General features: G+C 37.4%; 5 protein-coding genes across 9 annotated transcripts; 1 reads left to right on the forward strand and 4 right to left on the reverse strand.

The window, feature by feature from the left end:
- Positions 1–3,120: 3,120 nt before the first annotated feature.
- On the reverse strand, positions 3,121–5,073 carry LOC104241918 (uncharacterized). The gene is made up of 3 exons (XM_070170374.1): positions 4,822–5,073; positions 3,747–4,709; positions 3,121–3,360 (listed from the first exon to the last, which is right to left on the reverse strand). Exons 1-3 carry the CDS (start codon positions 5,071–5,073, stop codon positions 3,121–3,123), a joined length of 1,455 nt encoding a protein of 484 aa, XP_070026475.1.
- Positions 5,074–9,218: 4,145 nt separating this feature from the next.
- LOC104241914 (dihydrolipoyllysine-residue acetyltransferase component 2 of pyruvate dehydrogenase complex, mitochondrial-like) lies at positions 9,219–15,645 on the reverse strand. The gene is made up of 19 exons (XM_009796878.2): positions 15,335–15,645; positions 14,114–14,207; positions 13,761–13,846; positions 13,556–13,653; positions 13,425–13,465; positions 13,008–13,063; positions 12,834–12,908; positions 12,630–12,722; positions 11,878–12,111; positions 11,707–11,779; positions 11,457–11,545; positions 11,186–11,271; positions 11,034–11,109; positions 10,409–10,476; positions 10,264–10,330; positions 10,071–10,166; positions 9,887–9,989; positions 9,719–9,814; positions 9,219–9,627 (listed from the first exon to the last, which is right to left on the reverse strand). The coding sequence occupies exons 1-19, from the start codon at positions 15,371–15,373 to the stop codon at positions 9,557–9,559; spliced, it is 1,641 nt and encodes a 546-aa protein (XP_009795180.1). The 5' UTR covers positions 15,374–15,645; the 3' UTR covers positions 9,219–9,556.
- A 4,125-nt stretch (positions 15,646–19,770) lies between these two features.
- LOC104241913 (uncharacterized) lies at positions 19,771–27,356 on the reverse strand. 5 transcript variants are annotated; one of them, XM_009796875.2, is made up of 10 exons: positions 27,052–27,355; positions 25,824–26,346; positions 25,314–25,461; positions 24,934–25,044; positions 23,998–24,103; positions 23,618–23,836; positions 22,942–23,011; positions 20,981–21,156; positions 20,510–20,576; positions 19,771–20,099 (listed from the first exon to the last, which is right to left on the reverse strand). In XM_009796875.2, the coding sequence occupies exons 1-10, from the start codon at positions 27,196–27,198 to the stop codon at positions 19,951–19,953; spliced, it is 1,716 nt and encodes a 571-aa protein (XP_009795177.1). In that variant the 5' UTR covers positions 27,199–27,355; the 3' UTR covers positions 19,771–19,950. The 5 variants fall into 5 exon arrangements, with proteins under 5 accessions (XP_009795177.1, XP_009795176.1, XP_070027396.1 ...); XM_009796874.2 differs by having other exon boundaries at positions 24,934–25,047; XM_070171295.1 differs by having other exon boundaries at positions 24,934–25,047; positions 25,824–26,419; positions 27,052–27,354.
- Positions 27,357–31,462: 4,106 nt separating this feature from the next.
- Positions 31,463–38,997, forward strand: LOC104241912 (telomere repeat-binding factor 4-like). The gene is made up of 6 exons (XM_009796873.2): positions 31,463–31,829; positions 33,962–34,161; positions 35,471–35,555; positions 36,981–37,064; positions 38,037–38,313; positions 38,458–38,997. Exons 1-6 carry the CDS (start codon positions 31,680–31,682, stop codon positions 38,487–38,489), a joined length of 828 nt encoding a protein of 275 aa, XP_009795175.1. The 5' UTR covers positions 31,463–31,679; the 3' UTR covers positions 38,490–38,997.
- Positions 38,998–40,015: 1,018 nt separating this feature from the next.
- Positions 40,016–42,727, reverse strand: LOC104241911 (glycylpeptide N-tetradecanoyltransferase 1-like). The gene is made up of 2 exons (XM_009796872.2): positions 42,617–42,727; positions 40,016–41,596 (listed from the first exon to the last, which is right to left on the reverse strand). The coding sequence occupies exon 2, from the start codon at positions 41,569–41,571 to the stop codon at positions 40,273–40,275; it is 1,299 nt and encodes a 432-aa protein (XP_009795174.1). The 5' UTR covers positions 41,572–41,596; positions 42,617–42,727; the 3' UTR covers positions 40,016–40,272.
- Between the last annotated feature and the right edge of the window lie 29,362 nt (positions 42,728–72,089).

Here is a 72,089-nt window from a genome sequence, read left to right on the forward strand (position 1 = left end):
TTGTTGCCAAGTGTGTGAATTTCATGTGCTAGTGCTGCTTTTTGGTTCTCTTGTTTTGCAGCTCTTTATACTGCCATATGATGTCTGGGTAATTGCGCAAGGGCTTTGAGTTCCATGCCACTGATACACAAAGGATGGAACTATGAAATGATTCTGAGTTCACCCCTCTGATGGCAGTTTTATTCAATGATTGTTTTCAAGTGTCTGAGTTTTGTGTGCTAGCGCTGCTAAGAGTGGTAGACTTAGATATATGCTGACTAGGATTAAGAAGGAAAAATGACTTTGATACTCTGTTTTCTGGAGGAGTTGATTGGCACTTTTGAGAAAATAAAACACAATCTTTTATTTCTCTACACTAACTTCCATATTTCCTTATTGTCTATATGTTTTGGCTCTTTGTACTGCCATATGATGTTTGGGTCATTGCGCAAGGGCTTTGAGTTCCATGCTGTTGATACACGAAGGATGGAACTTTGAAATGATTCTGAGTTCATCCCTTCTGATGGCAGTTCTTTTTCCAATTATTGTTGTTAATTGTCTGAATTTCATGTGCTAGTGCTGCTAAGATGGTGGTAGACTTAGATATCTACTAAATAGGATAAAATGGAAGAATTGAGTTTTATACTCCGTTTTCTGGAGGAGCTGACTGGCATTTTGGAAAAAAATAGCATCTTTCTTGCACTACACTAACTTGTGTATTTCCCTATTGTCGAATGTTATTGGTTCTCTTGTTTCCAGCTCTTTGTACTGCCATATGATGTTTGGGTAATTGCGCAAGGGCTTTGAGTTCCTTGCCCTTGATAAAGGATGGGACTTTGAAATGATTCTTTTCACCCCTTCTGATGGCAATTATTTCCAATGACTGTTGTTAAGTGTCTCTGAATTCATGTGCTAGTGCTGCTAGGATGGAGTTAGTTTTTTTGCAATGACTGTTATCAAGTGTCTGAATTCATGTGCTCTTCCAGCTAGTTTTTAGTTCCCTTTCTCAGTTTTTCTTCTTTTTGGTATTTGAGTAGTTTATCACAAAACTGGTCCAAAGTAAAGGGTCTTGCAGTTTAGTTGTAACTCTAAGTTGCTCAAACACACCCTCAGCCATGCTTTCCTTCCCCTCTCTTGCCACGTCCTCTACGATCCCCTCCCCCCCCCTCCTGGATCTTTCGATCTCTGTTCTCTCTCATTTCCTCTTCCTTTCATAGTCATAGAGGGTCTGGTTATTACCTTATCTGGCTATGGTGTGCTCCCGTTTCTTTCTTCCAACAAACCATTCCTCCCCAATATCTTACTGGCCCATCCTGTGAACCCACTCTTTGCACTCACTCATCTAATCTCTCTCTCTCTCTCTCTCTCTCTCTCTCTCTCTCTCTCTCTCGCTCCCTCCAAGTCCAAAGGGAGACAAGAGGCAGTATTGACCCTCAAGTTGGAGTCCTGATTCCATGGGCATTACCCCCTTAGTTTTTCTTATGAAAATGCCATGAGAGGCCATGTATGTTCACTCGCGAGTAGCACAGTTGAGAACACTAAAAATCTCGAAGAGACAAACGCAATGAGATTAGGGGAAAAACCCCTCAAAAGCTTGAGAAAACAAAGCAATGTTATCATAGAGGTTTAAAGCCTTGATCCATTAATAATATCAAAGTCTTGTCCTATTGTTATATTGCAATAAAGGGGGAAGGTAAAAGTTTTTTCTATGTTGTGTGTTATGTTAAGTTTTCTTCGACTTCGAAAAAAAAGTGCAACTTCTCTAACATCATTTTTAAATAATTATCAATTTTAGGTTTTGTTTATGGAGCCGTCGTATATGTATGCTTTGTTTTACCAAGTACAGAGTTGATTGAAATTGGAATAAAAAGCAGCAATTACACTGGGATTCCTAGTTTTGGTTGTTAACTCTCTGTGTTTGTCTCTTGGCGAGATGTATTTTTCTCTTCCCCTTGGTGTTAGTCGCTTTGTCTTGCTATTGTGGTGAGATATTAGGTTGCTAGTTGCTACGTGGCCGATCAAACAGAGTTGTGTATAAATCCGCAGTGGGGTGCATCTCTTTGTTTTTCACTCTTTTCTTTGGTAGAATTATGTGCAATTGCTTTTGAGTTTGAACACCGTGTCTATGTCTTGGTATAGCGGAAGATTTCGTTGAAATTGAGGTTCAACTCGGAGACGTAAAATGAATTAGGAAGGACTGATTTGAAATTGTGTTATTAAATTCTTCTTATGAATAATACATAGGCAGAATAGGTAAAGATCCCCCTAATTTGACACTTTTTAATGAGTGTATATCTTAACTATACGTGATTTTAATTATCCCCTATGCTTACTTTTTTGGATTTTATTACCCCCCTAACATGCCACATGGCAGTGGAAGTTTGTTCAAATGGCTGAGTGCGCGTGGGGGAGTATATTTTTTGCCACATCAGTTGAATATTTACCATCCCTAACGGTAATAATTTCCCCCAACGGTAACAACCCCTATTTATTGGCTTCTTTCCAAGTCTTCAGGAAGATAGAAGGTGAATGTTTTTTGTAGATATGGCAAGCCAGCTCCTTTAAAAGTTGCGTGGACTACTGCATATCCTGGGCGACGATTCTTTGGATGTAGTCTTTATCCGAAGAAAATTCTTGTCGATTTTTTCAGTGGTATGAACCTCCATTTCCGGAGCAAGCAAACATTGTTATTTCTGGATTGTTGAAGAAGACTAACAAACTATCGAAGAGGGAAAGAATGCTAAAGTTTCTATTATTTTTCAGTTTACTTTTGAATTTGATTTTGTTCATGTACAAATAATGGTTATCTGGTAGTATGTAATAGAAGTTAAGCAACATGATATGCTGTTCGACACTGCTATCCACAAAAACAACCAAACACAATCACAACATTTTGTCAACATAGCTGGTAATTTGACAAAGAAAGTCGGAATTTAACATCTAACAATAGAGTTAAACTATGTTGTCCATATACAGCTAGACATACACATGACAAACAGGTTCACAAAATAAAGTTTAGTACCACCATGAGTATCCACAAAAAACAAACACCCCATGAATTCAACTAAAATAGCCACCCCATGAATTCAACAAAAAAAGAAGTCTAGTATATCAAATACTACATCCAAACAGTAAAGAAATTCAAGTGGTCTTCTTGGAGGGAGATTTTCCCATAACCTTAGATCTTGTTTGTATTCCACCGGGTTGGGACCTTGTCTTGATTCTAGCCATTGCAGCTTGGACTTGAAGTTGTCTTTGAGTCACAACTTCCTTCCCTTTCCATTTCAAATCTTTAGAAGGCTTATATCCAATATCACCAGTAACATGGGTAGAATCAATTAAAGGGCCAGTATAAACCTTTTTGGTTGTAGGCAAACCATGCTGATAACATTCAAACCAAAAGATACATTTTAAAGTTAGACAATAACATCATATAGTAAGTTAGACAATTGTGCCTAAAATGTAAGGACAAAAAAAATACACTTACATTAATACTTGTAAAATCAGATTGTGCAACAAATACACCATGTCCTTGAAGCATAGGCCTCTTGTATTGGCTTCTTCCCCCCCTCCCCCCCAGATTTTCCTCCAGTACTTGTAGATGCCTTACTTGTAGATGCATTGTCAGATTCCTTTCTGCCTACCTTTTGTGAAGTTTTTGTTGTTGATTGTTGTGAGAAATTAGTAGTCTATTATATGAGAAAAATGAGGAATTAGCTCTTAGATAACTAAGAATATAGTAATAAAGGAAGAAGGTAGGAAAGTACCTCTTGATTACTTGTTAGTCTTGTTGGACAACTCCTCATATTATGAGTACTTGCTTTGCAAATGGAGCATGTCATAGTTATTCCCTTCTTTGATAATTTTTCAACCCTTTTTATTTCTCCAACTTCCTTTCTTCTATTTTTTCTTGGCCTTCCAGGCATATTTTGAACTGGAGGAGATAATACCTTGGGGTTACTACTTTCTGGCCACATTATCATGTTGGGAACTGGTTGTATGAAGTGTGAATATGCCTTCATATAGGTCTCTTTCCTGTACCAGTGTACAATATGCTCTGAAGGATCAAGTCTCTTGAAGTAAATTGTTGTTACAGCATGTGGACATGGAATGCCTTTAAGTTCCCAAGACTTGCAACTGCAATAACCTGTTCTTAAATCTACAATGAACTTGCATGGACCATCTTTGAGTTCAAATCCAGTATCTCCATTAAACATGAATTCAACCCTCATTGACCTCTTAACATTAGTATTGAACACTATCATGGCCATTGGAGATACACCATCCTGCCAAGTTTCAGCAAATTCTCTCATTTTTGCTACCCTAATCATAACTTTGACCCTTATTTCCTCTAGCATTGATATGATTGTCTTGTGTCTAGGGCCCAATATCCAAGCATTGAAGCTTTCGCACATGTTATTGTCACCACTGTCACACTTGGAGAATGTTTGAAAGAATGCTTCGCACCATCTTTCTTTGTTGTATTTAACTAGGTTTTCACAAATGTTATGACCCAATTTATCAAGATCATCTAGTTTTCTTTTCATTTCAGACTCAAATGTTGATCTAACAACACTCCAGAATCTTTTTCTCCTTTCAATCCCTCTCCATTTTATAGCCCAGTTTGCCAGAATGTGTCTAGCACACATTCTGTGCTCACATTCAGGTAAAATCTCTTCAACAGCTGAACATAGACCCGGCATAAAAACAGAGAAACAGTAATACTTAAACTAGAAAAACAACAGTGTTTTAAACTGGAAAAACAGTAGTAGTTAAACAGCAAAAAAACAGAAAAATAGTAGTATTTAAACAACAAAAAAATAGAAAAACAATATTACATACCTTTTGCATGTCACTTATCATGGTGAGTTCCCTGTCATCTCCCAAGTTCAAATCAGTTTGCAATAGCCTGAGGAACCAATTCCATGTTTGCTTTTTTTTTCCAGTGCCTACAACAACCCAAGCTATTGGGAACATTTCGTTATTCACATCCTTTGCTACTGCTGCCAACAGTTGCCCTTTACAAACACCCTTTAAAAAACATCCATCTAACCCTATACATCTCCTACAATCCTCCATAAACCCATGTTTCATCGCTGCAAAACAAATGTAGAAATTGGCAAACTACTTCTTCCCATCATCTGTGTCTGTCAATTTTACTGCACATGTGCTACCAGGATTTGTTTTGAGTAGCATATCCCTATAGTTCAGAATCCTACCAAACTCAGCAACATGATCCCCTATAATCTCTTTCAACACAATCTTTTTGGCCTTCAAACAAACAACCTTACCAACATAAAAACCAAGCTTTTTTCTCACCATATCCTGAATTTCCCAACCTTTAATTCTAGGTTGTGAGGTAATTCTATCTTTGAACTGCTTTGCCACATATTTTGAATTACACAGATAGTTGTAAGTGGTTTTATGACATTTGTGTCTTGGATTGTAAGTCTTGATTGTGAAGTTCGTACTCCTACCTTCCCTGCTAGCATACAACAACCAAGGACAATCAGTTTTGCATTTAACTCTGACTCTATGGGGCTCATTGGGATCCTTAACTAGCTGAATACCTTTCTTTATAGCATACTTGGTAACTACTTCTCTAAATTCCTTCACATTCTCAAATACCATCCCTAATTGCCAAGTAACAATTTTGGCAGAAGGATTATAAGACACTCTATTTGTTTTTTTCCTTCCCCTTAAATGTCCCATATCATCTACATCATCATCAGATACAGGATCACCCTCCTCTTCCAGATCTGATTCAGATTCAAAACTATATGGATCTGAACTATCATAGTAAGGCTCATCATCACCTCCTAATTTGTCACTCATATTTTTTTGGGGTTGATCTATGTTTTCATAACCTTCATCAACTCCAACTTCACCTAAAGATCCATCAGGTTTTTCCTTCCTAAGTTTTCTCCTATTCTTTTGTCTATATTTCTTTAGATCTTCTTTAACAACCCTTAACTCTTCATGGACATCACTTCCACAATCAAATGACCTCCGGATTCATCACCAGATGCTATTTATTCTTCTTCTCCAGCTGGTTCTACTTGTTGAGAATCAGCAGCAGCAGCAGATTCTTCTTCCCCTGAAAAGGAAGTCCAATCTATGGGTGAATCCTCTTCTTGAGTGGTATTCAAAGGAGTAGGTAACCATATTTCTTCTTCTTCTCCAGCTGGTTCTACTTGTTGAGAATCAGCAGCAATGTCTACTACATCATCAGCAACAACAACAGATTCTTCTTCCTCTGAAGAGGAAGTCCAATCTATGGGTGAATCCTCTTCTTGAGTGGTATTCAAAGGAGTAGGTAACCCTAGATCTGAATTTGCAGCAATAGTATTTAAAGGAGGACCACAAGGAACAAAAGATTCCCTATTGTCTTGTTGTGTGCTAGAAGATGCATTAAAAGGCTCACCCACGTGGCTTATTTGGCTACCCTCTATAGCATCCACCTCCTCAAATTGTGCGTCAGAAGAGACAAAAATGTCTATTGTGTCTCCATTGTTTAATAATATAGCAAGGTATATTAATCCCTATCTTTTGTTAATTCAACCAAAATGCCACCCTTAGCACTCATAATATAAGTTTTTCCTAACTTTGTAATCCCAAAATCCTTAGCATAATCAACTAACTCTGGTATTGACAAGTGGTCACAGTCGACATTAGTCACATGTTCAACCCTACCCCCAACATATAGAGGTCCTACCTCACTCACCAATATCCCACCAATTTTCCATCTTAGATTCAGTATCCATGGGACCCTACATAGCAATAAGAAAAAGGAAAAAACAACTCTCAAGATAGAAGTTTGTAAAATTATATACAGAAAATTACAAATAAACAGTAATCGGTAAAGACCCCCACAAATTAACAAACAACATAAAAGCCCTAATTTTACCCTAATCGGCATGCATGCAAAAGTCACAATCAACATAAAACCCCTGATTTTACCCTAACAGAAAGAGGCACGCATACCTTCAAACTCAGAGTGAAAACGGTAGAAATATTGGCGAGAATCAAAGATACCCAGTAGCTTTTAGCTCCTCCACAGTAGCTTTTAGCAGTACCTCAACGGAGAATCCTATCGACTCACAAAATCAAGCTCAAGAACGCACAATTGTCTCTGTCATTGATGATGGGAGTGAAGTGGTGAACCCTAGTTTTTCTATGTTATCGATCAAATGAACGTTGGTAAAAGGGATGGGTTAAATTTGAGGGATTAATTTTCAAGGCGGGTCGGGTATTTTAATTGGATACCCGAATTATTCCAACGTGTACAGCCATATCAGCAAGCATTTATATGTATACGACGCGTGTATACACGATAGAGAGGTTTACTAACTTATGGGGGTAATAAAATCCGAAAAAATAAGCATAGGGAGGTAATTAAAATCACGTGTAGTTAAGGTGTACACTTATTAAAAAATGCCAAATTTAGGGGGTCTTTACCTATTGTGCCATTACATATAATCTTGATGTACTTCCTTTAGCTTCTAAAAATCATTAACAAAAAGAAGATGGAAAAATATTGACACGTGAGCGTTTAATTAAATTTATTTTGCTTCTTTAACATAATAGTCTGGTCAGGGATTGCCCTTTTATATTAACTTGTACAGACTTGCTTTGACAAAGGAAACAAGGGAACTAATAAGGGAAAGTGGATGAGATATTTATATTTTTTGTTCAATCAGAAAGGAAAGGGTAAGGAATCCTTATCTTACGAATTCAGTGGTTCCAATATAAATGACTTCTAACCGACTAGAAAATGCAGTCAAACCTCTATAACAAATTACGCTTTTCTCCAAATCGATTTTTTATGTCATGTTATAATAATATATATCCTTTATAACAATATTTTATTATAGCAGTCAAAAAATACAGAATACACGAGGCTGTGATAGAGAAGTTTGACTATCCAATATAGGTGGTCTTAAATAATAATTTTGAGGGGGGTTTGCAGTCCTACCCTATATTTGTGCTACCTTTTAATCTATACCCTATTTTAAAAAATTATTGATTTGGTAGCCAGCTGACAAAAAATCCGTAATAATATGACAATTATACCCCTGACAAAAGATATAAAACTTACATCACGCATTAATCTCGTGATCTGCAACCTCATTCGTGAAAAAAGATCTCCTCTCCTCTCAACAACTTTATAAATAATTAGAAACTTATCCAGATTCATCATTAGAATCACATTTGCATGAAATTGTTTCACGTTGAAGCTAAAACTTCATGCTAATGTAGCATGAAGTTATTTCACATTGAAGTTAAAACTTCATGCTAATGCATGCTGAAGTTATATATCCTGCAGTCTACAATTTTGTCATGAGTTTTATCCGAAACTTGAGCCTAAACATGCTGAAGTTATTTAGTTCATTTGCTAAAACTTCAAATTAAACATGCTTAAGTTTTTTAGTTCATTTGCTAAAATTTTAGACTAAACATGCTTAAGTTTTTGTCTTGCAGTATGTAATTTCTACTGAGTTTTTGTTAATGCATGCTGAAGTTATTTAGTTCATTTGCTAAAACTTCATACCAAAATATGCTGAAATTTTGTAACGCAGTCTACAGTTTTGTCCTGAGTTTTATCCGAAACTTCAATCTAAACAAGCTGAAGTTTTTTAGTTCATTTGCTAAAACTTCATCCTAAACATGCTTAAGTTTTTGTCCTGCAATTTGTCAAAAGTCTTTTATTAAAGAAGGGCAAAATTGTCTTTTTAAAACGCTTCTAACAAAAATTAGGTACGGATGCAAACAGAAAAATAAAACGGGTATAAGTTAAAAGGGGACGACCAAATAGAGCGTCCCATGCAATTTTTACTAATTTTTTACACCATCTCTTGCGAGCTGACATTATATGGGGGGTTGGATCTTGGCCCAAGAATCAATATGATCTTGCTACATGATGTCTCATTGTCCAGCTGATCTAAAGCATCTGCAGCATTGATCCTAGTTGCTAATTCGTCCTTAGTTGAAGAAGCTGAAGTACATCTTAGAATCAAGTGGAGCGGATCGCAAGAGAGGTGTTTGTTTTCTTTACCTCAGTCTTCCACCAATATCTTCTTACCATCATATACCCCAAAATTTTCTGTAAACTACCTCTACGGCAATTACCCACAAGGTTCAATTCTATCTGAGGAGAGACATATCGAAAGTAACAGACAGAACTGGCATGGCATATGTTAGTAAAGAAGATAATCATGGCTTCAAGCAACAGCCTCGTGTTGAAGCATCTCTGCCTTAACAGTTCAGTGAATCTTATTAAAACAATGAATTTCCAGCTAGTATTCCACTTATTCAGACAGATGATCAACTCAATGACCTCGAGCAAAAACTTGTTTATACACTCTGCGTGAGGGAAAGACTAAATCAATGGTACATGGCCTTGCAGCCTCATTATTCTTAGGTCGTTTAGCCATTTTCCCTAGTAAAGATGCTTATATCAAGCAATAAAATCAGGCCATGGCACATAAAATCCCATTTATCATACATCTAGATTTCATCCGGCTAATTGAGGAAAACGTGAAGAGTTCAAAAGACAAGACGAAAAGGAAGTATCAGTCTACAGTAACATAGACTCTGGACTCTCTATGTAGCCTTTGAATGCTTTGAGCCATTCTGCACCAACCGCGCCTGGACAAAGGTATCAATTGAAATCATTAAAGGTTTAACCATGATTCCAAAAGAGGAAGATCAACTGTTAATAGGCAGTCAAGCCACTTACCATCAATCACCCGGTGATCACAGCTCAAGGTTACAGACATCATACTGGCAAACTCATACTGGTCTTGGCCCGTACCAGGTATCACCCTTCTCTCAGCTGTTTAAGCAATGACGATGAGCACAGATATCACAAGCTAAAATATATCAAACCACTGAGACGCAAACTTACCAGACCCAACAGCTAGAATGGCTGACTGAGGAGGATTTATAATGGCACAAAACTGCTTAATGCCGAAAGGCCCTCCCAAATTGCTGACGGTGAATGTCCCTCCCTACAAAAAAAAAAAAGTGATTGAATAAATATACTTTAATCTAACTATGCAAAGAAGATATTTAACAACTGTAATGCACACCTCATAATCCTGTGGTTTTAAGCTGTTCTCTTTTGCTTTCTGGGCTAAGCTCTTTACTTCCTCGGCAATAGTGGATAAACCTTTCTTATCAGCATCCTGACAACATGAATTTTTCCAAGATAAAATATAACTGATAGTAAGAATCAAGAAACATCCAATTTTTGTAGTGCAGTAGAGTGGGATGAGAACAAACCCTGACGACAGGAACGTAAAGCCCATTATCGGTCTGCACTGCTACATTGATATTTATGTTGTGATACCTGTGTTTGCAAGAAATAATGCACTATTAATATCCACTGCAAATTTCAACTATAGAAGTCTTCTCATATTTAACTTACTGGCGAATGTAGTCATTGGTCCATGAACTGTTGCACTGAGGAACTTTTCGAAGAGCCAAAGCAGCAGCCTGCAATGAAGTTACCCAGGTCATCTCTCTTTGAGACACATCATCACTGATAATTGATTCACTATGTTTTATACACCCCATACTATTTGGACAGTGGTTTCTCCAACTTAATAATATTGGTATATTTAGAAACTATATTAAAAGTATTACTGAAAGTTACAAATTTTTTCCTATAAAAAGAAAACTACAATTTTCATAGTTAAAAAATGTATTATCGTCCAGAAAATGTAGCCAAAGAAGATGTTTGACTTCCCAAATAGTTCTAGCCTCATATATAATGTGACAGGGGAGTAACGGTTTTTTTTTGGGACAAGCTGCAGCGATTAAGCAAACCAGTAAGGAGTTTTCAAGATTTCTTATGAGAGAATATATGAGATTCTAGCTCCACTTTTACACAGAGGTCCATGAATAGTCACTTTTTCTCTCTTTTCTGGACCCTCCACGAATTACAGAAAGAAGGCCAGAATTGTCTCCCTGACGAGATAAAAAGACCATTGGTTTCTTTTTCCTTTCTCCTTGTTGGGTGGCACGGTGGATCTTAATGGAGTGTTTCATACCTTTATTACAAGATCATTAACAGATAACTTCTTTCCACCTGAAGCCTCTTGCAATGAATTGAGCTGGCTCCTCAATCTGCAGACCGAGCAGCGTGCAACATAAATAACAGAAAGTTTAATTCTGCTGTTGTGAAATGAAAAATAATACTCACTCCATAAGTTTGTCGACACATGTATCAACAGTCAAATAGTAATGGGGAATGGTTTGCTTTGACAGCAGCAACCGAGAAGCTGTCACCTGCACAGATTACACCAGAACTGATATAACTAGGACAAAACCTTGAGCATGTAAAAGAAGTGGGTAAACAAAAAGTATATCTAACACTCAATACAAGGGATGAATGGTAGATAACACGAACAAGCAACTAAAGTTGGCTAATTCTGGGAATATGATGGTGCATCCCGCAAAGGGGTAAATAATACCTTTCTTATCTGCGAAACTGGAATATCCATGTAATCAAGAGCTGCATCAGCCTTGGGAGCTGCTGCAGGGGTTTCCTTTCCACGAGAAGCTACATCAAAGAAAAGAGATTATTGATTCTTCTAAATTACATAACTTCTAAAGGGAGATCTCTCCTCCCATAAGGGAAAAGGGAGACACGTTCAGTGACATAAAACCAACAGTAACATCATCTAGCATATAAGTATACATGCAGAATCGGGAAAAGGTTACCAAGATAATCTTCAATATCAGCTTTAACAATTCGTCCCTCCGGACCTGTTCCTTTGATGTTCGAGAGAGGTATCTGCTCATGTTCACACAAATGCAGAATTAATGTCATGGCTAAAACATGTTGACCTGAATCATACTTTCAAAAGTAGCCTAACTGGAGCAAATAAGTACATTGTGATCTTCCGCTAGTTTCCTAGCCAGTGGACTAGCAAAAATGCGATCTGCCGGAGGTGCACTAGGTTTAGAAACTTTTGGCTCTGATGGGGTGACAGGTTTCTCGGCAACCTTTTCTTTGGGAGGTGGAGGAGGAGATGCTTTTGGTGAAGGCGTAGCATCTGATGTTGAAGGTTGGTAATCTTTAAATTTTGCAATGTCATCTTCCTCTTCCACGGTAATAGCAATCACCTACAGAATTTCCAGCATTCATCAATGAGTTTTATGATTAGTTCACACAATGATTTGGCTATTGTTGCCATGTAAAGATTCAAAGAGGAAGAAAAATTCTGCTGGGCCAAGTATATGAGTTTAGGAGCCTACTGTGACTGAACAGATGCATTACATCACAAAATAGGGGAATCATCGGGTTCTCTATGTAGCTACTAGCTAAAAATATGAAAAGTCAGCAAAGCGAAGGCTTAGAAACAAAGTACCAACAAAGATACAAGTCAAAAAGGAACTAGGAGGTCCAAGCATTAACCTTTATGGTGGAATGTGCAGTGTGATGTGTCAATTACATAGATGCTGATCTATACAAGTAGCATAACATTCCACACAGTGAAAATCCTAGACAAACAAGTGAAGAATTCAACAATAGAGATAATAGTGAGTCCCTTATACCACATGGCTTAGACTCTAAGTTGGGTAACACCAACATAAAACACACTCAATTGGTACCCTCAATCAATTAGATTAAGAATCAATACCTCTCCAACTTTGATACTGCTAGCCCCGTCTCCTCGAAGAATCTTAGCTAGATATCCCTCTTCCATGCACTCCATCTCCACAGTTGCTTTATCCTATGAGGATTAAATGAGTACCATAAATACCAGAATGCAGAAGTCACGACACATAAGGAAAAAAAGTCCCTCAACAATATCATGATAATAGCACCTAAAAAGTGTTCCTACTGTTTCCACTTCACATAGCACTTCACCAGGAGAAACTTTATCACCCTCTTTCTTCAACCATCGAGCAATATTTCCCTGCATAGAAGTATCAGAAACTGCTGAGGCGCTTAGACAACCAGAAGCGCAAAAAGACTAATGATGGTCTGAGAATCTTTAATGAGAGGAGCTATATACCTCTGTCATTGTAGGTGAAAGAGATGGCATCCCAATCTCTTGGTGTGGAGGAAGATCTGAAAACAGAAAAGATACAATATTAATTTGATTGCAAATTGGGGGTTTTCCACTTTCGTACCATGTTTCGATTTTGAAGCTACTAAGGATAAGAAGGATCCCTCTAGCAAGAGGTTGAAAAAACAAACACAAATAGAACTAAATTAAAAGATAGGCCAAATGGCAATGCAAATGACTCAATTAGAGAGGATTGACATGACATTGTCCTCTCGTGAATCTTAACCAATAAATAGGAACCAAACTTGCAGTGATTAAATAAATGCCCATAAAATCAAACATTGTTTATAAGCATCCTGGAGGATGCCCTGAGAATAAATTTTCTAATTGAATAGCCACAGGCCAAAGTGACAGTAAAAGTACCTGAAGCAGTGGAAAAACACCTCCTTGAAGGCACTTGTGATCTGTCACAAATAAGACAAATCAGAATTTGCTTGAAGACAATGATCAAAAATTATTTTCAAAAATATGTAGAAGTAAGCCAGAGAACAAACCCTGAAGACCCTCTCATGAAAGCAATGCTAGCCGTGGAGGCACATGGATCAATTGCAGTTCTCAAAGCATTTCCATTATGTGTTGCTACAAATGACACCTACAGTTAGAAACACGATCTTGATGTTAACATTGCTGCTCAAGATTCAACAGGAAAAAGCAAAGTATTAAAGGAGGGTAAAAAAGAAATAGAGGTCTGGTCACAACCGTGGGTGCCACTGCTCTACAACGGTTGTTGGAGACTGCTGGACCTGAGTTGCATCCACTGAAGGACTTGGGAATGCTGTGTCTCCCTACATGAACAAAACCAAATTGGCACCTTAATATATCTGTAAAAGCCACAAATATTTGAATCAAACATCACACGGAAAAATGAAGACATCACCAGGAAGAGATCATCAAGACGGTTAGTCGCAATAACAAGAAAAGAATGACGATAAGATATTCTTCATGGACATGTTCAGCCATTGTCATATTCAATGTTAAGCAATTGGACACAATGAAAAACATATGATAATACGGATAATTATAAATATCAATAGTTAAAGATACTAATTTACCATCTCCCTTCTCCATAGAAGACCTCGTGCCATTACTGAACCAGCGGACAAGAATAGCAGAGTCATGCCGTAATAAGTTCGAAGAACTTCTGATCTGCAAATAATTTGAAAGCAATGGAAACAGAAATAATATGAGATGAACAGGTTCTGGAATAATTGAAAACACAGTTGGAAGTTCCAAGGCGGGACCAGATAAATTACATAGATTAGGCAATGGCATCCGAAAAGACTAACTACATAAGATGCATCACCACTATATAATTTAAAGTATTTCCTTTCTTTCTTTCTCCCTTTTTAGCATCGTGATGGAGGTGTGGCCTAGTGGTTAATATAGTGGGAGGAGACCATGAGGCCTCAGGTTCAGATCTCAGCGTAGGCAAAAAGTACTAGGTGATTTCTTCCCATCTGCCTAAGCCTTGGTGGACAGAGTTACCCGATACCTATACTGATAGGAGGTAGCAGGTAGCTGATGGAATAGTTTGTGTGAGCGCAAACCGTCCCGAACACCACAGTCATATATAGAAAACCGCGAGGAAGAAGGAATACTTTTTGCCTAGAAAGGGAAGGCAAAAAATAACTAGATACAGTTTCTAGGATCGAAATGGTGAGACTAATTGCATGAGATTCATGGTCATATCATAACAACAACAACATACCAAGTATTATCCCACGCGCTCATATCACCATAAGACAAATATTTACCAGTAAACAGATGCCTAAAGTCTACAACTGCTATTGGCAAAATATAAAGAACTTTCATGTCCCACTTCATGTGCAATGAGTTATTTCATTTAGGTGGGAGCATTGAACCAGCTTCCGACTATCAAATCGCCAGTGAGAAAATGTGCCTCATTCAACCTAATAGCAATATAAATCACAAGCTCCAAATTCATAAAATTTAAGCCCTACAGTCATAAACTAGTTTATAGCTCAACTGCAAGCATAGCTCCTAACCCCAATTCCAAAATCTCATACAAAATAAAACACGGGCAATCACAAGTCTGCCGCACTGAAGAAAAAGGTCAATAAGAAATACATATACTTTTTAATATTGACTTAGAAATGCGGCACAACCACAGGCTCATATGGATCACATACTAATTAGACAATCAAATTCTTCCTTCAACAAATTAACCTCTTCGCACAGATTTTAGGGATTCAAGAATACAAGTCAATATTGAAAAATTGAATAGATAAAAAGAAAGGAAATCAGAATCAAACCTTTTTGGAGTGACGAAGGACGTGAGTAGCGTAAGTCATGATAATGGTTCCAAACCTCCAAATCGAAAATCTTCCCCTTTTTTTCTTCTTTTAATTGTTAATAAAGCAGTGTGAAAGGGTAGGCTGAAGGTGGAGGGTGGAATTGGACACACAACAGATTCAACCAAAATGGAGGAGGCTCCTACGGCTCTTAATAATAATAACTACTATAGGGTATAGACTAATATTCTTCGGTTTAGATCGCGTTATTCTTCCCCCGCCCACCTCACCTCGCTTTTCTTTTTTCTTTATCTTCTCGTCTTTTTTATTTTAAAAAAATTAGTCCTCGCTTGTGTATGTGCTTTGGTGGCTGTCGTAGAACAAGCTTCCCCAGTCACTACCCATTTTTTTGGTGAATAAAAAATTTAACAAACTTAGGTTATGTACAATTGTACGTAAAAGGAAAAAACGAGACTATCTATTTTCTTTGGCTCATAATTATGTATAGAGTTTGAACCTGATATATTCAATTTTTCAAGTTTACCGTACTAAAATGATTTTACTTTTGAAATTATAAGTTTAGGTTCAATATTTGTAACAAATATTTATAGATTGCATTCTGCATAAAAAATACTAAGTTCAGATGAATCAATCGCCTTAAAATTATATTTGCCACCCAAGGCTTAGAGTTCAAGACTTTTGATTATCGAAAATGAAAAAATTCTTAAACATAAAAAGTGTCCAGCTCTGTCATAAAAATAAATTAATTGAATCAGAGATTTTCTGATATTAATTGTCCGAATATGTGCATAGGTGGCTCGGAGAGAAAAAAAAAAGGCAAAATACATAGTTTACCCATTGACCTTGTACCCAAATTCCTCTTACACATTTGTTCACTACGGGAATAATATTACACACTTAATTTTTCAAAAGTGTGTCAATAATACACTACTTTTGACCAGTCCAAGTAATAGTCTATGCTGGGTATCACACGCGCGTCTCTAAATTAAAAGGACTTAATCACCCAACCCTTTTAAAGATCCGACCCACTCAAATAAAAAATCCAACAATTAGTGCACCACTTTCCCCACCACTGCACCACCTTCTCCACTATTGCAAACCCTTCTTCTTTGTAAAAAAAAAAAATATTCTGCCATAGTTACCACAAAAATACTAGTCGTAACACCCAAATAGATACACATAAATAACATATCCAAAAAAACTTTACTGGTCGGAATTTCGCTTGAAACTCCATCTCCGACCAACCCTTCATTTTGGTATTATCTCTTCTTTTTTACAAAACTCAATAATGGTGAGCCAGAAGAAAATAACGAAAAGGAAAAATTTCAGTCCTTTATTTGGCACAATGAAAGAACCAAAAAGACCACTTTATCAACAAAATTCCAAAACAAGAAACTGAAAACTTAGTTTCTTCTGCAATTCTGTCCTTCTCAGTGACATAACTACCACCAAGAAATTTTCGGAGAAATTTCGAATCTTGAGCAACCAAAAGAAAATGGAATAGGAAAAGGTTGAATCGGGGAAGAAGACGAAATAGCGGGAGGGGTGATGAAACTTGGGGGTGGGGAACTAGGAAGACGCGGGGTGGGGGTTGGGGCGGGGAAGAAGACAAGAGCGGGAGGGGTTATTTTTTATTTTTTTAAATTTGTTAATTGGCGTAAAAAAGAAAAAAAAAACTTAAAAATTAGACACATGGATTCTTCTTAAACCTTATGACATGAAATTCTTAGCATTACGCGCCTTGTGTTATGTGAAGAACACGCAGGTGCCACGTAGTTAAAGTGGTGTGTTATTGGCACACCTTTAAAATGTTTGAGTGTGTAATATTATCCCCGTAGTGAACAGGTGTGTAAGAGGAATTTGGGTACAAGGTTGATGGGTAAACTATGTATTTTGCCCCAAAAAAGGAATTTTTACATTGTTATACACTATATAAAACTATATTACCCTCCCTACTCAAGTTTTACTATAATTACATTATATACCCAATTACCATTTTGTACATTTTAAGGGAATTAATGATAATAATTAGTGTCCTAAAATTACTCTAACATATCTTCCACTCCCCCACGTTTCTCTCTCCACGTCCCACCCCCCTCCCCCACGTATCTTGCACCCGCCCACAATTCCACCATTGACAATCATTAAAAAGCTTTGAAGCTTTGAATTCGAATTTAGGTTTTCAAAAATATTATTTGTTTGAATTAGATGTTGTTGCAAAGAATTGGGAATTCTCTCTACGTCTCTCTCTATCTCTCAATCCCTAATTTCAGTAATGTAAAGCAAAGGAAAAGAGAGCAGCAATTCCACTTTTGACAGCCATTAAAAAGCTTTGAAGCTTTGAATTCGAATTTGGGTTTTCAAAAATCATTATTTGTTTGGATTGGGTGTTGTTGCAAACAATTGGGAATATGGTTTGGAGTTTATATCTCAATTTTGAGGGGTTTTGGTGAAGATTAGACTTAGTTTTTGCTGAATTTCAGATTGAAACTCGTCGAAGAAGAAGAAGACATGATACACATTATATTTACGAAATTGTAGTAAAATTGTAGAAAAATTGTATTATGCTGTTTATATATTTTTCTTTTATTTATTTAACTATTGTATGAAAGTTGAACAACATTGTATAAAAATTATATTTAAGTTTTATGATGTTGTAGTTGTATATAACTGAGTAGAAATAATGTATGAAAATTGTAGATAAGTTGTATAATATATAATTAGTTGTATGAAATTTGTTTTTACTATGTAAAATCAGATACAAAATATACAAAAGACATATTGTATAAAATTTGTATTTAAGTTGTATGTTATTGTAGTTGTATTTAACTGAGTAAAAATAATATGTAAAAGTTGTAGATAAGTTGTATAATATATAATGAGATGAGTTTATTTTATGTTTGGTTAAGACAAAATTGTGGTATAACTGATCTCGGAATAATTAATCCCGGAATTGTAGTGTATTTTAGAATAATTAATTTCGAAATAAATAAATATGGGATAACTATAACCAAACAACCCCTAAGAGTGCAGTTTTGGATTATTGCTCATCGCATTCCGTGAAAGGGTCTCTAGTCAAGTAGTGTGATGTGAATGTGACGACAGTAAGTAAGAGGAGATTTGGTTAACTCTAATTATAAAGAAGCAAAGGAGAGTGGGGCGGGTGATGAGCCATGTCAGTTGCAGAGTGTGCAGCCAGCAGGTAGATATTCCGTTTCTAATTGTGATATTCTGTTTCTATGTATTGCTTCGTATCACTATCATCATATCTTGGGGTTTTTTAACGTTTCCAACTTCTTTTTCCTCTTAATCTTTCACTATTCACAGAAAAAAGATGTTTCATTGTTAAACTGTCGAGGGGAATTAAATAAGAATGGGGCGGAAGAAGGTGGAAATAAAGCCAATCAAAGACAAGCTTAAATGAGGACACTAATAATGGATTGAGAGCCTTTTAAGGTGGAATATTTTATAAACAAAACTTGCGTAGGTAGGGTAATTTATTAAACATGAACATCAATAGTGTATAAAAATGAAAAAATCCAAAAAAGAAGGGTATAGCCGTATAGGTGGGCTAAGGTCAGTGGTCAGCGATACAGTAGCTCTCAATTTCTGAAAATGCAGCTCTCTTTCCATTTCCGACATTTTTCTTGTTTTTTTTTTTTTTTGCTTTCTTTATTATGAGAGTTTTGGATATATTCCCCACTTGTTCCAGATGACGAAAAGAAATTGGCTTTTGCTTTATAACTGTTGTCACTACTATATGTAAAATACTTCTATTGTTTTGTTCTAGTAACGATTTTTTAGAAGTAAAAAGATTGTATTGTACAACACTAATAATCTGTAAAGTTTATTTCAGATGTTTGATTAGACACAACATTAATTGATGACATATGGCGTAGTGGAGGGACATAGTGCATGAAAGCATGCACTGGCATGGTGATACAAATTATCAAGTCCTAAGCAGTAACAAAAATAAAAATATCCAGTTGTAATGGAAAGTTACTTGCATTTATAGTACAAAGTTAGCATCGTGATACGGCTTGACCAATTTGAAGTTACCAAACACCATAAAAAGTGATTATTAAAATAGTATTTTAAATCATATTAAGATGAAAATCAATAATATTATTTCTTTTTTGCTTTCTTTATTCTGAGAGTTTTGGATATATTCCCCATTTGTTCCTGATGACTTACAACAACAACAAAAAACCCAGCATAATATCATACTATGGATCTGGGAGAGTATTGTGTACGCAGCCTTACCCCTACCCTAGAAAGGCAGAGGGGCTGTTTTCGATAGACCCTCGGATTAAGGAACGGTGATTCTTGATTACTTGAAACTGCTTATTTACCTTGCTTCCTCCAAATAACGAAATGATATTCGCTTTTGCTTTAGGCACTCTTGACACTACTACAACGTAAAAGAAGCAGCAAAATAACTGAATAGCGCCGATATCTATTTGGTTGTGCGCATACCAATTTTAGAGTTAGACAAGTTAGTATTCCTTCATAACTAGTATTTCTGAGTACATATCTCGCGTTGATTTTACACAGGGGAATGAGATGTTAGGAAACGTCTGATCTCGATATTTGCAAAGAGCCATAACCATGCAAAGCTATTGATTCTGACCTGGCACGCGAGCTACTTCTGCAATGATGCGCGCAGCAGCAGACTCCCTTGCTTCACGCGGACTCTCATGTATGTTGCTTTCACTGGTAAATTCGAAATCGGCACCTTTCACAATGACTTTGGCTTGAAATCCACCTTTAAAGGAGCAAACACTGACAAGGATTAGCTCAACTTTGCAGAGTACTTGAGCAAGACATTTGAAAATTGGAGAGTAGTCACTCAATTGGACAGGTAATTCTAAAACAAAAATCAAGATTCAAGGCTTCAATTAGTAGACAAATTGGGAGATGGCTCTTCTGCTGTAGCCACAAGATCTAATTTCTGGGGTTGAGTTAGGCCCAAGGTCCATTTCTTCACTAGATCAAACCGATTCGAAAAAAAATGTGGAAGTAAAATGGTCAAGAATTCATAATAAATCTTTCACATGCTATCACATTTGTGGAAAAGAAATCTCATCAAATGTCCCATCAATAGCAATAGCATGCATCATAAAAGAAGACCACTATATCCGTTTGAGGTAGATGGGAAAGTTTCATATATTTTACCCTCAAATGGAAAGACTCGATATGTTGGCAATGCCCAGTTACTCCTGCAGCACAGTTGATCCAATTGCTGCGGACATAGAATTGAAGAATAAATGCGTGGACGTTACATATATGCAGCAAGTAAAAATCAGAATAAAGAGAAGACACTAATACTTTTAGGAAAAAAAATTCACAATAGGATTTCAGAAAGAAATAACCAGTTGAAAGTTCTTAACTTTGCCATATGCTTATCCAATACTAAAGATATTATATAAATAAACAAATGCATTCAAGTCAAAATAACTGCTGATTTTCTTAGTTCAAATAAAGTGAACATGTCCCTTATATTTCCCAATAATGACTTCCTATGTATATTGAAGGAAATATCAGAAATACCAAACATGAAGAAAATTTTCAACCAACAACGGAGAACAGAAAATAAGAAAAGCGAAGAAATAAAAGGAAATGTCAAATTCGGATGCCTCATCTTGCCTGACATTGGTTTTGCAAAGTAAGAATGGCCTCGGACAATCTTTTTCCCTTGCTATGAATAGATTGGTCTTCTACCAGTTGATTGGTATTGTACTCAACTCCTTCACCTTTCACACATGCGTCATTAGAGCCATCTACGAGAGCTTCAATCTTCAATGGTAAATCATTTTCACCCCCTGCATATAAATTAAGAAAGAAGTTATGCTGACAGTTCTCAGATCATTGGTTTAAACTGATGCTATTCAAGTGAAAAGTCTCCCAGAGGTTGACATAAACTATCGAAAATGGGTATCAAAACATCAAACATTAGCAACAGATAATGCCACCTGTCATAAGAGAAGTTACCAGAATGTTTTCTGTCCATTGTTTTTCTCAGTTCCAATTAAACCGACACAGAAATGTCAGCTCTGTTGCTAATTTCTTAATAAAAGAATTTCCTTTCATTATTTATCATCTTTTCAGTATCATTCTTTAAGAAACAACAGGGCCTTGATTTATCTCATAAAATCTGAAACTTACCAATAATGCAGCTTTTAGATCTATGTTATGCCCGCATCTCTAAAAAGAACAGAGCGGGTGTATGATTGAAGATACCTAATTAAGAAATAATCAAATTTTCTTTCCTCCTTTGATCTTTACCTTTCATAAATGTGGAGACTCCACCAACTCTTTACCCAGAAATATATTTGATGGACTAAGCTGAGCTTTGACGTTTGCAGGCTCATCCATTGACAAACTTTTTCACATCCTACAAGTTTCAACATTTTCCGTACCATTTGCATTATTGTTCATCTCGCTTTTTATGCTTGTTTCTTGTCCATATAACGTCTCTTCCTTCTCTTACAAAGCCGATGAATTTTTAGTAAGGCATGCACTATCAAGTGAGAATCCTCTCTAAAGATACACAAACTTTTTTCTCTTTTTTTTTGGTTTTTTGATAAGCTATATAAGAGATTCTTCAGAAGTATAAAACTACACGTGTACACCTGTTCATCCAACTCATCAAGGAGCTTACAAGGTGGATTTCAGATTTATTAAAATATTAGGCAACAACTCTCCATGAAGGATGATATTGCCCACTGTTTCAGCTCATTAAAGGCAGCTAGTGGAACTTTTGCTGGTTTAAAGATGACGAACAGACCAAGAATGGGTGACATTAGCTTAATTACAGTAATTTCCTATAAAATGGTGAAGCTTCCTTTTTCTTGGTTAAGTCTGACTATATCATTTCATCAGATGCGACTCTTTTTAGAGAGAAAAAGCAATTTGCTTAACAAGGAGAGAAATACATTGGTGAAGATGAAATGCCCTTTATACAAGAACAAAACTAAACAATGTAACCAGGCAATGAAATTGTTTGACAAGATTCCATTTTAGTGGTGCTCCCAAATTGTGCTGCAGGTCTACCAGAGCCATAACCCCAAAGATACTGCACTGTTGAACCACAGAGAAGTAAAGGAAATTACTTTCTCTGACACCAAATTGACTGGCATAAACCATTGTCACACTCCAGTTTCACATATGATGTTATCAGTCAGGTAATTGTTTTAGCATCAAAGTTATACAATTTTTTTTTATTTTACTCTACTGCAATCTATCTGACTCATGGAAGTAAAACAAGAAAAAAAAATTCTTACCAATTTCTAAGGAACATGATCCTTGAAGAACAACAAAGAGGAAAAGAAACACGAGAAGGGAAGTTTTTATGCCTTAGTTTTGCAAGTTGTTAATAGCAAGATAGATAGCAATCCAAGAATATATATGAGAGCACAAAAAAAATGATGATACTTGGAACCTCCAGTCGGCAGTTTGTATTCACTCTAATAGTCGCACATTATCTATGCAATGCCTTAAAGGTAACCAAAAAAGACTCCCTGCCCAATAAGAATCTAACTTTCAGGAAAGAATTTAATATTCATTGAATAAGATGAATGACGCTAGAAAAGAAGAAAAGATCAGACCATTTAATACTGTCCGAATAGTTTTATCACACAATGCAATCTCATCTTCCAAAGTGCGTAGCTGAGAACTCTGAAAGTAAAAAAAGGAAGATATCAGGATGGTAATCAATGTCTTAAAAGTTTGACGGCAAATAGTGGAAATAAATAGCATAATCCACAGTTTTCTACCACCATATATCGAGATAACTGAATATGTTGACTTCCTTGAAGCCTTCACTCAGATGGTCTTCCATGTCCGATGCCCAACATGAATGGGAACCCCCCCCCCCCCAGGGCACCCCAAAAAAAAATAGAAAAGTGGGAATGAAACAAGACCACCTGATCAACGGAAAGACGATGGAAACTTCTTATAAAAGGAAACAAATAATTTTAAATTCTTAATTTTTTAGTCAGAAGTTCGTCAAAGGAAATTGGGAAAAATTCATCAACAGGGAATGGCGTATTGGTCACTTGTCAAAGAAACTAGTGCAAATTCTCCTCTTACGAATTCCAAAAAATGTAATACCCAAAGATTCATCGGCAAATTCTGATCTGTTGTTAATAATATTGCCCAAAAGTGAAACTAGCAACCATACTTTGTTAACCATAGAATGAAGGATTGTCAACTAGAAATGACATGCACCTAGGACGACATAGGCAGAATAGCAAAAGGGGTTACTACAGTCAAGGCAGGTACCAGTTTCTCTCTTTTCCAGAAAAGAACAGTCAAGGCAGATCGTGATATTGCAGATTCCTTTGAAGCCAAAGTGGTTACTACATCCTCAGAATGTTGAGAATCCAACTGAGACGAGCTTACTGCAGAGAGTCCCTGCATGCCTCTTCTTTTCGCTTCAATAATCTTTTCATCATCACAATCAGTATTGCACGACTTAATCATGAGTCGAACCACGTTCTCCTGTCAACATGCTTGAAAACTGAATACTCACAACCATTTTCATCCATGCTCCAATAATCTTGCTAATCATATATATATTTTGTCAAATCCATAATATCGACTCTGAAAGCATGAGGTAATAACAAACTTATACTGTAATTAGTATAGGAGTTAATTTTCACCTCGTTTACTTCTTTCTCACTGGAGCTACCTCTAATATGTACATCATATGCATGACCAGCTACCAGTTCTACAGTTAGATCTTGCAGGCCATTTGGTAACAGCTCCCTGTGATCACAATTCATTGTAGTAAAAAGAAAAAAAGGAACTATGCTTAGTATCCTCCTCTCAATAGTTAGAAAGAGCAGAAACTAGATATCTAGGAAATAAACAAATATTTATGTTATCTAGAAACAGAAACTGAAGGTGGGCTTCAGGATAAGTGCAAATTTGGAAGTACGGGTTTTGGTTTAACCTCTTAGGAGAAATAGATAAAATAAAGTAAAACAAAACAAACACGTAGTCACTCCAAAGAATACATGAATCACAGTACAAGATACGAAACCAGTTAATCGCAACACGGCAAAAGTACCGGTGCTATCATATGCCTCAGATACAGGTAAGGCTTTTCAACCGATAAGCATAGTTTTTATACAATCTTAATCAGTATCAAGCAGCAGTACCAAACGTCTTAAGTATGCTCTCACGACCAGTTACCTTGGACTTATTCAACTACAATATTTTTGTTAGATAGGCTAGCATAGCACTGTAAATATTAGTGTCCCACATTGGACAAGCGAGAAAGCACTCATTTAATACATGTATATAAACAGATAGAAGCGTAAGGCATAAAGGCCATGTATTCCCAAAAGCTCTTTCTCTCGTGTTTATTTCTCACAGTCTCCTATTGGTAAGAGACCTCAAAGCGGGGGCTTACATAGCTGCAAGGAACAGTTAGAACTCTGAATTACTCACTGGAAGGGAAACAGCTAAGCTTCTGCTAGAGCATATAAAATTGAAATGTAAAGAGCATTTTCGCTACAGAAACTAGAGTGCAACATTTGACTAAACATTTCAAAAGAATAACCAAAAGTAAGTGGACCAGATGAAACTTCTACCTAGAATACCAATTCGACAAAATATCTCTGTAGGGCAGCAAGTGAAAATACTCAACAGCTGGAGAAACCACCCATCCACTTAGGATTTTCTTGATTAGAGGACCCTGCAAGCTACTTCAGAAGCAGATTCATAAAAAAAATAGTCATTCCTCGTCATGGGAGCAATATTTATAGTACTGAAATAAAACTTAAAGCAATATTCATTTATGCAATACGAAATTGATGAACATTAAGATTTTCCAGATTATGCATCAAATATTGGTAACAAATCTCACATTTGACAAGAGATGCATATGATTTAAGGGTCCACAGTTGACTATTGTGTTTTGTCAGTTAATTTCCTGAGGCATGAACTTGAATATGTAGAGAAGTGGACCAACCTTTCAATGACGTCTCCAATAGGAACCATAAAATCTTCATGGACAGACTTAGTGAATTGTACAAGATATAATCGAGCTGTTGCTTTTTCTTTATCTAAGGAATATACAAGGTGGCTCTCCAGGACAACCAGATCATTTCTATTGATGCCTGTTTCACATGCAAATTACATGAAATATTTAGTCATTCCACAAATATTACAGTGTATATACATTTTGAAATGAATGTATATACATAACTGAGGTTCCTTCAAGGATAGGATATTAATGCATTTTTCGATACCTCCAACAGCCAAACAAAGAAATAAATATAAGAAAAAGATTCCTACAACTCAGAGTTAGAGACCGGGAGAGGTTTTTTGTTTTTTTTGGGGGGGGGGGGGGGAAGAAGATAGCTCGACAAGTCTGCATGAAAAGCACTAATAGTTGCTCTACCTCATTAGTTTTCCTATGCTCTTACTGCAAGTCTTAACTTAAAATTCTAGAATTTGTGATTCATCGTTAAGCATATACCTGTTGCTTCTGCGGCAGCAGAAAGCGCAAGCTCTTCGAGCCTTGCTCCATCAGCATACTGAGAACTGGTTGAAGGTATATTAGTAGACCTTTTCTTTTTGTTTATACACTTTGAATTAAAAAGAGAACCTGAGGAGACGTCAAGATGTTTTTCAATAATGGACCAAACAGCATAGGTCATAGAACTACGCATGAGCAAGCAATTCTCCCTCCTTGAGTCAACTAAGAATACAACAACTTTGGAAGTAGGCCATGTCCCTGATAGTGGATCAGCTTGTGCAGCATCTAGCGCCGAAGATATATCACATGCCCTCATAATGGCCCTCTCAGTGAGTGAGATTTGGCTTTCCAAATCGTCCACGTCTGTGTAATCTGGTCGACGCATTAATTCCATATATGTGATCAAACTTGGTTTCAAAACTACAGCCAATTGGCAAAACGATGTAAAATTAAGAAACTCTATTTTATGATCTTGATGTTGCTTCCTATAGTAGTAATTGTAGAGCAACACAACAGCTTCCACCTGTCAACATCAGCAACCACAGCAACCAGTAGAAGAATGAATTAAGTACCACAAAACAAACATACCATAGCACCTGCATTAAGGTTTTCAACTGATCAAAATAGCATATCCTTCATTATTCAACTTCCATATCAAGCTTGAGTATGCTATCGTACTGATTAATCTAAATTCAAGCATGATGCAGCTCACCTCTACTAATATCATTTATATAGACTTCCTCCATTCCTATTTCATAAGATCTTTTCCCCAAAGTCAATTTCACGAAATAAAGAAGTTGAGCATACGGAGGAAAAGAAAAAAAAAGACTATGAATTAGTTTATGGTGTAACTTTTACATTTAAAATTACCTGTATTAAACTAAAACTTGCAAACTTTTGCACTTATTGCTATAATTAAATTAAAAGTATTAAAAACATATGGCCAGGTCAATACTTCTGTGATTTTGCTTTATCGAGCCCAACCTCTCTACCTTCACAAGTAGGGGTAAGTACCACATATATACTACCCTACCTAGACCCTACTTGTGGGAAATACGCTGGGTAGTATTGTTGTAAAAAGATATGGCCAGAGTTAATTTTGTTTGACTCCAGGTAAGCCTAAAATGACAACTTCATGGAACAAATTGATTACAAATTATTGTATAAAAACCAAAAGAGAGAACATATCAAATGAATGAACAGAGAGTGGCAGGCTATAATGTACTACCTGTTTTGCCATGGAACGTTGTTGATCAAGTGTTGGAACTTCCTTTGATTTGAAAGAATTGCGCCCTAATAATGGTTCCACCATGCATTCCAGCAATGCCTGAACCACTTCCTCCGTTGGACCCACCTCCTCCATTTTTTCATTCATTTGATTCTAGAATTATAGATGAATTTTTGGGCATGCAAATCAAAAATTATAGATGAATTTTGGGCATGCAGAGGGGTTTAACAGTGGTCGAAGAAACGTGGGTTTTGGCGTTTAGCGGATTTGGGGTTCTTTCACTGATACAGTGATATAATAATAGCGTGGGAAGCCAAAAGTTCTTAATAGCATATTTGACCAGACTTTACAAATTTATTCATTTTGAAAAGTGTTCTTATTCACAAGTATTCTATCCACTTGAAAAGTAACTTTTATTTGTCCATAATAATTTTCACTTTTACTTGTATTATTTTTAGTATATTCAGAGAAAGACAATTTTTTTTTTCTGTTAGACCCATAGTACTAATTAGTCATTTCAAATCATTTTCTCAAATCCATTAAAATATGCATCAATTAATATGTATATTATGATAAATAGTAGACAAATAAAAGTAAACGGAGGGAATATTTAATTAATCAATTTTAAAAAATACTTTAATTATAATTAATAATTTGTGCTTGGTTAAAATATAAAAAAGTAACTATCAAATGATGTGTTGCAGTGGATGAGACTGATCTTTCCTTAACCAGAGGTCACGAGTTCGAGCCTTGGGTATGGAAAAATCCTTGGTAGGGAGTCCTTCCCCTCAAATGGGGCCCTAAGCGGCACGAATACGGATATAATCGAGCTCCAATATGAGTATCAGATACTGGGTGAGAAACCAAGTATATTGGGGAAGAAGCTATTCTTTTAGCTTCTTAGTTCTTAGAAACAGTTTATGAGCCTGTTTGGCCACGCTTGTGGGAGGTCGAAAGTATTTTTTTTGTTAAAAAAGTACTTTTCAGAAAATGTGAGATGTTTGCCAAGACGAAGAAAGTACTTTTGAGTAGCAGCAGAAGCAGTTTTATCTGCTTTTGGGGAGAAACTATAAATTCTAACTTCTTCCAAGAAACAAAAGCAGAAACAGAAAATTAATTTGTTCAAGACAAAAATAACCTTATAATAAATTGATATTTCTAAATTATTACTCATTAATTTAATATATATTTTTTCCTTTTTCTTTTTATTTCTATCATGCATATTTTTATTCTCTTTCTCCTATTTCTGAGAGTAGATTTTTAATTTATATTAAATAATGTAATTTGATATATTTAAATTATCATGTAAGCAATAAGTAATACTAGAAACTCAATGCTATTACTTTGGAATAACTATATTTTATATTGATTAGAGTTTTTAATTTATACATTTACTTTGTTTTTTATATTTTAATTAATTCTTTTATAAGAAATATTTAATTTTTTAAAAAAAAAATAATACTAATTGCAAAATGAACATTTATTGTTCTTTTTCATAATTTGATACTTAAAAATACTTTTTGAAAAAATTGGTCAAACATAATGAGCTTGCAAAAAGCATTATTCAAATAAATTGGTCAAACACAAAATGCTAATTTGTTGAATAAAAATAATTTTTAAAAGAAGCAGTTTTTGGTAGCTTGACCAAAGTGACTGTATGTTACTATACAAAACAACTTTTTTCTTTTTTAAAAGTCTGGTTAAACTTGTGCTCACATATTAATTTAAACGTTAAACAATTCATTTTATGCTCTGTCTAACTATATTATTATTTGTAAAAGTTCAAACTTGCAAGCTCTTTCACACAATTCAATATATTTGACTCCCATATATTTGCTTTGGAAAGTGTTCAATCTAGAACGGTGTGGAGTGGAAATAAACTTTTTTGAGTAAATGGTGTTGATATGCTATGATTTTTATTTTATTTTTTAGCTACAGCGTGTATTTATAGCGTACTAATGAATATAAAGTATATGTCCTGTATATACTCTTCAAAACTTAACCATGGCTAAGTGTTATGCATTTTTACTTTAATTTGTTGATTCGTAAGGTTAATTTTATTTTGTTAAGTATAAACACTGCATACATGTAAGTGTCTACCCTATGATATCTACTTCATGTCTAATGGCAGTTAAAAACTCGAAAAATCGAACCAAACCAAATCGATCAAAAAATTCGATACTTTTTTGATTTGCTTTGGTTTGGTTTTGATTTTGAATTTAAAAACCGATCAAATTTGGTTTGGTTTTGATTTTAATAAAAATAAAAACATCGAACCAAACCGACTATAGAAATACATATTTAAAATTTATTATTACAACAATGTACATTCTAAAATTTTATGGTACATGTTAATTGTTTGCACTTTTAGGGGTAGTTTGGTAGGAGGTATTAGAAAAAACGGCAAAGGGCTAAATATACCCCTCTACTTTCAAATATTGTTTACATGTACCCTTCGTTATACTATTGGGCTATCCATATCCCTACCGTCATACTTTGGAACAAAAATACCCCTATTTTGGATGGAGTGCCACGTGGCAGCACCAGATTAAAATGACCTTTTATTTTTACCCAACCCATTTTACAAAAAACCCACAACCCGAACCATATTTTCATTTTTCAGTTTTTTTAAAGAATTTTCTTTTTATAAAACTTAAAAAGAAATTGCAAAATATTTTCGTTTTTTAAACTGATTAGATACTGAAAAGCTTTTGCAAAACAAATTGTAAAAACTGAAAAAATCGTTTTTTTAACAAAATATTCTTTTTGTAAAAACTGAAAAAATTATAAAAACTGGAATTTTTTTTCTTCAGTTTTTAACAAAATATTTTTGTTTTTAAAAAACTGAAAAAAATATTTCCAACAAAATATTTTCGTTTTTGAAAAATGTTTTAATTTTTTTTTCCAGCTTTTTTAAGATTTTCTTTTTGTAAAAACTACAAAAACAAATTTGTATAAACTGAATTTTTTTGTAAAAATAGGAAAAAAAATCGTTTTTAACAAAATATTTTTATTTTTTAAAAACTGAAAAAATTATTTTCAACAAAATATTTTCGTTTTTGAAAAATATTTGTTTTATTTTTTTCAGTTTTTTAAAAGAATTTTATTTTGTAAAAACTAGAAAAACAAATTTGTAAAAATAGAAAAAAATATTTTTTGTTTTTTAACAAAGTATTTTGGTTTTTTAAAAACTGAAATTTTTAAAAAAATGAAAAAAATGAAAAGGGGTCGGATTGTGGGTTTTTTTAAAAACGGGTCGGGTAAAAAAAGGGTCGTTTCAAACTGGTGTTGCCACGTGTCACTCTATCCAAAATAGGGGTATTTTTGTTTCAAAGTATGACAGTAGGGGTATAGATAACCAATAGTATGATGGTAGGGGTATGGATAACCCAATAGTATAACGAGGGGTACATGTAAACAATATTTGAAAGTAAAGGGGTATATTTAGCCCTTTGCCGTAGAAAAAATAATGAAAGCATTAGCTCTATGCATTACTAATACCTTGTTTGGTATATATTTTTTAACCTGTGTATAACTAATACTTTTAGTTATACATCATACTTGGTATTATCATATGTATAAGTAATGCATAGAAAACGATGACATTAGTAATACCAAGGACATTAATGCTTGCATTAGTATTGTTAAAGACAAGATTGTCCTTAAAAGTCCTTTAAAGTTAGATAATATGGAGAGCATTTTTGTAAACAACTATTTTTCTTTAAAATTATGCAATGCATTTATAATTTTAATACATCACACCAAACAATAGATAAGAAACAATATATGCATAACTAATGCTTGCATTACTAACCTATGCATTACTAATCTATGTATTACTAATACACCTTATTTCATATTATTCTTATACACCCGAACAAACGACCCCTTAGTCTAGCTTTTTGCTATTATAATAATCTAGTTCTTTTCCTTTACATTCAACTTTGATTGGTAGTTTTCTTTTGCTAAGTACAATAATCTATTTTATGATAAAAATAATATATTTTTGATTGGGTCCTTAAATTATTCATCACAATTTGATTCAATTATCATCAATATATCTTGAGAAATACTAGATTTCTCAAAGACCAAATAGTTTGACAGTGTTACGTTGAAAATATAGCCGACGTAATATGTGTTTGGCAGTGCATGTCTCATATTTAAGAAAAACCGATAAGTAAACGAAGAAAAACCGAAATCTGACAAAAACCGACATAAAACGAATTAATAAAACCGACCTAATTGATTTGTTTTTTTTATATATAATATTTTTACCTAGTTAAAGTAATTGAATTTGGACTAATAATTAACGCTGTCAAAATATAAAATTACAATAAAATAAGGTGAAAAGAGGAGGCTCCCATAACTGATCGAATTTGTCCTCTGGCGGGAGCTTCATAATAGTAGGAAATTACTCATTTATTTCTTTGGGAATATCAGATTAACAAAATCTGCTTGCACATTGTTGACGTTCTGCTTTTATTCCCCTCAGCGGGGTTCCGCCATGGTCGAAAGAGTTTCTGGATTCTTCTTCGAGAACACGTAAACCAATTCCTCCGATACATATATAGAAAGAGAAAACGCTCGTAGGTTATAGAAGATTGAGCGTCGGAGAGAAAGAGAGGGAGATGGGGAACCACAAAGTGAAGTGGACGTCGGAGGAAGAAGGAGCCCTAAAAGCCGGTGTGGCAAAGCACGGAACCGGAAGGTGGAAGAACATCCTCAGGGATCCTGAATTCGCGCGCTTTTTGACTAATCGCTCCAACATCGATCTCAAGGTTTCTCGTTTTTTTTTTCTTTTTGATGTATATTCATTTGTTTGTGTGTGTTGTATTCTTTTACTCTTGTTTTGGGTTGATCTTACGCAGAATTTATACTTGAAAGTTGAAATTCAGGACTAGGGTTAATGTGTTTCCCTTGATGTTAATGTGTGTTGTTTTATCGTAGTGATTTTTGTCCCGTGTTGTTTTGGAATATCGAGCATCAGTATAATATTGTTCATATGTCATGAGGCTGCTTCTAACTGTTGTGGTTTCTGGTCTATTGCATCATAAATGTTGGGCATTGCAACTCCTTTATTTGTTTCAACGAGTTAAATATTGCTATATTCATTTTGTAGCAATGAAAAGATATGGTTGCAACATGTGCGAGGACTTGAAGTAGAGTCATCAGCCAACTTCCTCTTTGATGGTGCTAATTGCTATACTGCTATACACCACTCTTTGTAGTATATTAAGAGAATGTAGATTATGATGGCTCTTCTAGGGGTTATTCAGGTGGAAAATGCTAGTGTAAAACTAGATTATGGTTTGTTTTCTTTATCTGCTTTACCACCCTGATTATGTGCTCATCTAACCATTCTGATAGGTGACAGAGTTGCATGTTGTTGTTCATGCTGCTTTACTCTTCAGTATAGCTAATTATATCCCTTTGCTTTACGTCTCCTGGTTTATCCCATTGATGTTTGTTTGATAATACATCCGTAATATTTTTCGTTGAAAACATCACCATCATATGTTGTCTTTGTCACACTTAATTAAAAAATTGTCTTTCTCACCTTTCCACTCTTCAAAATCTTAAAAAATACTACATACTCATAGTAAACTTGCTGAAGTTGGTAAACAATTATGTGGAATGCTGAGTGGCAATCTCAATTTGAGGTAAAAAGTAAACACTTTCAGGTAATTTCCATATAGGGCTGGACCACTATCACGAGTTAACTTCTGGATAAATGACCTCTCACATTCCCAAAGATTAAGTTCTTCCTTTCTACATAACATTCATTCTGGATATGTATGTATGTATATACTTTTTGTTCTCAATTTTCATAAAATTCCTTGTGCTTTGGTTTTTCCCTGGCTGTTCCTTCGATGTGTATTTTCCCCTTCACATTATAGGTCTTTTAGGTCCTTCTCAAATCATCTGGCAATTGGGACCTGAGGTGGAACAGTCTCCCTTTCCCCATCTGCTTTATATCTCTATTGCGGCCATGGGAACATAGCGTCTTTGTTGACTTAACCACTAAGGATACCAAATACAGCCGGATGAAGTATCATTTCCTGTGTTGTCCCTGAAATGAGATGGCTTAAGATTGCAATGAAAGACTAGGTTTGCTGCGAAAATGTCATTTCACCTTCCTTTCCCTTTGGTGTTTAATATATTCGGCTTTCATTGTTAGTGACCTTGATTTGCCTTTTCATAGGAGAAGAACAGAGTATGGAGTATATCTGTGGAGTGGGATCTATGTTATATTCTTCCTTTATTGCAAAAAAGACTTTCATTTGTTTCTTTTGTTTGTTTCAAAATCATGTTAATTTCCCTCATGATGAAATATTTTTCAATCTTAAAAGTCATATGGCCGGACTTTAACCTAATTAACTCAACCTGAAGAAGTTACCTTTAATTCTAGTTTGGCCCACCCTTCCTTAAACCAACATATAATTATAATACCCATATGGAGTCAAGGTAACAACTTGTGGATAGACGAAATTTATCAAAGACGGAACTTTATTTATGCTGGTTCTTATGCCCAAACTTAACCTCTTTAACATACTTATCAAAATTTTGTTTGGACAATGTCCATTTAGGTAAAAAAACTATATTAGAAGTGTTTAATGCTACAAAAGAGAGTGTTGTTTTCTTCCAATCACTAAGACAAGTGCAACATCTTAATCTAACTGGACTTTCCAGTTGTGAAGGAACTTGATCAGAAAAAGGTGGGACTCTAGTTATAAGATATGCAGTGAAACCTTTGCTCCTGGAGCTAAGATCTCAGTCTCTTTGTGGAATTTCTGCTTCTGCAATTTCTGTTGTATTGCAAATGTGGCAGTCTCTCATCCAGAAGAGGATTTTAGCTAGTTTTCAGACTCAACATGATAGTCGTTACACTTTCTTTGGTCTCTATGAATAGGATAAATGGCGAAATATGGGTTTTAGCACTGCTGCGCAAGGCTCTAAAGATAAATCCAGATTTTCTCGTGCAAGACCAAAGACAATAAGTGCACTTGCACTTTCTACTGTTCAAACTCCTTTGGCTATTACTTCAGCACCCGAGAATGACGCCATCGATGGTTCTCTCGAAAGCCCACAAGGAAGCAAGAATGCTCCGAAGTAGGTGACTCCTTTTAGCTTCTTGTCTTACTTGTACGCTTAGCAGCTATATTGAACTTTTCAAGACTTAGTATTTGTGTATGCATTTATACTTCTTAAAAAGTTCTGTCAGGAAATAACTTTTGTTAAAACTTGCTTGTTAGTATCATTTCCTTCTTCTCGCTAGCTGAAGGGGGAGCAAGAAATTAGTTATAATTTCGTGCGAAAGAAATTTCTCCTGCACTCCCCACTAGCCTCACCTCTTCCTGCCCCACCTCCTGCAGAAGAAGGAGAGAAGGAGAGGGAGTAATCTAAGGAAATAGGAAAACTACAAAAGTGTCTGAAAGGAAAGAGGAAAACTACGTAAGTGTATTTGTGATGGCAGATACAAAAGAATGTAGCCGAATATAGGCCAAAAAAACAGAAATAGTATTTCTTGCATGACAGTACCGGTTGGTCTTTCACTATCTAGAAGTTAAAGCTGTTTCAATAGGATCTTTTGCATAGCAGTTGGCTTTCTGCATTCAACAACAACAACATCAACAACAAAAAACCCAGTGTGATACCACAAGTGAGGTCGGGGAGGTGGTGTGTACGCAGCCTTACCCCTACCTTGTGAAGGTAGAGAGACGGCTTCCAATAGACCCTCGAAAGTTTGCTTTCTGCATTCGTTTCTTATATTTGAAAATCGTGGATGCCTGGATCTTTTCTTTTGGGTTATATCTTTGGTTTGTTGAAGTTTATCATTATCCTTCCTGAGCTGAGGGTCTACCGGAAACAACCTTTCTTCCTTTTTAAAGGCAGGGGTAAGGTGTGCCTACACTCTATCCTCCCCAGACCCTACTTATGGGACTACACTGGGCTTGTTGCGGTGTTGATGAAGTTTATCGTTTGATTATGACACACTTGTCCATTTTGATGTGGTCATAACATAGCTTATAATTTTTCTTTTTTCTTCCTTTAAATTCTATACAACATAAGGTCAAAACCACAATGGTGGAAATACGGAAAAGCAAATATTTATTACTAAAGTAAATATGAGATTATTGCATGTGCCATATTGAGGTCGAGAAAGTATATGTTGCTCGTGTTGGGCTTGGGAAGAATGGCTATAGTCAATTTTTAAGGATTGTGGGTACTGGACACCTTGAGTTTTCTCAATGAGATCCTGCAGGGTCTACATTTGCAATGCTTAGGATATGTATCTTTCTCAGCCTGCTTTTACCTCCACTACTGACCCATCCTTAGACCTGTTGTAGAAATTCATACTTTATTATGCAAGTTTGGTGGCTTTCATCATCATATGTTCATGTCTCTGTCATTCTTCCAGGTATAATGATATGATTTTTGAAGCATTATCATCCTTGAAGTGTTCAAATGGATGTGATCTTGGTGTCATTGTGGGATTTATTGAGGTGAGCTCAATCAGCTTATAGTTGTTGCATTAAACTTCTATGGGAAAGTCATGCTTATTTGGCTTCATGATCTTCATGTTTGGTTTTGCTTCTTCTGCTTTTCCAGTTGACATCTTAATGAATTTTACTTGAATTTCAGATTTAAACAAGTCACTTGAACTATACATGGCGTGTTGGGCTGCTTGAATTGCTTTAGCTTCATAAGCATCAACTTTTATCTCTTTGTTAGCTTCTTGGTGCAATCTAGTCTCTGTACTGATGTAGATGCCATGTTAGATACAATTGGGACTTGCACAATATGTAACTATGTTTTGAACTTTTGATGCACTAGTTTGATGTGGAGGCAATTTCCTTCAGCAAACAATATGTATGTTTAATGTACCGATGAATCCTAGGTTCTAGATTTGCCCTAGTTTTTTCCACGATAACAAGGCAATGCAAGGTAAGATGTTTATCTAATACTACTTGTTAATAGACATATTTTTATTTGACACTCATGGTTATCTTCCAAAGGTTTATGACAATTCATGTGAAGCTTCGACCATTTTCAGTTTCCTGTGGGATTTGTGCTTGGCCAGCCCTTCAGGTTCTCATCCTCTATTTAGAAAACATTGAAATATGCAATTCAAGATAACCTTTTTCCTTTTTTCAGCCTCCTTTCCCTTTGCTGAGAACGTTGTAAATTCTAAACTTCATTATAGATCTCATAGGGCAAATATAAGAGCAGAGAAAATGACTTCATTCACTCCTGGAGTGTGGTTTATTTTCCAAAAATTGAAAATTAGCAGTTGAATTTAAGGATATTTTAAAATGTATTGAAGTGTGTTTTGCAGTAACATGATTTTGGGCATACAAATACTTTAACCTGTCTTTAATCTGTGAGCTTATGCTACCATACTAGCGGTTGAGGTATGGAGTAACAACCTGGGGTTCCCAGGTTTGAATTACAGCTACGGAATTTGGTGTGGCTGCGAGGCCACTTCCATGCTTGGCTAGTAAGAGTACCATGGCAACTTTGCTTGTGGGGCTGGACAGACGGCTGGAGACCACTGATAACTAAAGAAAAAGAGGCTTCGGTGTAATACAGACACACATTTGTTGTATAAATTTAACGCTGAATCCAAATAGAGTAAGTGATGCCCTTTTTGCTTAGATTTTTGATCTGTTGATAGATCCAACTGCTGCATGTGATCCTTTGTGTTTGGCTTTTAAAAAAATGAACTAAAAAAAGTGTTGTATGATCTTCTGGTAACGTTTTTGTTATATAATTCCTTTTTGACTACTCATTGCATTTATACTTGACAAAGGAAGTTGACTCTATCCCTCGCTATTCTTTGATCTTCAACTTTTTAGTGATACTTCCGTTTGACTAATTGAATTTATACTTATTAAAGGATGTTGACTCTATTCTGCTCTTTATTGCAGCAACGACATGAAGTACCACAAAATTTTAGAAGGTTATTAAGTTCCAAGCTGCGAAGACTTGTTTTAAAAGGAAAACTCGAAAGGGTAAATAATTTTGCATCCCTTAGTAAGCTTCTTGGTGTATTTTCTTGACTGCAACACTAATCTACTTCATTATTTACTACGTATCTCATGTTGATGAATGATTCTACTTGTTTTACCATTCAATTTGAGGATTTTGGACAGCTGTGGTTCAATTGATGCATCCTATGCTGTAACGAATTAAGATATTAGGCCAAGTTTCTATTACTATAGTTTGACGCCGCCTTAGTCCTATTATTCCAGTTTGACACCACTTCCCCTTTATATAGTGTAAGTTAAGCATTGTAAAGAGTAGTTGATGAATGAACCTAATTTTCTTGTCTTTTGTTCTTCCTTTTTCCCCACTTTTTTCTTCTTTCTCAGCTCTTCTCGGTTTACTCTTCAAATGCACTGTTGCTTTGAGCTCACTCCAGCTCATTTGCACATATGCTCCGAGAGTCTGACTGCTTCTTGAAATTGCTTTATTATTGTCTTATCTGGGAGAAACTTCACCAATTCATCAGTTTATATTTTATTCACCTAAGTGTCATTGCACTTAGCTTTAACTCAGCAGTCATTGGTTAATTAAGCCTGATATTGCAGCCTTCAGAAAAAAATGAAGGTCCATGTTCTTTCAAAGTTCCAACTTGCAAAGTAATTGCAGATCAGCCTTCGATCGGAATTGTGTTCTTTGAATTACACGGAGCGATGGCATCTTATGTTCAGTTCTTTGCGACAGAAAACATCAAGGGAAACATAACTATTTTCACACAACCTTGTCTTGGCTCGTTATCTGCAACTGTGCCATTAAGCATCACTTTCAGATTCAAGCCACAAGAATTTTTGGCAAACCTGCAACCCCACCCCCCTCTACCCCAAAAGGGGGAGGAGGGGGGTGGATGTAGTATTCACACACGGGAAATTCAGGAAAACCTTGCTTTCCCACATTCTTGAAGTGAAGTTTTAGCATTTTTCTCTCTATTTGATGAAATGCAGGTCCAGAATTGCTATAAAATTAAGGATGCAACATTAGAAACCGAAATAACTACTCCAAAACAAAAAGATGTCTTGCCAAGGCCAGTCCCAAATTCAGCTGTAAAAGTGTCCTGTGAAACAATGGAAGAAGCTGTTAGGATTGCTGCTTACAAGATTGCTGATGCAGAAGAGAAGTCTTTTTTGGCGGCTGAAGCAGTTGATAATGCAGAAAGGTTGTCAAAAATGGCTGAGGATGCTGAGTCAATGTTACAACTCTTCAAAGAGATCTATGAACAATGTAAGTGTCTGGTTGTTACCTTGTGCGCTAAATATGTATGGATGACTAAGGTTTTTGACAGTTCAATATCTAAATGCAGCCGTCAGCAAACCTTTGGGTTGGAGTTACTAATTGAAGATTTGCTTCATTTCTTCTTGTTTCCAGGTTCACGAGGTCAAATTGTTCTCTTGGCTTGATCAGTCAGAGCAACGGATTGTATATACAGCTCATTGAGATGAGACGATTTTCATTTTCTGATAGCAGTGGGTTCACAGGATGCCAGAACCAACTTATTTTTTTTTATTTGTAGTAGTATACTTGAGAAAAATTGTGGCCACACCTGAAGCTTCAGACGTCACGGTCATTAATATCTGGTGTATCCTACCCATCTAAGTTCTGTAGTACAGGCTATAGGTTACCCTTACATTTAAGTTTTGCTAGTTTCTGTTCATAGCTTTGCTAATGATTTTTCCTGTCTTTTTAAGCGGAGAGAAGACAATATGGATGGAGGAGTTAATTTTGAGGGGTATAGGTAATCAGCCAGCTTCTTGGGGGTATCTGTTTGTTTTCCAACTACTCAGCATGCTAGTCTTTCAACTAGTTTCTATTGTGGTTACCTTTGTGCATCTGGCTAATTGGCTATGTTGACTATATATTTGATCTGATGCACAACATGTATTAAATTAGCTCTTGAGTTACCTCTTAGATGTGCGAACTCCAGCAGCGTGCCAACATGCTCTCTATTGACGTTAGTTTTAGTTCTATTTTCTGTCGAACTTGGATAGGTAGAAAATAGGAATGAAAAACTCTTCAGGTTTGTCCTCGAACCCCGCGCATAGCGGGAGCTTAGTGCACCTGACTGCTTTTTTTATATAATTCTCTAGAGGCTCAATTGTTAAAGTCCTCTACTTCTCCAGTCATTTGCGTAAATCAGCTGTGTATTTCGTGCCATGGAATGCCAGTTTCAGTTCTGCAAGTAACTACAAAAAGGAAAAAAGGAGGTTCGCTATTTCTTGGGGGTGTGGAAGGAAAAAAGAAAAGAGAAAGCCCTTTAAAGATCATCTGGAAACACATTCTAATCTTTATTATACGTCTGGTCAAAAATGAAATGTTAGTAAAATGTAGCGGCAGCTTCCTATTCGATGAGTATATTACATTCGACGATTATGTTGTCTTTCTGGCTTTCACACAAAGGTAATACGTGAAACAAGGCCTTGGTGGATGAGTTATCCAATATTTCTACGGTTCTACTGGTAGAAAATAAAAAGTATTATGTGAAATTAATGAAGGTGCACACAAGTTGATCTGGACATTATAATTATTATTAAAAAAATACCAAGAGACTTGTCATATCTAGAGAGAAAACTCAGCCCAAAGGGAATTAGTTGTAAAAGTGCCCTCCCAATGGTAGAGGATTCAACTTTCAACTATGCGCTTCAAACGATATACTGCACGATATTTAAGTAAGCCAACAACTCAAGAATCTCAGCTAGACAAGTCTTATTCTTTTATTTTTCCCTTAAACGCATATTTTCTCACTGAAACTGCCTGATGCAACAATCCATAACCAATTTGACCTTTTGGTATAATCTAACAAGTATAAAGTCACAGAAAATAAGCCCAATTACAATCCTAAATATTTCTGAATGTGATAAAACTGCTTTATTAATGGCAACCACAATCAAGCAAATAACGGACTTAGGAAGGATGTCGAGATGACAGCTTACCAAGAAAAAGGAGTTGGAACTATATCTTATCCATAGTCACAAGGAAACAGGGAAGACCAGAAACTGCAAAGTTCCATTGAGAGGGCGACAAATATTGAACAAAAGAGACTATTCAAAAGTTCAACATCCAAGCGTAAATACAGCGTTGGAGTCCAGCTAAATATAACAGAACTGAGGTAACTTTCCAGTAGAATTTAGTGTAAATTTCCAAAATGCTTTCCCCACAGTGACAAACAGTTTTTGCGACCTCCAATTACAAGAGTACAAGCCCAAGCTCTGACGCTCTCAAAACATGCTTTAGTCGATAGTTGTAGAGATAATAGTGGAGTTTCCCATCACCAGGGCCAAACTTCAGTTGCTTCAAAAAACTTTCGTTCTGCATAACATCTAGGGCGTTGAAAACATCAAAATCCTTCTGCTTTGCCACAATAAGGGCATCATTCATCAACTGAATCAACGGAGTCTTTGTAGAGACATTGTAATACGAGTAAGCAGCCTTTAGAGTGGAATGATTCTGGTTACCAAGAATTGACGAAGGAAGAGTGTAAAAACTGCAGAAGTCGGTGATTTCATGAGTCTCGGGGCTTTCGACCAGATAACTGTCAATCACACCCTCCTTTGGCAGAAGCCAGTGTTCCACATCATTTTCATCAAAGTCAGGTGCAACCACAAACTGCTTCAAGTAATTCCTAAGCAATCGAGTAACTGCAGGAACATCATGGGGCTCCATCTTTCTGAACCCGGGTGTGACAGTCTGATCAGGCAACTTGTACAGCTTTATTGTACGGCTCATTGTCATCCTTGCACCAAGCCTGGAAAACCCGACGTCAATTAGCTTCTTTGGATTCAAAGATCTATGCCAATATTGACAGGTTGATATAGGTGTTGGAAGTACCACCCCAGCTGTATAAGCAGCTTGCCAAATATTCTCCATATGAACCCTCCTTGTGACCTCCTTTATCATGACAGGAGCAAGTCTTTTTGATCTAAGCTTCTTATGAACACACAGAAAATTGATTTCTGCCATGGTCACAACAGTATCTCGAGCACGTATTCTTGCAGGTACCCCTGTAATAAAAGCAACCAACTTTTTTGAGGTTTTCACTCTGACTCCAATGTGCCAGCTCCTGTAGAAACCTGGAGGGCGAAGTGCCCATCGAAGAAATTCTTTCGAGTAATTGAACCTAAACATGTTCTCATCATCCTCAACGTAGTTGTTCGTTAGGAGAACATAGACCTCATTGCACATTTCCTCCGAGTCCATATCACAGGTGGTCCACTCATATGGACTTGGAAGGTTGTATGGCTCCTGCTTAACTTCTGATAAGGGAGTTGGAGGTTCAATAGGTCCTTCAGGCAAGCTTGCATCCCCAAGATCCTTAAACTGACCCACAGGTTGAGTCTCCCAAAACTTATGTCTCTTTGCGAGGGAGAGAGATTCTTGGACCTGTCGAGCCAAGGAATCAATGGATACCTCATTGCCATTCGCTGGAGCTAAAGTATTATCAGAACTGGAGTTATGGTCCTCAGTTGCCTTAATGTCGTCAGCCATTTCACCAGCTTCAGTATATTATTCTCTGCCATAACATGATAAATTAAATATCCAGAGCAAAGGACTACATAAATAAGCAACAAACATACAGTATAGTGGTAGAGAGATCTGGAACATATACTAAGCATCAGGGGGATAAAATGGGTTACGGCAGGTACTATGACGGAAGTAGCTAAAAGCTTTTATTTAGTGAAGACAAAGAAGGAATTCAAGATAGTTTGGACCAACGTACCCTGCTGTTATAATCTGGTCTATTATGGAAAGAAAGGAATTGGATGTTTGTTCGAAGGCAGTATCACCTCATTGAGAGCCAAACGTTTAAATCATTTAGGTTTTTGGTGTAAAGTAGATTTAATAATAACAGAGGCTCTTCTTGAATTTTATCAGCTCCCTTAGTTTTTGAATATATGAATAGAATTGTAACACAGAGATTGTTTTTTCTGTACATAGTGCAACTACTTCACACCAAATGAGCAAAATTTATTTGCCTTAATACAAAATTTACTTGATTCTAAATAAGCAAAATTTAGTACAGCTCAAGTAGGTAGCACACTAGCACCCCTCAAGCATCTTATATTTGATGTAAAATGTTTAAAGCACATTATCATTTATAAAGAAAGAACTCCAATTAGATATACATATTATCTATCGTAATGTTCGCATATACATGGTATCCATCAGAATATCAAACTGATATGTGTGTGTTATAACAACACATGCAATATATTAGACCAAAATTGTTGTCTCCAAGGAATCATAGAGTAGAATAAGCTGCAATATGATTATTGACAAGCATGGTCAGCTGGTTTACCAGCTGAATTACTACGTTATTGATAGAAACCAAATCAAGCAACAATTTTTCACTATTGGATCACTTCATATCCACGATAACTACCACTTGATTCAAAATTGAGCATACTGTGATAATATATAAGAATACCATATCAAAGCGCACGTAGATTTTCCATAATATCTAAATCAAAATCAATTAAATTTTCCTAAAATAAGAAAAAATATAAAGCATGATCGAATTAGGAAATCAAACCTTCGAGGATTGTGAATTCTGGTCGATGACGGAGATCTAGGGTTTCAGAGTCTTTATTGAGGTACCTGCAGGCGTACCGGAGAACGCAAAGAATATTAAAAGGTCGAAATTGGAAGCAACGAAGCTATGGACGGAATATGAAATGGTTGAGATTGGAGATGGGCCTTGTTTATGGGCTTTATTCATCATTCTATTTGGTCTGGATTAATACATTTCATTTTGGGCCGTTTTTGTTCGGAAAATTTAAAAAGTTAAAAACTAGCCATTTTATAACCTTATAATTGAAAATAGTCACAGAATTCAAAACTCATTGAAAAATAGCCGTATTTTTTAATGAGTGACGGTGTTATTGGTTTCGAACTCCATGATATTGTCCTGGAGCCCGAACACTATCATGGAGTTCACACTTTTTTAAGTTCGAAATCCATGACACTATCAAGGATTTCAAAAAATGGGACAATATCTTGAATTTTTTACTGGTTAAGTTCAAATTTCATATTAAAAGTGACGACTTTCAAAGGATTTTCAAACACTAACTATTTTTCAAATACAATCATTCTCTTCTCTCTTTTTATTTTATTTTATGAGAGAATGGTACAGGCTACACCTTTAATGTCAAGGCTCGTGGTATATTGATATGCCACAAGTATCTTTGGTGATAATTAGCCAGAGAAATATCTCCAACTTGTACTAGGCCGAATGTTGTCTGGCACTTTGATATTTGCAAGCTCAACGGGACAACGACCTTTCTATTTTAATCTTATTTAAGTTGTTGAAATTAAAACTAGATGAGGAAGTATCAGCTATCCTCAGATTCACTTGTTATATAAGCTTAATGACCTTTCTATTTTAATCTTCTAATGCCTTTGCTATTAACCAATTTTGATATCTTAACTATTTGAGTTATAGTCCTCATATCACTTGTTCCAAACACAAAATTTCTTACATTTTGTCCTGAAATTATATACATACAATGATAGAAACCAAAAGAGAGATGTACTTGCTTAATATTGCAAATAGGAGACCTTTGCTATGTACCCCTTTCCTTTTGTATTTTTGGATTGGATCTTCTTGGGACAAAGGAGAACACCTATGTACTCCATCACTACCTCTTCTCCCTCGGACCCCCCCCCCCGCCCCCCCCCCCGCGCCAATGTAATAATTCTATTAACATCTTTCCTCTTTCTTTTTATTTTAGATTTACGTCACTATCATCTTTCACGTACTTATAAAATTTTTTGAAAGATAAAATATTACAAAATTTAATGTGATGTACAGTCATAACTCTCTATATAATATCCATATATAACAATTATTCACTATAAAAATTAATTTTTCTTCGGAACCAATTTTTTAAGTTATATTTTATTTCTGTATAATAGTTTTTCCATTGAATAAAGTTTCCCTTTTGCATATAACATAAGATTTGAAGATATGCACATGATATTGACGAGCGCAAAATCGGTGTATAAAACTTAGCCTCGCTAGTCAAAGACAGTATAATATTAAATCGTCTCCACAATGACTGATTTAAATAATGTTCAAAGAAATCTTCAGTTCATCACTATTCAGGAAAATAAACCTTTGATTTTGAGTTATCAACGAACTAAGAGTAAAACTAAGATTATCAATTATGAACGAATAATAGAAATTGGGTAACCAAGTAGCAACGATTGAATATCAATATGAGAAATAAGGTCTTTGACAAGATATGTGATCAACTATTATTCTGGGTAACTCTGTGCTAAGTTCACTCTTAACTTTTATTGCCTATTTCAATTTCAACAGATGATTAGGCTATCTTAAAAATTCATATTCTTCTTCTGAATGAATTAGAGTTTGTTAAACAACCTAATGATACATGTGGTGAATATATGCAAGAATACGTTGAATGAATGATCTTACGAAGAACGTCTCTCGACTATTCTTCTAAATTGGGTCAATTGATAACTCTAAAATCTCTTTCGATTACCTATAAGAGTCGTAAAATTAACCCAAATAAGATAACACAATGCAAATTGCAGCAACACTTCCCTTTCGATTGAAGTAAAATCACAATTAACCTTACAATTCAAATAGAAACCCGTTCAATGAATTCATGCAAGTAACATAAACAAAATCCTCAAATAATAATCAATTCACAACATCTATCAATAACTCTAAGAAAAATCACTCCATAATGGACAATTTTTTCATCACAAGAGTATTAAGAGAACAAGAAATATTACAACCCACAAATCCAAATAAATTTTCATTTTGAATGATTCGGATGAAGTAGTCAAAGTCTATGATATTTTCTTACCTTCTTCTCTCCAAAAGTCACTCCAAAATCTCAGATGCCTAATTTGGGACGACCTTAGGCTTCATATAGCTCAAGGAGATTGCCCACAATTTACAAAAATAAGCCTAATTAATATTTTCCAGAGACGTACATGCGCGGCCGCATACTTGGAAGCTTGGGAGTGCATCAATGGCAGTGTACAGTAAAAATATCATAACTTTGTGTAAGAGAGTCGAAACGATGAGCCGTTTGAACTGTTGGAAAAATAAAAAACCTACATTTCTACATACGAATAATGATAAAAGTCCTTGTAGATTGGGATATATCATATGTTGAAGTTGGATCATGTATTTCTAGAGAGAAACTTTAGCTCCAACCTCTAAATCCTACTATCCATTGCTTGAATTTTCAGTCCTTGTCACCATTTGACTTCTAAAATATCGTATTCAATCATCAAAGGCTCTCCTTTGCTATCTTTTGTATATTCTTGGACCTTTTTAATTTTTTCTTCTCACATCTACACTTATAACTTGCCTGCACATCAACAAAACACAAATGAGTTTTTCTAATAAAATTATCATCAAATTACTCACCAAAAAACTAATAACCACCCGAAATATAAATAAATAAAACCCTAATAGCTTATCAAACACCCCAACACTTAGCTTTTGCTCGTCCTGAGCAAATCTATAAATAAATTTCTCATATCACTGTAACCTCCTTAGACAAGTGGCCGACCAGAATCAACTAGATACTATACTGTGGTCACATTCAACCTTAACCCCGGTCATGACATCCCACTAGTGCAATGGTTAAATCGGCGTGAAAATCTCAATGCACCTCACAAGAAAAAGACAATGCCTATTCACATACCAATTGCAAACAATAGCATAGGGCAATGACACAACAATCACTCACCCACACAAAGAAGTGAATCATGCTTTCAAGAGTACCATAAGCTTGGCTATCGTGTAACTCTCCACTAATGTAGTAACAATCTCGCCTAGATCATGTAGGACTTTGCATTTGGTTGTAACATAGGCTATGAGACGGTTGGATATAATCTATATAAGAGTATCTTTACCTCCCTAAGCACTTTAATACCTATAACTTCATACGTGACCTACATCTTTTACAGTTACAATTTGTCACGACCCTAAATCCAACTAGTTATGATGTCACCTAAAACCTAACCCAACCTGCTAGGTAAGCCAATTAACCATTATCCAATTTAATGAGATTTAGTGAACAATTAAAAAATAAAATAACTAAACCTTTATACATTTTTCAAGGACCGGTAGTACAAATCATGAGTTTCTAAGATTTAAGTTTTTATAAAATTGAATTGAAATAATTACAACATCTGTTTAAAATGTAAATGAACAGAGTCCTCAACTCTGCTCAAATCTCAATTACATGGCCCAAACGGGCTGGCGACTTATGCTCAATTAGCACAACAACACCCCAAAGAAGTAATCGCGCCTTAACGCAACCGAGCGAATCCCTACTCCATACGCACTATATCTATCACGAATAACAACTCAAATCATTCCATGATTTTCATGTACCCATACTGTGTAATATAGCTCGCATCCAGAAATTCTCTTACTCATGTCATCGTCCATCTCAACCTCTGCAAGTCATAACTTATTCACAAGTATACCTCAAACAGAAACCAATACAACACATAACCGTGCAATCAACTAATCGATAACAGACTCCCCCACTTGGCTCAAAGCCATGGAATAAAACATTTGATAACTTACAATAACTATACCCTATTACTGCCATAATTCCGCAGTGAGATTCAACTAAATCCTTCATAAGCTCATGTAACACAAACCATCTAATACCTCAAATCATCTGCAAACCTCACATTCATCCTCGTGACGGTCAGGTCAACTACTACAACTGATCCAAACTCAAATGGCACAAATATAACCCACTGGCAGAAAAAAAAGCCTTCACACATCCGTAGATTACCCTACATGTTATAACCTACCTACTTAACGACACGAGAATCTAATTTGTGCCACAATTAAATAATATGAAAGACCTTCCAATATACTTATAACTCGAGTCTATACGTCATATCAAGACAGAAATCAAGCACCCAATAGTCCTTTTTATGTCTTAAGCAACCTCTTCTCGTCACGCTCAATCCATCTAAACACATCCTGTAGTCACATCATACTTATTATATATCCATCCAGCCACTCATCAAGCCATAACTCATAAGGACATTACTGGATCACGTGCTCACACAATCGAAATCCCCGTGCTTAAGCTATAATCAAAACCCGGCCTCAAGTCCTCCAGACTGGCCCATCATCAACACACAAAAATCACATCTCGTGCCTCAACCATGGAATCACAAGCCATCGATGCACAGTTGATACCGATGCTCACATGTGCATATGAATGCATGGAAGGGATTCAAAGAGTTATGCTTCAAGATGAATCAATGCCGCAAATAAGGAAAGAATGATGGGACGTTTATCCTAAATGCCCTGTAGCCTCTCCAAGATAGGTATAGATGTCATCATACCGATCCACAAGACTCTACTAGACACTTGCTCATGACTTGTAGAACCTATGAACCTAGAGCTCTGATACTAACTTGTCACGACCCTAAATCCAACTAGTTATGATGGCACCTAACCCACCCCACTAGGTAAGCCAATTAACCATTATCAACTTTAATGAGATTTATTGAGATAATTGAAAAATAAAATAACTGAACCTTTATACATTTTCCAAGGACTGGTAGTACAAATCATGGGCTTCTAACATTAAGATTTTTACAAAACTGAATTTGTCACCACCCAAAATTAACTGTCGTGATAGAACCTATCATGGAACTAGGCCAACTTTAACTTAACAACTTATCATAGTGAAAACTTTTAAAAATAAAAACGGAAGCAGTTAATATTAAAGAAAAGCCTTTTTGAAACCATGAAATAATCCAAAATACGATACAATTCATCCCAAAATCGGGGTGTCGCTGAGTACATGAGCGTTTAAACAAGAATACAGTCCACTACAGTGTCTAGAGAATAAAAACTGAAATACAAATAGAGATAAAGAAGGAGATTCAAGACCCGCAAATGCCATACATCTACCTCGATAGTCTCCAAACTCTGATGCCTCAATCAGTAGACGCCGCCGTGACAAGATATACTTGGATTTGCACACGATATACAGGGAGTAACGTGAGTACATCTAACTCGGTAAGTAACAAGTCCAACCTTTGAACTGAAAGGTAGTGACGAACTCAACCGGTATAATTAACAATAGAAATAACAGTGCAAAAACGTAGGCATGCTTTCAAGTTAAATAGGCAGCTCAAAACAGTAAAGTAGATCAGATCCGAAAAATGTAAAAAATATAACTCTTCTATCTCTACATGCTAATGCACATGTTGTATATGATGCACCATGCTGTGCTCGCACTCTCAAATGCTTAACCACTCGGCACTGTATATTTCCCATACGACCCAGGGAAGATCCATCCCGGAATATATACATCACTCACCATAAGTCACCCAGTACCGATGAAGGCCAATCCAGCCCTGTGGAGAAGATCCATCTCCAAGTATCAAGTACTTCGGACAAGGTCCATCCCTCAATAATATCAACCGCGTTCACTGGGGGTGTGTACAGACTCCGGAGGGGCTCCTACAACCCAAACGCTATCATAAATCAGCATAACCTAAGGGTGTTAAACATGCCTTGTCAACCCGTTTCCGAATGATACAGAATAGTAATATCATAGTCCTTTAGTAGCTCCAACCATCTCCGCTGCCTGAAATTGAGATTCTTCTGCTTGAACAAGTGCTGGAGGCTACGATGGTCAGCAAATACCTCACAAGACATACCATAGAGATAGTGCCTCCAAATCTTCAATGCCTGAACAATGACAACCAATTCCAAATCATGAATAGGGTAGTTCTTCTCATGGGGCTTCAACTGGCGCGAAACATAAGCAATCACTCTACCCTCCTGCATTAAAACACAACCAATACCGATCCTAGAAGCATCACAATATACTGTATAAGAACCTGAAGTTGATGGTAGAACTAGAACTGGAGTTGTGGTTAAGGCAGTCTTGAGCTTCTAAAAACTCGTCTCACACTCATCCGACCACCTGAAAGGAGCACCCTTTTGGGTCAATGTGGTCAAAGGCGATTGTAACGATCCGGCCAGCTGTTTTGAGAATAATAGACTCGATCCCCTATTAATTGCTTCCCCAGTATCTTTTTCTGCTTATGTGACTTGCCTGGAGGTTTTATTTTTGGTTTCAGAGTATTTTGGGACATTTAGTCCCTAAACGGAAGCTTAATCCTTAAGAGTTTGACTATAGTCAGAATCGGTTGAAACCCAGATCGGTACATAGGGGGTCGGGTGGGATGGGTCACTCACGGGCTCAGAATATCATGAAAACTAGCCCGAAACAATGATATGATGTATCAATAAATAACAACTAAGACTAAGATATGATATGAAATGCATGAACATGATTGAGTACGAAATATCAATGAAATCAGTAAGATGACAGCAATAAACGACCATTATGGGTCCCAACAGTACCAACATAAAGCCTAAACATGTTATCTAGCAAGATTTACAGTTCAACTACTTTATCACATGATGAAAACACTAATATCAACAAGATAGAGTCACTATACAATGCCATGGAATCAACCAGGTCACAATTCTCATGGTGCACGCCTGTCACTTGGCATGTGCGTCACCTCAATACCAATCACATAACACATAATTCAGGGTTTCGAACCCCCAGAACTAAATTTGAAAGTGCTACTTATCTCAATTCGGGCAAATCTCAACTCCAAAATGCTTTGCCTCTCAAATCGTTCTTCAAACGTCCCGAAACTAGCCACAAGTAGACAATACAATCAATATAGGCTAAAAGGATCAATTCCACTAGAAAAGTACTAAATTATAGCCAAAAATCCAAAATTAGTCCGAACCCGACCCCCGGGCCCATTTCTCAAAATCCGACAGAAGTCACAAAACCCGAGAGCCCATTCACTCACGAGTCTAATCATACCAAATTTACTCAAATCCGATAACAAAATCCATTCAAAACCTCAAAAATCTAACTCAAGAACACTTCCTCTTTTCCCCAATTTTCCACCCCAAATCACAAATTAGATGATGAAATTAAAGACATAATTATGGAATATAGCCACAACCAAGTAAGAATCACTTACCCCAATCAACTCCACGAAAATCCCTTCAAGAATCGCCCAAATCCGTGGTCTCTAGCTCAAAATATGAAGAATGGGTTCAAACTCTCGTTTTTGAAATTAAATATTGTTGCCCAAATTTTCTTCTTCGCGATCGCGACCATGCTCTCGTGTTCGTGTAGACCAATTTTACTGCCTCTTAGCTTAACTCTTCGCGGACGCGGCCAACTCTTAGCGAACGTGAAGCTTTACCAACTCTGACCTTCGCGAACGCGACCCATGCCTCGCGGACACGTCGACCAGCGACCTGGGTTCCCCAGTTGCCTCAACATCCCTTCGCGAACGCGGCACCACTCCTGCGTTCGCGATGCACACTCAGACTATACCTTCGCGTTCGCGTCCTCTTCTTCGCGAACACGTAGAACAAAATCTTCCTAGCTCACAACACCCTTCGCGAATGCGAGTCTCCTCTCGTGAACGCGTAAGAGGAAAGCAGAAAAAACACAGCAGCTGACATCGGCTATCAACCAAAGTCCAAAAATGATCCGTTAACCACCCGAAACTCACCAGAGGCCCCCGGGACCTCAACCAAACATACCATCAAGTTCCAAAACATCATACAAACTTAGTCGAACCCTCAAATCATCTCAAACAACATCAAAAACACGAATTACACACGGATTCAAGCCTAATGAACTTTGAAATTTCCAAATTCTACAAGCGATGTTAAAACTTATCAAATCACGTCCGATTGACCTAAAATTTTGCACACAAGTCATAAATGACACTACAAACCTACTCTAATAAAAAATCCAATCCAACCCCGATATCAAAAAGTCCACTCCCGGTAAAACTTTCTAAAATTCTAATTTTCGGCATTTCAAGTCTAATTCAATTACGGACCTCCAAAACACAATCCGGATGCTCTCCTAAGTCAAAAATCACCTAACTGAGCTAACAGAACCATCAAAATTCAAACCCAAAGTCGTTTACACATAAGTCAATATCTGGTCAACTTTTCCAACTTAAACTTTCAAATAAGGGACTAAGTGTCTCAATTCATTCTGAAATCACTCCGGACCCGAACCAACTAACACAGTAAGTTATAATACAGATGTAGAACACAAAAGAAGTAGAAAATAGGGGAACAGGGATACAACTCTCGAAACGACCGACAGGGTCATTACATCCTCCCCCTCTTAAACAAACATTCATCCTCGAACGAGTCTAAAAACATACATGGAGTCTCAAATAGGTGTGGATATCTGCTCCGCATCTCCCACTCGGTCTCCTAAGTAGCCTCCTCCATGTGCTGACCTCTCTACTGCACTTTCACTGAAGCTATATCCTTTTACCTTAACTTTCGAATATGCCGCCCCAAAATGGCCACCGGCTCCATATGATAAGTCAAATCACCATCCAACTGAACCGTGCTAAAATCCAAGATATGAGATGGATCGCCGATATACTTTCGAAGTATAGAAACATGAAATACTAGATCCACACTCGACAAGCTAGGTGGCAAGGCAAGCTCATAGGCCACCTCCCCAATCCTCCTAAGCACCTCAAACGGCCCAATAAACCGAGGGTTCTGCTTGCCCCTCTTTCTAATCTCATAACACCCTTTATAGGTGTTTTTTCAGTAAAACCCTCTCCCCAACCATGTAAGACACATCACGAACCTTCCTGTCGGCATAACTCTTGTGTCGTGACTGCGCCGTGTGAAGCTGCTCCTGAATCAATTTAACCTTGTCCAAAGTATACTAAATCAAGTCAGTACCCAATAGCGTAGCCTCGCCCGGCTCAAACCAACCCACCAGAGATCTACACCGCCTCCCATATAAAGTCTCATACGGAGTCATCTGAATACTTGACTGATAACCATTGTTGTAAGCAAACTCCTCGAGCGGCAGAAACTGGTCCCATGGACCACCAAAATCAATGACACAAGCACGTAGCATGTCCTCCAACATATGAATAGTGCACTTGGACTGTCCGTCCGTCTGAGGGTGAAATACTATGCTCAACTCAACCTAAGTGCCCAACTCTTGCTGCACGACACTCCAAAACCGCGATGTAAATTGTGTGCCTCTATCTGAAATGATGGAAACTGGCATACCGTGAAGGCGAACAATCTCTCGGATGTAAATCTCAGCCAATTGATCTGAAGAATAAATACTACTCACAAGAATAAAGTGCACAAAATTGGTCAGTCGATCCACAATCTCCTAAATAGCATCAAACTTCCTCGAAGTCCGTGGGAGACCAACTACAAAATCCATGGTGATCCGCTCCCACTTCCACTTTGGAATCTCTATCTTCTGAAGCAATCCACCTGGTCTCTGATGCTCATATTTTACATGCTGACAGTTGAGACACCAAGCTACAAACCCAACTATATCCTTCTTTATTCTCCTCTACTAGTAGTGCTGCCTCAGCTCCCGGTACATCTTCGCGACACCGGGATGGATGGAATACCGCAAGTTGTGGGCCTCCTCAAGAATCAACTCTCGTAGCCCATCTATATTGGGCACACATATCCGGCCCTATATCCTCAACACCCCATCATCTCCAATAGTCACATCTTTGGCATCATCGTGCTGAACCTTGTCCTTGAGGACAAGCAAATGAGGATCATCATACTGGCGCTCTCTGATGCGGTCAAATAAGGAAGACCGAGAAACCACACAAGCTAGAACCCAACTGGGCTCCGAAATATCCAATCTTATGAACTGGTTGGCCAAGGCCAGAACATCAACTTGCTAGAGGTCTCTCTCCAACAAGAATGAATGCAAGACTACCCATACTCACATCCTTCCTACTCAAGGCGTCAACCACCACATTGGCCTTTCCCAGATGATACATAATAGTAATATCATAGTCCTTTAGCAACTCCAACCATCTTCGCTGCCTCAAATTGAGATCCTTCTGCTTGAACAAGTGCTGGAGGCTACGATGGTCAGTAAATACCTCACAAGACACACCATAGAGATAGTGCCTCCAAATCTTCAACGCCTGAACAATGGCAACCAATTCCAAATTATGAGCAGTGTAGTTCTTCTCATGGGGCTTCAACTGACGCAAAACATAAGCAATCACTCTACTCTTCTGCATTAAAACACAACCAATACCGCTCCTAGAAGCATCACAATATACTGTATAAGAACCTGAAGCTAATAGTAGAACTAGAACTGGAGTTGTGGTCAAGGCAGTCTTGAGCTTCTGAAAGCTCGCCTCACACTCATCCAACCACCTGAAAGGAACACCCTTTTGGGTTAATTTGGTCAAGGGCGATTGTAACGACCCAACCAGTTGTTTTGAGAGTAATAGCCTCAATCACCTATTAACTACTTCCCAGTACCTTTTTATGCTTATGTGACTTGCTGGGAGGTTTTGTTTTTGGTTTCAAGTGTGTTGGGACATTTAGTCCCTAAACAGAAGCTTAAGCCTTAGGATTTTGATTGTAGTCGGAATTGTGTGAAGACAACTCCGGAATGGAGTTTTGCCAATTTTGTTAGCTCCGTTGGATGATTTTAGACTTAGGGGCGTGTCCAGATTGTGTTTTGGAGGTCTGTAGCTAATTTAGGCTTGAAATGGTGAAAGTTGGATTTTTATAAATTTTGACCGGTAGTGAACTTTTTGATATCGGGTTCAGAATCCAATTTTGAAAGTTGGAGTAGGTCCATAATGTTGAATATGACTTGTGTGCAAAATTTGGGGTCAGTTGAATGTGATTTGATAGGTTTCGGTATCGGTTGTGGAAATTTGAATTTTAAAGTTCTTTAAGTTTGAATTAGAGGGTGATTCGTGATTTTAGCGTTGTTTGATATAATTTGAGGGCTCGACTAAGTTTGTATGGTGTTTTAGGACTGGTAGATATGTTTTATTGAGGTCTCGGGGGCCTCGAGTGAGTTTTGGATGCTCAACAAATCATTTTGGACTTGTAGAAGATAGTATATATTTTGGTATTTTTGTGTTATAGACATTTCTTCATCGCGTTCACGAGAGAGGTCTCGCGATCGCGTAGGCTAAGATGGGCAGTGGAAGGATTTGTTCTTTGCGTTCACGGGCAGGAGTATGCGAACGCGTGGATAAGGTCGCGTTCACGTAGTGTTTATGAGGCGGAAGCTGGACCACACGCTTTGTTCATCGCGAACGCGTGGTGTCGTTCGCGATCGCGTAAGTCTGAGGGCCAATGCATCGCGTTCGCGTGTTTCTTTCCCCCTTTGCGTAGAGTTAATTTCTAGGGCATCAAAGTTGTGCTGCGCGATCGCGAGGCTATTTTCGTGATCGCGACTAAGGAATCACTAAGCAATAATAAACATTTCAAAAACGAGGGTTTGGCCATTTTTATCAAAACTTGAGTTTGGGAGCTCAGATTTGGACGAGATTTTGAGGAATTTTCAGAGACATCGCTTGGGTAATGATTCTATACTTGATTTTAGTTATATCCCATTAATCTATCATTAATTTCATCATTTAATTCCGGATTTGGGTTTAAAATTTGGGGCAAATGGGAAGAAGTTCTTCAACTAAAATTTTGAGTTTTGAAAGACGATTTGAGGTCAGATTCGAGTAATTCTTATACGGTTGGACTCGTGAGTGAATGGGTATTTATATTTTATAACTTTTACCCGATTCTGAGATGTGGGCCCGAGGAGACTTTTTGGGGCGATTTTCTAATTTCTTGCTTAGGCCTTGATTTCATTAGTTAGATCGGTTTCTTATAGTTATATTTATGATATGTAATTTCTTTTGGCTAAATTTGGGCCATTCAGAGTCGGATATTCGTGGAAAAGACATTATTACCGACTGATTAAGCTTGGTTCGCAGTAAGTGGCCTGCCTAACCTTATGTGGGGGAACTCCCTTTAGGATTTGGTACTGTTGTGTTATGCGAGCACCGTGTACGTGAAGTGACAAGTGCATACACGGTCTATTTGTTGTAAAATTCTATTTTTCATTGAGTAATAATCTGTTTCAGTTTAATTGAGTTATATTAGCATGTGTAATTATCCTATTTAGCCTAGAATAGCATGTCTACGTGTCTTAAATGCTTATATGAACTATGTGCAACATGATTAGTGGATTTCCTGCTTCTTCCTTGACTTGTACTTAATCTAAGCTGTATGTTTTCGTGTTATAGCTGTTATCTCCATTGTTTGAGCTGCACAATTACTTTTGGGACTATGGAACAATATTTAGGGAGATCCCCCTGCATATTAACTTTGGGACTACGGGACGGTATTCCGAGAGATCCCCCTGCATATTTACTTTTGGGACTACGAGATGGTATCTCGAGAGATCCCCTGTTGCTATATTCTGTTCACTGTGCTAATATATTTTCTTTTATTTCCTTCTTGTTAAATTTTAGTCTTTATTGTACTGCGATATTTCGTTTTGTCTTATTATATATGTATATACCAGTAGGGCCATGACCTGACCTCGTCACTACTCAACCGAGGTTAGGCTTGGCACTTATTAGATACCGTTGTGGTGTACTCATGCTACTTTTCTGCACATATTTTCGTGTGCAGATCTAGGTACATCATTCCAACCTCGCTATTAGTTGTGCATTTGCTGTTGTTACGGAGACTTCGAGGTACATTTGCCGCGTCTGTAGACCTAGGAGTCCCCCTTTATCTTTTGTGTAGTCCTTCCTCTATTATTTCTAAACACTGATGTGTAGAACTTTTAGTAAATTCGTAGGAGCTTGTGACTTATAATGTTCCGGGTTTTGGGAAGATTTTGTATGTATTCTTTCTGGGAGTTGTTATTATATAGGACGAGCGACATTTCTATCAATTACTTCATTACTGTTGATGTTAGTGGTTTAGATTTATGTTTTCATTTTCATTGTTTTCCGCAATATTAGGCTTACCTAGTCGTAGAGACTAGGTGCCATAATGACGCCTTATGAAGGGTAAATTCGGTCATCACGGTGATGCAATAGATGAGAAACCCTACACGAACGACGGTAATAACCAGCCAAACCAAAAAGCTCTAAATCTTGGTAGCCGAGGACGGTTTGGGCCAACTCTGAACCACCTCTATCTTCTTCGGATCTACTTGAATACACCCACTGGACACCATGTGCCCTAACAACGCCACTTAACTAAGCCAAAACTCACACTTGGAGAACTTGGCATAAAGTTTCTCCTCCCTCAACTGCTGCAACACAATCCGCAAATGATGGGCATGCTCCTCCTAGATACGAGAGTACACCAGGATATCATCAATAAATACAATAACAAACGAGTCAAGATAAGGCTGGAATACACTGTTCATCAGATACATGAACGTTGCTGGGGCGTTGATCAGCCCAAAAGACACCACAAGGAACTCATAATGACCATAACAGGTCCTGAAAGTTGTCTTAAGAATATCCGAGTCCCGAATCTTCAACTAGTGATACCCTGACCTCAAGTCAATCTTGGAGAACACCCTCGCTCCCTGAAGCTGGTCAAATAGATCATCAATACATGGCAAATGATACTTATTCTTGATTGTGACTTTGTTCAACTGCCTATAATCAATGCACATTCTCATAGAACCATCCTTCTTCTTTATAAACAGAACCGATACACCCCAAGGTGACATACTAGGCCTAATAAACCCTTTCCCAAGAAGTTCCTGAAGCTGCTCATTCAACTCTTTCAACTTAGTCGGTGCCATACGGTGTGGAGGAATAGAAATGGGCTGAGTGCCCGGCACCAAGTCAATACCAAAGTCAATATCTCTATCGGGCAGCATGCTCAGCAGGTCTGCAGGAAACACATCTGGAAAATCTCGCACCACCGAAACAGAATCATAGTAGGGGTCTGAGCACTAGCATCCCCCATAAAGGCCAAATAAGATAAACAATCCTTCCCAACCATCCGCTGGGCCTTCAAGTATGAAATCACTCGATTGGGAACATAGTCTAAAAAACCTCGCCACTCAATCCGTGGCAACCCCGGCATCACCAACATCATAGTCTTAGCGTGACAGTCCAAAATAGCATGACATGGGGACAACCAATCCATACCCAATATCACATCAAAATCAACCATACTAAGAAGTAGAAGATCAACTCTAGTCTCCAATCCCCCAATAGTCACTACACACGACCGATACATACGGTTCACAATAATAGTATCGCCTACCGGCGTAGATACGTGAACAGATGAAACTAAAGACTCACAGGGCATATCCAGATAATGAGGAAAATATGATGATACATATGAATAGGTGGAACCGGGGTCAAATAGTACAGAAGCATCTTGGTGACATACTAAGACAATACTTGTGATCACTGTGTCTGAAGCAATAACATCTGGTCTGGCAGGGAGTGCATAGAAATGGTCTTGACCATCACCTGATAGGCCTACCATTCTAAGGTGATCTCTAGCTGACTGAGCTCTACCCGAGCTGGCTGGGCGGGTGGTGAAGTAACTGGTGCCGAAGTCGAAGGCTGACTCATCTACTGAGATGAACCTCCTGAAAGGCAAGGACAATGCCTCTTGATATGACCCAAATATCCACACTCAAAGAAACCTCTCCCTGCAAATGGCGGTGGGGACTGAAGGGTGCCCCGAGCACTGAGATAACTGCTAGAAGGCCTCGACATAGATGAACCCTAAGCTGATGGTGCATGAGACGAACTCTGAGTTGGAAGGGCATTGAGAGATGAGTGACCCTGATGAGAACTGAAAGAACCATGGCTAGATGATGCACCACGGTGAACTGGGCGAGCCGTCTGAGCATGCTTGTAAGGATGACCTATGCCGTGGTGGAACTTACATCCAAAAGGAACACCACCAAAACTACATGATCCACGAGACCTCTTGGCCTCCCTCTCAACTCTCTCCTAGCTGCGGACCAACTCTATTTGTCGAGCAATGTCAACAACATCATCAAAAGTAGCACCAGACACCTTCTCTCTAGTCATAAGCACCCGTAGCTAAAATGTGAGGCCATCAATAAACCTTCTGGTCCTCTTCTTATCAGTGGAAACCAGCCAAACCGCATGACGGGCTAACTTAGACAATCTCATCTTGTACTATGTCACTATCATATAATCCTGACGTAACTGCTCAATCTGCGCAACTCCTCTCTATGAGACTACAACACATACTTTTCCAAGAAGAGAATGGAGAACTCCTGCCATGTAAGTGGCGCTGCACCAACTAACCTACGCCTCTTATAAGCCTCCTAGCAGGTGAAGGCAGCCCTAGTGAATTGAAAAGTAGTAAATGAGACCCCACCAGTCTCCAGAATACCTGTTGTACAGAGGATCCTCTGACATCTGTCCAACAAGCCCTAGGTATCCTCTGACTCTGCCCCGCTGAAGGTTAGAGGCCAAAGTCTACCAAACCTCTCTAGTCTTCGCTGCTCATCATCAGTTGTAGCAGGAACCACATGGGCCTGGGCAGCTGCCACCGACTGGGCTGGTAGTGCCCCCGGTGTCTGGAGTCCCTGCATTACCTGCTCAGGTGTACGGGTGGTGGGAGTTTGAGTACCTCCCCCGGCCTGAGAAGTGGATGCTACTGCCGGAACAGAGACCGCCTGAGCAAGACTAGTGCACACCGTCAAAATCTGAGCTAAGGCCTCCTAAAAGCCTGGAATCACAATGGGCACAACTGGTGCCTGAGCTGGTCCCACTAGTGCATCCTTAACTGGGACCTAATCCTGAACTGGGGCAACTGGTGGATCTGCAGGTGCTACCCTAGCTACTGTGCGACCTCGGCCTCTCGCGGCTCTAACTGGTGGTACTGGTAGTTGTCCGTCCTACCCAGTAGTATGTGTCCTCACCATCTATGAGAGAATAGAATAACAAAAGTTTAGTCACCAAAATCAATGGATTCGCACGATAAGAATTCAAGAATGTGAAGTTTCCTAAGGGTTCTACAACCTCTTGAAGATAAGTACAAACGTCCCCGTATCGATCCGCAAGACTCTACTAAACTCGTTCATGACTCGTGAGACCTATGTAACCTAGGTTCTGATACCAACTAATCACGACCCAAAATAAGCTGTCGTGATGACGCCTATCGTGGAACTAGGCCAGCCTCAACTTACAAACTCATCACAGTGAAAACTTTTAAAAATAAAGACAGAAGCTGTTAATATTAAAGAAAAGCCTTTTTGAAAACAGGAAATAATCCAAAATACCATACAATTCATCCCAAAATTGGGGTGTCACTGAGTACATGAGCGTCTAAACCAGAATACAATCCACTACAGTGTCTAGAGAATAAAAACTGAAATACAAATAGAGATAAAGAAGGAAAATCAAGGCCCGCGGATACCATGCATCTACCTCGATAGTCTCTGAACTTTGATGCCTCAATCAGCAGCTACCACGATGACCAGAAATGCCTGGATCTGCACACGAGGTGCAGAGAGTAACGTGAGTACATCTAACTCAGTAAGTAACAAGTCTGACTTTTAGACTGAAAAGTAGTGACAAACTCAATCGGTACAGTTAACAACAGAAATAACAGTGCAGAAACGTTGGCATGCTTTCAAATTAAATAGGCAACCCAAAACAGTAAAATAGAATATATTCAAACAATGTAAAGAATATAAATCTTCTATCTCTACATACCAATGCACATGTTGTATGTGATGCACCATGTTGTCAGCCTCATGTGCTCACACTCTCAAATGCTCAACCACTCGATACTGTATATGGTCCATACTGCACAGGGAAGATCCATCCCGAAATATATACATCACTGACCATAAGTTACCCAGTACCAAGGAACGCCAATCCATGTGGAGAAGATCCATCTCCAGGTATCAAGTACTTCAGACAAGATCCATGTCTAGAGAAGATCCATCCCTCAATAATATCAACCACACTCACTGGGGGTGTGTACAGACTCCGAAGGGGCTCTTACAGCCCAAGCACTATCATAAATCAGAATAACCACTGCGGCGTGCAACCTGATCCCAAAACTGTCACTCATTATCAGGCTCTCGGCCTCACTCAATCATCAATCTCTACAGTCTCACTCACGGGCTCACAATATCATGAAAACTAGCCGAAACAATGATATAATGTATCAATAAATAACAATTTAGACTGATATGTATGAAATGCATGAACATGACTAAGTACAAAATATCAATGAAATCAGTGAGATGAAAGCAATAAACGACCATTATGGGCCCCAACAGTACCGGCATAAAGCCTAAACATTATATCTAGCATGACCACCATAAAAGTACTAAATTATAGCCAAAAATTCAAAATCGGCCCGAACCTGTCCCTCGGGCCCACGTGTTGAAATCCGACAAAAGTTACAAAACCTAAAAGCCCATTCACTCACGAGTCTAACCATACCAAAATTTACTCAAATTCGATAACAAAATTTCATTCAAAACCTCAAAAATCAAACTCAAGAACACTTCCTCTTTTCCCCTAATTTTCTACCCCAAATCACAAATTAGATGATAAAATTAAAGACATAATCATGGAATATAGCCACAACAAAGTAGGATCACTTACCCCAATCAACTCCATGAAAATCCCTTCAAGAATCACCCAAATCTGTGGTCTCTAGCTCAAAATATGAAAAATGGGTTCAAACTCTCATTTTTGAAATTAAATACTGTTGCCAAGATTTCCTTCTTCGCTAATGCGACCGTCCTCTCGCATTTGCATAGACCAATTTGACTGTCTCTCAGCTTAGCTCTTCACGAATGCGACCAAATCTTTGCAAATATTTACAGCTCTGACCTTTGCAAATGCGACCCATGCCTCCCGGACGCATAGACCAAGGGCTTGGGGTCCCCAGCTGCCTCAACATCCCTTCGCGAACGCGACACCACTCCCGCGTTTGCGATGCACACTCAGAATATACCTTCGCATTCGCATCCTCTTCTTCTGGAATGTGAAGAACAAAATCTTCACAACTCAAAACCCCCTTCGCGAACACGAGTCTCCTTTCGCGGACACGTAAGAGGAAACAAAAAAAACACAACAGCAGACATCAGCTATCAACCAATGTCCAAAAATAATCCGTTAACTACTCAAAACTCACTTGAGGCCCCCAGTGTCGCACCTCCTTTTTCCGCGCCCGCGGGGCGCGTGGGGAGTTTTCTCCAATTGAAGGACAGTCGAAACGGGATTTGTTTATTTGTTTCAGAGTCGCCACCTGGGAATTTTAAGGCGTCCCAAGTCACCAATTTTTAATCCCTGAATCGAGGAGAATATGACTCTGTTTATTATTCTGCGAACCAGAAATCCTGAGTAAGGAATTCTGTTAATCCGGAAGAAGGTGTTAGGCATTTCCGAATTCCGTGGTTCTAGCACGGTCGCTCAACTGCTTTCATTCTTTGGCTTAATTATCTTGATTTTTACTAAATACGTTTTTATTGCATGATTTTACTACCGCTTTTTACTTATTGTTTACAATTATATGGACGAATTACGCGTACGTATATTCGTATTATATATTTTTTATAAGTACCAGGGATTGTGCCACGCGTACGTGTACACAATAAAATTGTCCATGTTATATAAAAAATATATATTCGAAAATTAAGAATAAAATCCGGAACATCATCATCCTTTTATTTGGACAATGAACTACACATCTCGGGTTATATGAAATTATTTTGACATCCGCGGAGAAATCCTTTAAAATATTCGCTCGAAATTGCGCGTACGCATAATCCGAATTTGCTTTTAAATATAATCAGGGTACGCGAACGCATCCCTAATAGCGCAAAATACTGTAATGGTATTATGGAATTTCCACAAATTGTTTATCATATCACGAGAAATCTCCATTTAAGATATCCTTTAATTCTTGAAAAAGAATCCACAATTTATTAAATATTGCCCGTCGATTAGAATTTCCGCGTATAATTTATGTTCATCCAAGACTATTCAAATTCAAAATAAAGAATAAGAACATGATTAATACTATTCTTCACAAATACAACATATATACATATACCAAAGAATGAGGGACATATGAAACTCACAAAATGATTTATGAAGGGAAGAAGTATTTTTGAACAATTTTTATTTATTTCTTATTTAGTGCAAATTCTATTTCTACTTACCATTGATATAAGTATTGTAATTTATGCTTGTACACCTCATTTTATTCTCATATACTTGCTTTTGATCTAATTGGCCTAATTGTTTGGTTAATTTATTTATGAGGGTGAATAGGCATCAAGTTGATAAGAAAAGAATTATTATACAAATTGATTGACAACATTGCCTTACATGCAACGTATTTGTATGTCTTGAAACATTCATAGCATTTTAACATCATAATGAGCCATAACAACTCAACTCACCATCCACTAATGGTTCTATAAATACCTGTTATCATACCACATAAGAACGTACAACTTATATCATTCCATCCATAACTAAATCAAGTATAAGAATAAACTAGCAATATGGTTTTGATATTTTCACTCTATTCTAACAACGCCACAAGGCCTAGTTAATGGCCAATCTTTATGTCATGTTTCCTACCTTGACAGTTCAAATATGATTAAACTAATGAGATGAAGGGCTAACATTATTACAAAGCTTTATACGAACTTTCAAAGTAAGACAATTAGCTCATAGCTATCAAATTGAATTCACTACTAATTAACTAACATGAAACAAAAATGAAATTTAAACTGATGAACTTGGACAAATGGAAAACAGAATTTCAATTCAAGCTTCATTGATGAGTCATGTTGAATCTCTTTCCAACTTAAAATTTAAAAGACATGTACCTGAAAATGAAGGTAGAAGGAGTAAATTTCAGCAGTAGCAGCAGTAACAAAATCAATGGAATAGCATAACACAACAAGTCTGAACAAGAATAGGATCCGAGGAACCCAGATGCACAGTAACAGGATTTTTGGGAAAACTTTCAGATTTAATCCAAGTAATATCAAACAAATAGACCCGGACAGATCCAAAGAAAAGTATGTTTCTGATTTTCTTTTCTGTTTCTATATCTGTTTCTGTTTTTCTTTTTCCTCTTCCTCTTCAGATTCCAAGAAGAATCTGATTTTTCTGCTGGATTTTTCTCTTTTATCTCACTCTAGGTGTATTTTTCTTAAATTCTCTTTCAAAATCTGTTATGAAGTCTCTCTAAACTCTCTTCTCTGTCTAACTGAAAACTCTAAATCAGATTTTTTCTCTCTCAATTCCCTCTTCCAATCTCCTAAAATCTGTTTTCTGTCTCTCTTTTCAGATTTTTCTTCTTCCAAAAATCTGCCCTCTAAAGTCTGTCCAGCTCCCTGTATTTATACAGGGCTGGTCCTATACAGTTTAGTGCTGGATGGACCCTTTTCTCCTTTAAAAATCAGAAAGTTTTTCCATTAAAACTACTTTTGAATAATTTAAAACTAAGTGCTATTTATCCTGTTTTTCAGCAGCCCCATTATCCCTTGTTCCCCATTATTACTTAAATTATAGCCACTATCATATTATTGAAAGCACACTATCACATTACCCTACTGTTTCATTCTAAAATAAACCTGAAATCCTTCTGTAATTACAGCCCTTAAACTAAAATCAGAATATGTTGCAAAACAGATTTTAAAAATTGTTCAGAATCGATTATCCTTCTGAATTAAACAACTATAATCAATCCTATCAAGTTCTGGACTGAATCTTGACTGAGAATGCACTTTTCTAACACAATGGTATCTAACCAACATTTGTGAAATTGAAATTAAACCTAATATCATAACAACATTATACTGAATTCAGCCTAATAATTCAACTGAACTCAGCTTTTGAACTAAGATCAAACAAACAGGAGCATTGTCAATATATTGACAATGTTCTGAACTTAATGTTCAGAAAACAACACACATATAACGTCCATTTGATGGATTTATTAAACAAGAACCAACTGATTAACAATAACTAATTAACTGATTATAGCAAAATAATCCATCCAAAACAGGTTATTTCAGTCAACATTTTCAGAAGCAGGATTTATGATATAACTAATCGACGAACTTAGTCGAGTCGATTACACACATTGTACATAATCACAATCAACAGAAACAATTCACATTTAGAATCAAGTTGACGGGTAGGGGACAGTATAACAAAAATTTGACTAGAAAATTATGAAAAATTAAACAAACTAATGAAACGAACATAGAATACACATAGAATGCACATAAGAAACAGAAATTACCTCTGAACCTTTAAATTCAACTGAACTCAACTCGACTTGGATTTGGATTTTGTTTGAAATCAAACAGACCTTAGTCGAAGTATTTTCCACTGAAAATACTTCGACTAAGGTCGATTAAACCTCAATCTTTATTCAATCTGGACAGAATCCAAAAGTCTGGTATTTTTAGGGTTCTTGAAAGTTCGATTTGGGATTTACTCATTTCTGGTTAGATTCGAGGGAAACCAAAGATGTTCTAGGCACGAGGGAGGTCAGGGGGGTAACTGGTGTGGGTTTGAAGTAGGTTGGGATAAGGTCAGGTTGTACTCGAATCTTCAAATGAAGATTCGAGTAGTTCCAGTATGATTCGAACCATGCAACTAACAGATCCATGATGAGGGTATCTAGGGGAAGTTGTGGTGTTATTTTGGAAGCCATCGGAGAAGATCAGGTTTTCAGGCCAACCTTCGATTTAAGATTCGAAGAGTTGGGGCCTGATTCAAAGGAAACTAAGGTCAGATTCGTGTAGAGGATGTTCAGGGGGTTCTAGGGTGTTATTTTGGTGACCGGCGGCGTTGATGCCGCCGGGTTTCAGGTGGTGGGACCTAGGGCGGCTAGGGTTAGGAGTGGGGGTTTGGGGGACGATGATGAACAGTGTAGGAGGGGGGGTGCTTAGTTTGGGGCCGGGGTAGGGCTTGGGACTTATATAGGGGTGGGGTGGATTGATATTGTCCGTTGGATTAGATAGAATGAAGGGCCAGGATCAACTCACTTAACCAAACGACGTCGTTTGGTTTAACGTTGGGGTCGGACTGAATCGGGTCAATGGGTCGGGTTACGGGTTGCGGGTAAGGGTAGGGGGATATCAGCCGTTGGATTGATTTAATCCAACGGTCCTTGATGGAGTGTGACCAAACGTCGTCGTTTGGATTTACTCATGAGTTGGACCAGACAGGTTGGTTTGGATTGGGCTGTGAGGGGGAATTAATTCGATTTGGGCCTGGATTTTAATCCAGGTCCGATTTTGTGTATATGTATTATTGTTTTTTTTTTCATTTTTTTCTAATTTAAATTTTTAATTATTAAATAAATCTAACTTCGCAAAAAATATATTAATTATTCTATAACAATTATTTAACACATAGACAAAACATCAATCACACAGTGGAATATTTAAAATAGAACTATTGCATATTTTTGTGATTTTATTTAAATTATCTTTTAAATGCATAATTAAATCCTATATGCATGCAACATGTATTTTATTTTATTTTTCATTTTATTTATGACAAAGTAAACATTTATGGTCATAACACAAATATTTAACACCACGCAAATTCAAAAATTACACAGTAAAAGAAATTTATTTTATTTTTTGATTTTATTTTGGAGTAGTTTTCGTAAGGCAAAAATCACGTGCTCACACCCAGGACCTCAACCAAACATACCATCAAGTCCCAAAACATCATACAAACTTAGTCAAAACCTCAAATCACCTCAAACAACATCAAAATATGAATTACACAAAGATTCAAGCCTAATGAACTTTGAAATTTTCAAATTCTACAAGCGACGTCAAAATCTATCAAATCACGTCCGATTGACCTCAAATTTTGCACACAAGTCATAAATGACACTACTAACCTACTCCAACTTCCGGAAATCTAATTTGATCCCGATATAAAAAAGTCCACTCCCGGTCAAACTTTCAGCATTTCATACCTAATTCTACTATGGACCTCCAAAATACAATCTGGATGTGCTCCTTAGTGCAAAATCACCTAACGGAGCTAATGAACCATCAAAATTCAAATTTAAGGTCGTTTACACATAAATCAACATCCGGTCAACTTTTCCAACTTAAGCTTTCAAATAAGAGACTAAGTGTCTCAATTCATTCTGAAATCACTCCAGACCTGAACCTGTAACGACTCGGCCAGTCGTTTTAAGAAATTATGCCCAATACCCTATTAACTACTTTCCCCGTATTTGTTTCTGCTATTTTGAATTGCCGGGATGTTTGGTTTTGAGTTTCGGAGTGTTTTGGGACACTTAGTCCCTAAAAGAGAGCTTAAGCTTTAGAATTTGGACCGTAGTCGGAGCAGTGTGAAGACGACCTTGGAATAGAATTCTGTCATTTCCATTAGCTCTATTGGGTGATTTCGGGTTAAGGGGCATATTCAGATTGTAGTTTGGAGGTCCGTAGCTTATTTAGGCTTGAAATGCGTTGCATTTTTGAAGTTTCCGGTTCGATAGTGAGATTTTGATATCGGGGTCGGAATGGGATTCTGGAAGTTGGAGTAGCTCCTTAGTGTTAAATATTACGTGCTTGCAAAATTTCAAGTCATTGGACGAGGTTTGATAGACTTTTTGATCGAAAGCGTAATTTGAGAGTTTTTGGTGTTCTTAGGCATGGATCCGATGTTAAATTGGTGTTTTGATGTTGTTTTGAGCGTTCTGAAGGTTGGAACAAGTTTTAATGATGTTTTAGGATTGGTTGGCATGTTTAGTTGAGGTCCCGGGATCCTCGGGTGTATTTCGGATGCTCAACGGGTCATTTTTGGACTTAGAGAATTTGCAGAAAAATTGCAGCACGTCAGTTCTAGTTTCCTTCTTCGCGTTCGTGAGTTGGGGTATCTCATTCGCGAAGAGGAGATGGGGCTGGTGGAAGTTTAATGCTTCACGTTTGCAAAGGTTTTCCCGCGTTCGCGAGGCTGTGGGGTCTTATACCTACGCATTCGCGATGATGGTTCCGTGTTCGCGTAGGAGGGGGGAAGATGGTCACCGCGTTCGCGATAAGGTCATCGCGTTCATGATGAATGAACACTGGACCAAGCGAAGTTGTACTTCATGAACGTGAGGGTCCTTCCGCATTCGCGAAGAAGAATTTATCTGGGCAGAATATAAAATTTCAAAGCCGAGGGTTTGGCCATTTTTATCAAAACTAGAGCTTGGGATCTTGGATTTGAGCGAGATTTTGAGAGATTTTCAGAGATATAAATTGGTTAATGATTCCTAAATCCTTTTTTCTTATACCCCATTAATATAAACATGAATTCATCATCTAATTTCGGATTTGGGGTGAGAATTGGGGAAAAGTTTGGAAAATATTCTTAGACCTAATTTTTGAGTTTTGATTGGGAATTTGACATTGGATTTGGATAATTTTGGTATGGTTAGACTCGTGAGTGAATGAGGGTTCATAATCCATAACTTTTGCCCGATTCCGAGATGTGGGCTCGGGGGGCATTTTTGTTATTTTTTCTAATTTCACGTATTAGCTTAAAATTAATCAGTGGAATCAATTACTTGAAGTTATATTTATATTAACCAATTGATTTGAATAGATTGGGCCATTTGGAGTCGAGTACTCGTGGCAAGAGCGTGGTTTCGTATTGATTTTGAGCCGGTTCGAGGTAAGTGGCTTGCCTAACCTTTTGCCGGGGAACTCCCCTTAGGATTTGGTATTGTTGATATTTGAAATGCCTTGTACGTGAGGTGACGAGTGCGTACTTGTGCTAATTGTTGAAAATCATGTTTTCATTAGGTAACTATAATTGTGTTTCCTTTCCTGTTTATACTCCTTGCAATTTAAGCCTGCTGTTAGCTTAAGGAAGCATGTCTAATTGACTTAATTGCTTTGCTTGCTCAAACTGCCTTATTTGGATTATATGCAACATGCTAGGTTAGAAACACATGTTTTACTTTGGTATGAAATTTGGATTTAATTGAGCATTCTTCATGTTGCTGCTGTGTGTTTATTTTGGGACTACGGGACGGTATCCTCGAAGGTCCCCCTGCCTGCTTACTTTGGGACTATAAATTTGTATTCCGGGAGATCCCCCTGTGCATATATTGATTTGGACTGTATTGCGGGATACCGAGAGATCCCCAGCACATATATTGAGGATACTAAGAGATCTTCGGGATACCGAGAGATCCCCAACACCTATATTGAGGAAAATAAGATATCCTCGGGATACCAAGAGATCCCCAACACCTATATTGATGATACTAAGAGATCCTCGGGATACCTAAAGATCCCCAACACACATATTGAGGATACTAAGAGATCCTCGGGATACTGAGAGATCCCCGGTTGTTATCTCTGTGTTGAGCTGTATTCCTTCTGTGATTATTTTGTCTCTGTTATAGTCGTTGTTATTCTTATTATCATGTGTTGCATCATACTGTTAGCATTTAATTATATTGTCGTATTCTATACTATTTTACCTCATTTTTCAGCTATAATCAGTAGGGCCCTGACCTTCCTCGTCACTACTCGACCGAGGTTAGGCTTGGCACTTACTGAGTACCTCTGTGGTGTACTCATGCCCTTTTTGCGCATGTTTTTTATGTGCATATCTAGGTACTTTGACTCAGTTCTAATACCCTTGAGGCGAGGCGATTCTCTAGAGACTTCGAGGTATATCTGCCGCATCCGCAGATCGAGGAGTCCCTTTCCATTCTCTCTCATTGTATTAGCCCTTCTGTATTTACTTTTGTTTAGACATTCTGGAGTTAGACACTTGTAGTTATTAAATAGCTTGTGATTTCATGAGATTCTGGGTTTTGGGAATTGTTTAATTTTTGAGATCTTGTATTGGTATATGCCGAGCGGCATCTTAAACACTTCTATATTTGTTTATCTTCAGTTTTTATTAGTTTTCCGCATTTTGGTTCTTTTTCTACAATTGTTAGGCTTACCTAGTCGTAGAGACTAGGTGCCATCACGACAGTTCACGGAGGGTGAACTTGGATCGTGACAGAACCAAATAACCCAGTAAGTCATAATACAACTGTAGAACACAAAAGAAGCAGAAAATAGGGGAACGAGGCTACAACTCTCGAAACGACCGGCTGGGTCATTACAGAATTGAAATAATTACAACATCTATTTGAAATGTAAATGAACAGAATCCGAACCTAATGCCACCAAGGACAAATGATAGACATAATTGGAATGTAGGTACATCTTTAGATCAAGCTCCCGCCATACGCAACAACATCAACATCCAACATCTGCATGTAAGGTTCAGAAGTGTAGTATGAGTACAACCGACCTCATGCACTCCATAAGTAACAAACCTAACCTTAGGTTAAAAGTAGTGGCGAGCTGGGACAAGGGTCCGTATTAAACTCCAGTAACCAGCAACAATTTATAAGAACATAATAAAAATGGTACAAGAAATAATTCAGAGGTAAGATGCTCAACTCGTTCACAGTTATGGGAAAATAGGCATATTTTTCAAAGATGTTAGTAAAACTCAGTTCTTTTCACCAAATCACCAGAGATATGAGTAAGTTTGAAAACTTTTATTTTCCCCCAAAAAACTTTCAATAATAATTAAGATGTATCATTTTCAGATTGCATGGGGAAGTACACCTCTATACCTACATGTCTATGCAAGTGAAATCATGAATGTCACCAAAATCGGGTAGCATGAGAAAATGTATATCTATGCCTTTTTCTCAAGTACGTGTGTCACATGCAATGCACCTCAGTGATGAACTCATGTACTCACATTCTCAAAGTACTCGATCTCACTGTCTCGTATTCTCGCTCATCATGTTAAACACTCAACACTCTCAGTCACCCAATACTATATAGGGCAGCCTGCCCAGGGCAGATCCAGCCCAATACAAATGAATCCAGGGCAGATCCAGCCTAATGCAAATGAATCCAGGGCAGATCCAACCCAGAAATCAATAGCAACTACGCCTACTGTGGATGTGCAGACTTCGGAGGGGCCGATCCAGCCCAAGCACTATAATAAGCCAAATCTTGGCATGAATCAATAAAGTGGCTGCGACATGCAGCCCAATCCCATAAATATCACTCACAACAAGCCCTAGACCTCACTCAGTCATCAATTTCTTCAGTCTCTCGTGATCACAACACTCATGCTAAGCAACCCTAATCAATGGTACCAGATGTGATAATATACGATAACAGAGACTGGGATATGATATGTAATGATGAATGTGGCTGAGTACATAACTGTAATTAAAAAAATAACTCAACAGTAAAGAACAACTATTGTGAGTCCCAATAGTACCAGCATATAGCCTAAATATGATTTCTAGTATAAATTACAGCTCAAGTGCTCTAACACATAGAGTATAGTAAAAATGTTCAGATAAGATAGCTACACAGTTCCATGGAATTGACTAAATCATAATTCACACGGTGCATGCCCAAACATCTGTCATCCAACATGCGTGTCACCTCAATATCAATCACATAACATATAATTTGGGGTTTTATACCTTCAACATCAAGTTTAGAAGTGTTACTTACCTCGAACAAGCCAAATCCGACACCGAGCAAGCCAAACGATGCTCCAGAAATGCCATCCCATGCGTACTGACCTCCGAACGGCTCGAAACTAGTCAAAGAAACTCAAGAACATTAATTAATTCCAAAGGAACAAACCCAATCGATAAAGGATCTTTAATTAAAAGCCCAAAGTCAACCAAAAAGTCAAACTCGGCTCGTTCCTCGAAACCCCACAAACTCATAAAATCTGACAACCCATTTAATTACGAGTCCAACTATACTAGTTTCACTCAAATCCACTCCGAATCGATGTCCAAAACTCTCAAAATTCACTCTATGAAACTTTAGACAAAACCCCCCAATTTTTCTCTTGAAACCCTCAATCAAATGCCAAAAACGAAGACAGATTCATGATATAAAATAAAAAATGAGTAGAGAACACTTACCCCAATCCATATGGCAAAAATTGCTTCAAGAATCGTCTCAATCCGAGCTCCATAGCTCCAAATGTGCAAAATTGGAAGAAACCTCCGAAATAGAGTACTTTATAAACATCGGGCAGATGAATGAACCGCAATCGTGGAAATACCATCGCGATCGTGAAGAAGAAAAATGCACTTCCTAGAGTTACCCTCTGCGATCACGGCTCAACCTTTGCTAACGCGAAGAATAACTATCACTGCCTCCCAACAATTACCTTACGCGATCGTGTAAATATCCATGCAGACACGATTAACACACGCATCTGAACTATGCGATGACAATACAATCAGTGGTATCGCGAAGAAGAACAACCTCTGCCCAGCTTAGCCCAAAGCCACTACGCGAACACGTGCACACTTGCACAAACACGATACTCACTCTGTAGCAACCTACATGAATACGTCTGAGGACTTGTGAATGCAATGAACAACTTCTACCCAGCCATCAAACAAATCTACGTGATTGCGATTAGCTCTACACGATCGCGAACAAGGAAATCAGATGCTCAGTTGAACCAACAATGCCAAAATAAAGGAAAATGACCCGAATATGATCTAAAACACACCTGAGCCCTTCGTGACCACGTTCGAACATCCCAACAAGTCCCATTTCATGGTATGGACTTACTCGAGGCCTTAAATCCTGCATAACAACATCAAAATGATGAATCGCACCTCGAATCAAACACAATGAACTTTGAATCTTTCAACTTCCAAAACTCGTGCCGAAACATATCAAATCCACCTGGAATGAGCTTTCCAAAACTCCCCTACATTTTTTTCGCTTTCGAGAACTTACAAACTCAACCCATAATTCTTAATTTATTCCTTGTTTTTGCTCTTTGGGATTCTTTATAGAGCTCATTAGGCCAAAGTACTCTGAGGATATCTGCAAGACCCGTTCTTTTCCTTCTTTCTTGATATTCTTTTGAGCGGTGAATTGTTCTTGTAGAATCATCCTCAACTTATTCTTGCATTATTTCATAGGATCAATCTATGTATCTTCCTGTAAATCCCCAATAATAAAATCTACATGATCAAGGTTAGAATAAGAAATAAAGAAGAAAGGTCATGTGAA

This window comes from Nicotiana sylvestris, chromosome 3, assembly GCF_000393655.2.
Source record: "Nicotiana sylvestris chromosome 3, ASM39365v2, whole genome shotgun sequence".
Lineage (NCBI taxonomy): Eukaryota > Viridiplantae > Streptophyta > Magnoliopsida > Solanales > Solanaceae > Nicotiana > Nicotiana sylvestris.

Coding starts and splice junctions, on each gene's coding strand:
- LOC104241914 (XM_009796878.2), bottom strand. CDS start 15,373: ATGACTTACGCTACTCACGTCCTTCGTCACTCCAAAAAG. Junction 13,466..13,555: donor TTCATGAGAGGGTCTTCAGG/GTTTGTTCTCTG, acceptor TATTTGTGACAG/ATCACAAGTGCCTTCAAGGA. Junction 10,477..11,033: donor TTAATGATCTTGTAATAAAG/GTATGAAACACT, acceptor ACTTCATTGCAG/GCTGCTGCTTTGGCTCTTCG.
- LOC104241911 (XM_009796872.2), bottom strand. CDS start 41,571: ATGGCTGACGACATTAAGGCAACTGAGGACCATAACTCCAGTTCTGAT.
- LOC104241918 (XM_070170374.1), bottom strand. CDS start 5,073: ATGAAACATGGGTTTATGGAGGATTGTAGGAGATGTATAGGGTTAGAT. Junction 4,710..4,821: donor TGATAAGTGACATGCAAAAG/GTATGTAATATT, acceptor TTGTTTTTCTAG/TTTAAGTATTACTGTTTCTC. Junction 3,361..3,746: donor GACTAACAAGTAATCAAGAG/GTACTTTCCTAC, acceptor GAATGTTATCAG/CATGGTTTGCCTACAACCAA.
- LOC104241912 (XM_009796873.2), top strand. CDS start 31,680: ATGGGGAACCACAAAGTGAAGTGGACGTCGGAGGAAGAAGGAGCCCTA. Junction 34,162..35,470: donor GGAAGCAAGAATGCTCCGAA/GTAGGTGACTCC, acceptor TCATTCTTCCAG/GTATAATGATATGATTTTTG. Junction 35,556..36,980: donor TCATTGTGGGATTTATTGAG/GTGAGCTCAATC, acceptor TCTTTATTGCAG/CAACGACATGAAGTACCACA.
- LOC104241913 (XM_009796874.2), bottom strand. CDS start 27,198: ATGAATGAAAAAATGGAGGAGGTGGGTCCAACGGAGGAAGTGGTTCAG. Junction 26,347..27,051: donor AACGTTCCATGGCAAAACAG/GTAGTACATTAT, acceptor TGATGTTGACAG/GTGGAAGCTGTTGTGTTGCT. Junction 20,577..20,980: donor CTTTGCAAAACCAATGTCAG/GCAAGATGAGGC, acceptor CTATGTCCGCAG/CAATTGGATCAACTGTGCTG.